Here is a 72,089-nt window from a genome sequence, read left to right on the forward strand (position 1 = left end):
CTTCAATTCCAAAATCACACACCTTCATGTTTGGAAACAACAGCTTAGAGCATTGCCAATCTAAATATGTGTGCAAAAATATATGGGAGCAAAATGTCCACGAATCATATAGTGTTAAAACTATTGCCTCTAAGTTCAAGAGGCTCGGGAAATATTAAGCTATAGTCTAGGGATCTTTCTGATCTTAAGCAAATTATCAGTGATCCTAATTTCCTAATTCTCTTCTATGACATTAATTAATAATACATGCAGTTATATATTGAGGAGTACAATGGTATAGGAGGATTCTTCTTATCTTGAGGAACCATGGCTAATGAGAGGATATATTGGAAACATGGGCTACCATTAGAGTGGGTAAAATGGGAGAAGCCAACATTAAATTCTTCTAGGCCAAAGCTACTATCAATTCAAGAAAAAATCATATTGCTATGCTCAAGGATGAAATAGTTTTCGAATATCATGATCATTAGTCCAAAGATGTTATTAATTTTAGGGAATTAAAATATATATTTGTACCTCTACTCAAACTCATAATTTGGTGCTCCTCCACAACCTCCTGCAATATGAGGATGTTCTTCATGATTTAGAAGAACCCTTTACTAAGAAAGACATATATGAGGTGGTTATCAACATGCATGCTCATAAATCTATAGGTACCGATGCTTTTAATTCAGCTGTCCTTAAAAGCATGTCGGGAAACCGTGGCTCTTTAATTCTACAAATTAATTGAAGATTTCTATCATGGTTCTGTGAATTGCAAAGTATTGACTATTCTATTATCACCCTAACACACACAAAATATTATTTTTCCACTCCTAGGGGTTTTAGTCCTATTTCCCTGAGTTGCCTTGATGATCATTACTGAGTTTCTGGCTAATAAGCTTCAACAGATCATTCTCAAGATTGTCTACAAGAACGAGCATGGTTTCTCAACAAGAGATGTATTCAAAATCGTTTCGCTTGTTCACTTTAGTGTATACATGAGCGTGTCGAGACCAAAAAAGATATTATTCTTCCTAAAGTAGGATTTGAAAAAGCATTTGACATGTTGAATCATGACATAAGCATTGAAATCATGTATGCTAAAGGGTTTGGAGCTAAATGGATTAATCACAATAAGATGATTTATAACAATGTATTTTCCTTTGTTCTTCTCAATGGTGTCCTAGGAAAACAATTTATATGCAAGAGAGGAGTGAGACAAAGGTGATCCCCTATCACCTTTTATATTTTATTCGTGTTGTTGACCTTTTGTGGTCAATGCTAAAGGAGGTTTAGCTAAATTCATTGGTTGAGACGCCCTTGCACCATTACCCATGCCATGATTTCCCTATCATCGAATATGCTGATGATATAGTTATAGTGGTCCATGTTGATGCCCTTTAACTACAACATGTCGAGAATGTACTACACTATTATGTTGTCTACACTAGTTTCAAAGCTAACTATGTCAAGTCCATCATGATTTCAATTAACACAATTGAACAAAGAATGCTCGAATTATCCGAGCTCCTTGGATATCATGCGGTATCCCTACCTTTAACCTCTATTAGCCTTACATTGAGTCTCACCAAGCCTAAAACTGAAAACTTTGTACCCATGCTAAAGATAATTGAGACTAGATTAATAGGTTGCTCTATTTGGCTTTCCTATGGTGCTAAGCATACTTTTATGAAATTTGTATGTAGTATGTCCATTCTCTAATGTTCACTCTTAAAATCACTATGTCTATGGTCAAGCAAATTAACATATATCTCAAGCACTCATCTCGAGAAAATATGGATCTCGAGAGAGAGGAGTTTCCCTGATTGCATGGGATAAGGCATAACAACCTAAATCATATTGGGGCCTTGGGATTTTGGATATTGCCAATCATAATCAAGCATTGCAAATGAAATACTTACACAAATTTCTAAACAAGATAGATACCGCATGGGGGGATATCATTTGGTAATCTCACTACGATAACTCTTTGCCTAGTAACAAGGTTGTCGGTTCTTTCTCGTGGAAAACTATCATCAAAATATTTCATATTTATAAGTTGTACGACATTTTTGCAAATCTGGTAATGGGAATTCTATTATATTCTAGACCGATAAGTGGTTTGAGAAACCTCCTAATTTAGCATACCCTGAGCTCTTCTCTTACACAAACAAGAAGGAAATATCCTTACAAGTTGTGGTGGAACTAGATGATCTTGAACATACATTCCACATGCCCCTCTTTTGCCATCTTTAATCTATTCTTACTAACAGAACTCAACATGACTACATGGATCAATGATTTACCCATGGAAATAAGACCAATATGCTTAAATGAAAATGCACACGCTTTTGATAGGACTAAGCACTACCCACAACATCTTCAAACATCTCTGGAACTGTTGCTCCAGGGTTTGACATCATGTCTTTTCATGTTGTTGCTTTATGATAGCCTCAATACAAGGAACCCGTTACATCAAAAATCAATGTACATGGAGAGCTAAAATTGTGCACTTTCTGTAGAAAACATTGAGGAGTCACCAGACACCTCTTTTGGAATTGACGTTTGCACACACCTGTTGAGATCACAACATGCCCACTAAGAACAAAGGTATATCTTGCTATGATGTAATCAAGTTATCTATGCTTGTTCTTCCAATAGACATTGCATTGGACAGTGTTCTCATGGGCTATTTGTTTTGTAAGGAGTGATAGGATCTTAAGACATGCAAAACCCTGCCTTCAGAGTTGGATACGATATCTTAAGGAAGGGGTATTAGCACCATATATTAAAGAAAAGCCTATTATAGAAGTGAAATTCGAGATTTGGATTGTGCAGAACTTGTAATACCATTTACTCCATTTTGGCTAGAACTCGTATTGATTGAGATGTCATTTTCTTTTTTATTCTCATTGTACACATTATAATTAATGAAAATTACCACAAAATAATTGTTCTATAGTCTTGTGGTAAATAAGGTTATAACCTCCTTTTCAAAATAAAAATAAAATATAAGAAGCAATTTTGCGCATATACTATACACCACAAATATTTTCCTGCCCCGATGGACGTGTAGTCTTTAGATGGGACCTCCTGCGTGCTAGGAAACTCTTTATTTACTTATTTTGTAACACAATGTTTTTAGAAAAAAAAATATACTTCTTTGTTGTGTGCATCTTATTATGAAGAGGTCGAGTATTTGATATGTTGTTGTATCAAATCGATATATCTTTTGAATTAAAATATCTTTGTCCTGTGAGAGGCGAACCCATTTACTGATTTGAGGAAAAGTTGCTTTCGGTCAAATTACTACTCTATATTTTTCATGTCAAGTTTACTTTTTTAAAGAAAACTCGATTACCGATTTTATGTATAAAGCTAAACATAGCAAACGAAACCACACAAACACATCATACTACAATTTAGAGGTTCAAGGTAACTGTACCGAAACAAGTTCAAGCCAACATGGAAACAAAGGGATGTATGCCACATCTAACAACTAGGATAAAACTAAAGAGGGGACAACTAGTCTGGCGCTAATGATAACGAAGTACCAAATGTGTAGATCTTGGATATCATGAGGTCCATGTCAACAATGTCTTGTGCTTTAGCAATCGGTTGTCATTGTTGTAAGATAGCAATCAATTTTAAAAAACAACAATAGGTTTATTAGGGAAAATAGGATCAATAGTAAAAAAAATACGAGTAGTCCATAAGGACTAACAATAGCAACAAAAGCTACCAAAGAAAGACATGTTGATTGGGCAAAGAAAGGAGTGAGATAATTAACCCAGTGTTGCGGAATATATGTAAGGTACAGTTAAACAAAATGTGCTCAATATCCTCAACCTCTCTGCAAAGAGTGCAACAAAATCTTAGTTTTCAAAGTAATACAACCCTTCCACATATCGTTATATTTACTAGAGAGGTTGTTATCAAGTTTACTCTCAAATGTTAAGTAATTATGTTAATGTATATTCCTTTCCTCCATTATTGATTACTTTTCATTGTCGCATCAATGTTTTACTCATGCAACAATGCCACTCTTGACTAATGCAAGATAAGCCAAGCCCATATACTTTTTTTTGGTTTTCATTGAAGGGTGATATACTAACATCCATAAGACATTAATTACACACAATCTCTGCGCATAATGTCAACAACTAGTCAAGATACCGATGATGCACTTGATCAAATTATATAAAAATACAGTGATCCACATCATGCAACAATCACCAAGCATCCCTTAACACTGCGTCGGGGGTTCAAGAATGTTTTCTCAAAAAATTAATGCCTCTTGAAAGGAAGGATACGCAAGCGTCGCCATTGTTGAATCCAATCACTAGAGGGGAAATTATGGGTCTCTTGAAGTTCAACTCCGAGGCTCCAAACGATGCCTTCAATAAGGAAGAGTGCAAAAACACCATCATTGCGAGGTACAACAAATAATATTTATATATAGAATTTTCACTTTGAGCTTGAGACGGGTAATCAATAAAACACCACCAACACTAAGTCACATGAGTTGTCACCATCACTTTCTAACCCAAAGAAGATGAAGCTGTCAGACATGATCTCGGGCTGCACAATGCCACATGACTTATAGCTATGCACACATGAGCTAACATGCTAACCATGCCAAGAGCCACTTGCACAAGCATGGACATCTAGAGGCACACCTGCGATGTGGATCACAGACTGACTCGCGAGAAAAAAAAGGCACCGAGATCGCCTCAATCGCACATGGAAAAGGTTCTAGCAGCACCTCACCTTCATCATCGGTGGTAGGATGTGACAGCCCGAGACCGACGCTCCAGAAGATTCCCCTCTTATTTCGTTGCCTCCATGTGATTATTTGTTTGTCGCACTCATCATCGCACCATGCACATCATCTGCATTGCATGGGCACTCCGTTGCCGCCAGTTTTCAAAACTTTCATCCGTTATTAGTTGTCGGTTCTCTTCATGTTTGTCGTTGACTGTTTTGAGCCCGACTACACACGCACACGCCCGCGACATCAATAAAATATTATTTTTAAAAGTGTGTATAAAAATTTCTCGGATTGGTTTGAGACTTTGCGTGCAGTATTTATATTTTGTAGGTAGGCCGCCTGCCAATTTTCATCGCAATCGGAGTCCGTTTGATACCAGAATGGTCGACCGTAGCGGCACCGTCTTCGGTTTATCACCGGACGTTTTTGGTTTATAAAACTATGTCACGGGCCGCACAATTATTCCCTCTCTTCTCCAGCTAGCCCCTCTAACACGGCCACTTAACCCTAGGGCGCAACCGGTGTCGTCCGATCGAGATCGGATGGTCCAAAAACGCCTCATTTGGCAAACCCTAGCTACCCCGGCTATAAAAGGAAGGGTCTCCCCTTCCATTTTTGTCTCTCCCTCTCTCCTCCTCGTTATCCGTGACACCCCTCAAACCCTAGCCGCCACTCAGCTCCACCCACCTCTAGCTAGGCCCGCCCGAGCCCAAATCCGGCCCTCCCCGGTCCCGGCTCGCTTAACCGCCGCATGGAGGTCGAGCCTCCCCCTCTCCTCTCGAGGTCGGCTTCTCCAGCGCCCGAGCTATGCCACCCATGGCTGCCTCATCCTAGTGCTGCCGCACAAGCCCCGCTGCCATCGCCGGCGACCACCCAGGTCCTGCCGCCGGACTGCTTCGCTTTGCCTCGAGATTCCGAGGAGAGGCAGAAGCCCGAGCCCCTTCTCCAGCACAGCTCCTCTGCAGCCCGCACCGGCCAGCCGTGTAGCCGCCTCCCACCGACGCCCCATATCCAGCCGGCCGCGGCCCGAGCACCGGTCCCCTGCGTTGTTTCGGTCGTGCCAAGTTTACCTACCGCCATCGCCCGTCGCGGGGAGCGCCAACCCCTGCCTCCCGTGCCCCGATCGGATCTGGAGGTAGCCTCGCTTGCCCTGCTGAGTGCTCGAGCAGCCAGGCCAGCGTGTGGGCCGGCATCCCAACGCCAACGCCTCGGCCGAGCTCGCACAGAAGCCAGGCGGGGCTCCCTCAGCCTAGCTCGACCACCAAAGCCGGCCAGCCTAGTTCGCCCCAGCGCGGCCCAGCCAGGCCCGAAGGTGAGCCGACCCCCAGCCCCTCTATTTTCGCCCGTGCGCTATTTAGTTTTGTTGAACCTAGGTACTGTAGGCCCAATTGCTGTAGATTCGGCCCGTAGTTTGTTTTTTCAACGAATTGATTAATTTCAGAAAGAGCATATTTTCAAACGCGCGTAGTTTTCAAACCGTGCGTCGGATCGGAACAAGTTATGTATGTAACTTGACCAGATTATTCCATAAAATAATACTTTCCAACTCTCATGCATCTTTAAGACTGTTAGCTGTGTTGTTAGCATCGGTTTGCTCCTTGGTGGATTGCTCGGCCTTTCTATCCTGATGTTTTGTTCCTCCTTTGCCGCCTTAGTTTCGGCTACCGGTGTTATGTTCCATAAATGAGCGCTCCTAACATTCTTGGGGTTGTTACGGGGACCCCCTAGATTCTCGTTTTGGGATAAAGCTCGTCTTGCAAGGCCCAACATTGGTACTATATTTGCCCAACATAATAATTCTGTTAATACTGAAAAACAGAAGGCGTCATGAACCCGAGGAGTAATTCAACGTAATACAGGGGGGCAGTGTTGATGGTGTTCGTCCCAAATGGGCTGCCCTGCGGGACCACCACAAGGAAACTGGAGGTTTGGTTATACTCGTTGCTAGTCCCATCCGGTCGTGTCCTGAGAACGAGATACGCGGCTCCTATCGGGTTTGTCGACACGCCGGGCGGCCTTGCTGGATTTGTTTTACCTTTCTCGAGCGTCTTGTGTGAGGGATACCGAGGGTGCTTTGGGTTATCTCGAGGATGAGGTTTTCCAATAGGAACCCAAGGAGATCATGGGTTTCCCTGATCGAGGTCATTCCGTCGCAGCGTGTGGTAGTTTGTGATGGACTAGTTGGAGCATCCGTGCAGGGTTAAATCTTTCGGAAAGTCATGCCGGCGGTTATGTGACAAACTTGAAAACTTTGTTTAACATTCGGTTCTAGATAACTTGAAGTAAACTTAATTAAAACTTGCCAACTGAGTGCGCAACCGTGACTGTCTCTTTCGCGAGTTCCTTCTCCGACCGAGGACATGGTGGGGTTATGTGTGACATAAGTTGGTGTTCAAGATCATTCATTTGATCATTATTAGTTCACGTCCGATTATGCATAGATCATCCCCCTCTTTATTCTTGTACTCGTAAGTTAGCCACCAAATAAATGCTTACCCGATTGCTGCAGCCACACCACATATCCATACCTCACCAATTAAGCTTTGCTAGTCTTGATACCTTTGAAAATGAGATTGCTGAGTCGGCTGTGGCTCACAGATTAGTACAATACTAGTTGCAGGTACAGGTAAAGAGATACTTGATGCGAGCGCATTGATTGTTCATTTGGAGTTTGTTCTTCTTCATCATCAATCTAGGATGGGTTCCAGGGCGGCAGCCTGGGATAGCAAGGATGGACGTCGTTCTTTTATCGTTTGTTTTCGTTCGTAGTCGGACCCTCCTCTTCTTCATGTTGATTGTATGTATTGTACGGATGTAACTCTCATGTAGCTTGTGGCGAGTGTAAGTCAACTCCTTATACTCATCTTTTCAGTACACGTACTTGTAATGATATCCATTCTTGCGAAACAACGAGATACGTTTCTATCCCTGTCGAGGCCCTCACGCCAAAATAAGGATAGGACCGCATCCTGGGCGTTACATAGGAGGTGCTAGATTCGGGCAAGGCATCAACCCCAGCATGACTATATGCTTTGTCACTTTCACAACCATGACTTTCCACTACTATACTCCGTTGCAACACCACAGTGAACGCCGAAGCACCTCACACCGAGAGTACATGATGAGCTCGAACAACCAGATGTTGGGGGACTCCGCACATGAGGCCAGATGCCACATGCCACATCGTGGGGCATTCAAATCCACAGACCCAGCAGTCATGCTGGTTGTAATCAAACTACGGCTGCGCAATATCTCCATCATGCGTCCACCATCATTGTTCTCCATTACATGTCTCTGCTATGCATCGCATAACCCCAACGCCTCACATCTCACACCGTCGTTGATTATCGCCCCTCAAATGCTATGCAGCTGCCTCCACCATGAAGAGCCCCACTGGCCCCCTTGCCCGACGTGTGCCTCTCGAGATGATGAAAATAGGGGGAAGATAAAGAAGGGGGTGAAAGGGGGTGGCGGTGAGTCGCTTTGAGGAGGGGGAGCATTGTATGGAAGCAATGCCTTTCTATGTAGAATTCAATCTCGAAAAAAACATCGAGAGAATCTGGGAATTCAATCTTGGGAGTAAAAAAAGAAAGAATCCATCCATATGCGTACATTATCCCCAACACCTGGGCATGCATGCAACAATTATTACATAAAGCAGCTTTCATAGCTTGAAAGACAATGCTAGATGAAATCAAATCAAAAGGACGTACGTACGTACCTTTGTTGGCCTGGCTGATGGGCCTGATATATTCCGGCTCGGGATTTTGTGTCGGACAATCTTACACGCAGTGGTATGCTGATCGACAAGTGTCGTTTGGCGGCAAAGTAAAAGGCCATGACGTGGCGACCGATATCGATCCATGGCATCGATCGATCTGAGTTGATCTGAGATGGACGGCCGGACAGGCTGGAAAGGAGATCGATATTGGTACGTACGTACGTTGCTACTTTCTTTTGCTTCCCACCATTACCGTGAGTGCTGCTGCTTTGCTTCAGCTAGCAGAACTACACGTGCCTGCAGACTCACACACACACACACGCACAAACACACACACACACACACACACACGCGCTGACATACCGAACTGAATTCACACAAGAAGGAACCACACTATCCTACCACGTAGCTAGCTATCTATATAGGACATAACATATGATCCAAAGGAGCTTGCATGCATGCCAGAGGCAGGGACCCCAGTCAGTTCACAGCCATCCTTTCGATCAAAACACATGTGTGGAGCTCTCATAGGTGTGGAGTACGTGGATTTCATCTGTGCTAGCTATAAACGAATCGTTGAAACAATCCAGCAGAAGATTGATCTGTTGACTGACGAGACACGTGTGCAGTGGCATCTATTATTGGGTGGCTCCATGCAGATATGCAGGGCAAACCTGTGGTGGACATGCAATCCCCTTGTACCGCCGCATCACATCCCTACACGTACTACATGCCCGGTCCTCTGTGTGCGTGCTAGCCAGCTGCTATAGTTTGCAAACACTAATGCGTGCTGACTTTCGGCCACCTTTTCTTCAACAGGAAAAGAAAAGAAGACACCATGCAATCGACCGAATGATCTATTAGATTTATGTGTTTGGATTCCTAGCTGAACTGGAATATCTACTTTTCATGGAAAATGCAATTTCATCGTGGCTTTACAAATCGAAGCGCGCCAATGGACAAAATTGTCTTAGGGAGCACACACTTTACAAACGAAACTTATCGTGTGATTGAAAATTCGCAGGGGCACACACTTGCGCATCCTTCTGCATCCTTGTGCAACTGTTGATCTATGCCGTGATCAGGGAAGTTATGATGCAAATCTGAAAGCCTCTCAATATGAGACATCATACATGTTAATCTTGTACAAATACGTTGGCAATGTATTTTTGTGCGTCCAAGTTCATGTGCCTCCATCTCCGCTTTCTGTTCGAGCCGTCCATTTACATTTACATTGTTCAGTTTGTTTTACCATGGTCCACTTGTTTCACTCTATGGTGGCGATACTGTTTTGTGTTGTGCCATCTGTGTTTTTCCTTTAAATCCCCCAATCAACTTCTTTCTATGTTCATTTTTCTTCTCTTTTTTCATTACCTGGTTTGAACTCATCTGTTCATATTCTCTCGCTTGGTAAATTCATGTCATCATTTTCCCATGAACAAGTGATACACTTCTTAGTTACTTTTTATTTTCCTATGATACATGATGTCGCCTCTCAAATATCGACTAGCTAATTACCGACATAGGCTTTCGCCCCGCTTTATAAATAAAGCAAACCATCGAGCCACATCATCCAACAACAGTCACAACAACACGCACACGCCGCATTGCAGCTAGCACAACACCACAAGGTATCAAGGTTAGGTTGTTGACACAGGACAACAAGCCCAAACAAAAATGAAAACAACATGGCGACGCGGCATAAAACAAAGGGCCCTCTAATCCGGCTCCGGAGGTGGTGGAGAGAGCGGCGGCGCCAAGCAGAGAGCCATGGCACGAAGATGAGAGATGATGGAGTTGATGGCGTGTCGGTCCCGCGAGCGGCTAAGCGGCCGCCAGAGCTGCAGGTATCCACACAATTTGAACACCGCGTTAGTAGCATGACGAAGAGGAACGCGTTGAATAACAAGCTTATTTCGGATAGTCCACAACGTCCAGGCCAGGACCCCCCCCCCTCCCCCCCGTCTACCACCTAGTGTTGCGTCAGATGGGGGCGTGGCCTGAAGTTCGGTGAGCAGGTCAGGTAAGTTTCTGTGGCACCAGGTGCCACCGACCACTTCGCGGAAACAACTCCAGAGGAATTGCGCGAACACGCAAGAAAAGAAGATGTGATTAGAATCCTCTTCCATCGCACAAAGCAGACAAATGCCATACCCTGGACCGTTCCTCTTAAGGACCTCGACACCAGAGAGAAGGCATCCACGAAGCCACTGCGAGAGGAATATTCGGATATTCAAGGGGAGCCAAATCTCCCAGAGGTCTGCGAAAGGCTCGATGCTCTCGGATGGCGCAATGGCCTGGTATAGGGATTTTGTAGAGAAGCATCCCGTTGGCTCTAATCGCCAGGAGATGCGGTCGTCGGGCCGATCCAATTTTGGAGCATGAAGGGCGATGGTTTCCAGGAGGTACTGCCAGGCGGGCGTGTCCATCGGACCGAAAGGACGTCTAAAGGAGAGGCGCCCGAGGTCGATGAGGACCTCCTCCACCGAGATCGTGGGAACGACCGCTATAGAGAAAAGGACCGGGAACCGAGCAGCAAAGGGGGAATCGCGGGCCGAGCGGTCAAATCAGAACAGGGTGGATGCACCAGATATTAGAGTTAAAACCAACTTACTAGTCTGAGTAGTGCTCCAACTAATAAGCAGTAGTATTAGGTGCCGAGTCGGCAGCTAGTATTCTATCGTGTGTGTATATATATATATATATATATATATATATATATATATATATATATATATATATATATATATATATATATATATATGCGTATAACCCAATGATGTAGACTAGTATTCTATCGTATGCATGCGTGTAACCCAATGATGTAGACCAGAAAGAGAAAAAGCAATACAAACTATCAGGCTCGATACGAGCCTGTTGCAATCCATTCGACTTGTTACGCGTATGTTCCGTCCAAAGTAGTCACTGCGTTCAGCAAGGACCGACTCGATCCGTTGTAAGTCACTGGTCCAAGCTAGCCCGCTACACGTACAGAAGTACTTGTACGTATGGTAGAAAAATCCATCCAGCTCCTTGTGTGGTTGCTAGCTTGCAAGTACACGTTGTAGCTCCTGGGTAATCTGATCTAGAGATCACAAGCCAACAATTGGTATCTAAAGTCTCGACGATCTACGATCTACTATGACGGACAGCGCGTTGAGTCGGTCAAATCCGGCAAAGGCGGTTCCAAGGCGAACAAGAACGGCGACAAGGTGAAGAAGGGCGGCAAGTCAGCAACCAGTGATGGAGGAACGAGCGGCGCCAACGTTCAGGCGCATCGCAATATCCCTATCCAGTAACCGATGCTCACCGACGCCAACTACGGCGTGTGGGCGTTGAAGATGAAGATTATTCTCCGATCCCTTCGAGTGTGGGAGGCCATCAAGGATGACGACTTCGACGAGGAGCGCGACGAAGGTGCCATGGCCGGCATAGCCCAGTCTGTGCCGGATTCCGTGCTAATGACATGGACGGAGTTCGATACGGCAAGAGAGACGTGGAACGCACTCAAGGAGATGAGGATCGGAGAAGATCGTGTCACCAAGGCTCGGGCACAAGGGCTGAAGCACCAATTTCACAAGTTGCAGATGGAGGACACTGAATCGGTGAACGACTATGCCATGTGTCTTACTACTTTGGTGGGAGAGATCCGCACGCTTGGTGCAAATCTCGAGGAGACCGAGATTGTGGAGAAAATTTTCAGTTCGGTGACTGACAGATTCACGTACATCATCGGCACGCTCGAGCAACTTTACAACATCGACGACATGACCATAACGGAGGCGATTGGACGCTTGCGGATATGGGAATAGAATCCTCGTGGTTGTCGGAAAGGCAACGTAGGAGTTAGTGACCAACTCATGTACTCGCGCGCAGATTGGGAGTCCGCAAGTAGCAAAGGAAGACGTGATGGCAACGAAGTCTCAAGCAACGCAACGTGCGGCGGATAAACCGGTAAGGCAATGCAAAAGGCAAACCACAAGGTCGTGGTAAGGCAGACCGACAGTGGCGTAGCCAGGATTTTATGTCAGGGTGGTCCAATTGGCACAAAATAAAATTTACACCACAAATTTAACAAACCAACATATGCACACAGAATATATCCAAAGCACATATCAATAATGTCTTGCAAAGCATATTAAAATTCATGTTCAAGTCTTAGATTTGTAGAAAATAAGACACACCTTATTTGTCGGTATACCGGCTTCTCAAGACCATGAAAGTCTCAATTATATTATCTTCAGTCACTTTGGAGAAAGCATCTCGTTCGATGTATGTGACTAGGCAATCATCCAAAAGACTATCACCCATCTTGTTTCTTAGCTGGTTTTTGACCAGACTCATTGCAGAAAATGCTCTTTCAACACTTGTTGTTGCCACCGGTAGAAGCAATACCAATTTTAGAAGCAAGTACACCAAATTATGAACTATATGCCTTCTTGTTTGAACAAGCTTAACTGAGAGATCAACAAGATTTTCGAGGCCTTTGAAGTTGTCATCTTTTCTCATGTCATCAATATAGTTATCAAGTTGCATTTCAAGGTGCATCAAGTCAGAGCTCGAAAAATCATTGGGGTAGAACTCAGCAAGTCTATGTACCTTTTGTGCGTCAAAAGCAGCAAATGAGTTGGTGGGATTCAAGGCCGACATACAAGAAAGCAACTCCATATTGACCTCATCAAACCGATTGTCGAGCTCGTGACTGATTTTATCAATAATCCCAATATAAATTTCCCTTCTAAAGTAATCTGCATTTGTTTGAGGTTGTACAAACCGTGTTGATCTTCCATAAGGGACATAATTATTCTCCATTACAGGAACTTCAGTGCCATGTTTGTTGCAAAAAGAAGTGACCTTTTCAAAGAATGCATCCCACCCATTAGACCTAAGTTCTTGCATCCTACTTTTTGCCAATCTCACAAGTGACATTGCGGTAAGAATATCTTGGTCTCTTCTTTGCAAACACTCGGACAAATCATTTGTATATCCAAGAATGAGAAACATCAAGTGTGCATTGAAAACAAAGTCAAATGACTCAAACACTCCAACAATACTATGTATTTTCGGCCATTCAGCCCTTTGTGAAGTATCTTTACCAATAGAGATGAGCACATCACGAATTTCAGCATACATATCAATAATGTTGCGAACAGTTCTATAATGAGATCCCCACGGAGTTTCACCCGGTCTAGGCAAGCCCATCTCTTGATTTAATCCGGTCCCAGTTTCCAGTTCACCATATTCAATTGCTTTCATGATATTATGAAGTCCAGTATTTCTAAGCATGTCATGACGCTTACAAGAAACACCAACAATATTTAGCAATAAAGACACTCGATCAAGAAACCACACACAATCGTCATTTCCCTTGGAAACAGCAACAAGAACTAGTTGGAGTTGATGAGCAAAACAATGGACATAATAAGCAGAAGGTGACTCTCTCATGATCAATGTTTTTAGACCTTTAATCTCCCCTTCCATATTGCTAGCCCCGTCGTAACCTTGCCCACGAATTTGGGTCATGGTTAAATGGTTATCCACAAGTAAATCTTCAATTGCTTCCTTAAGTGTTAGTGAAGTAGTATCACCTACACGAACAACTCCAAGAAAGTGCTCACATGGCCTTCCTAGTTTATCAACAAAACGCAAGCATAGAGCCAATTGTTCTTTATGTGATACATCGCTAGATTCATCCGCTAGAATAGCATAGTGATCATCGCCAAGTTCTTCAACAATTTTCTTTCTAGTTTCTATTGCACAACATTGGATAATTTGTTGTTGTATATCAGGGGAAGTCAATTTGCAATTACGTGGAGCATTATTCAAAACATACTTATTCACCTCTTCACTATTTGTTGCAAGCCATTTCAAAAGCTCAATGAAGTTACCTCTGTTGCTAGACTCTTCGTTTTATGTGTGTCCACGGAAGGCCAATCCTTGATGCAAAAGAAACCTCAAACATCTAAGTGAATAAGTCAACCTGATCTTGTAAAGACGTAGATCCTCATTATTCCCCTTCACCATAAGATTATCAATTTGAGAAGCACGGGGGTTAACAAATAAGTTGTATCTCTCTTGAGCTGCCTGGTGCACACTTGCTACACCACCTTCATGCTTTACAAGCGCATCCTCTCTATTCCAAGTTCTCCAACAATCTTCAGTAAATGCATTGGTTCTATTGCCACTGGTTTATTTTATCTTTGAACAAGTAGCATACAAAGCAGAATCCAGCTTTCTTGCTAATACTATATTCAAGCCAATGATGTTTATGAAACCAAAGAGGATTGAATTGCCGATCTCTGCCTCCAATATTTCTTATTTCAAATTGATGTGCATATGGTTGGAACGGACGCTTGAGGATATATGCTCGTCGAACTGCATCTTGATCATTGACAGGATAAGATGCAATGGGAAGTCTATCCCTGGATCATGTGGAAGGCGACTAATATCATAAACAGATGGCGGTGGCCGCGGTGGGGGGCGGTGGCGGCGATGGCGGCGGTGGTGATGAATCCAGAATTTCTTCATTTACTCTCTCTTGCACTGACTCTAAGGTTTGTTGTTCCTCTGCGGGCGCTACCGGTGCCAGAGAAGGAGGTGAAAAAGGAGCAGCCACCTTCTTCTTGGATCCATATCTCAAAAAAAGTGATGCAATGTCTCTTGTCCGCTTCATTTTTGCAACAGTTCTACAAAAAAGTTAATACATTAATTCAGTTGGAACAAAGCCATAATAATTCAATCGGTTCAATTGACAAATTATCAATTGCAATTTTTTTAAAGCTTCCATTCTCAACAATCAATCTTCAAAGCAAAAGGAAATTCACAAAGTGTTGAAAGATGAGGCTTCCCCAACGCGTCAGTGGCGTAGCTGTAGGTTAGGTTGACAAATACTAAACAACAACCGATGAACTGTACGCCTGTAGGCCTGTAGGTTAGGTTGACAAAAACTTAACAGCAACCTGCCACTGCCAACCTTACAACCGATGAGCTGTACGCCTATACCTCAAACAAATGCAGATCAGTCTTCCTCGCCTCGTCCTGGCTTCCGCACCTCATCGGACACCTGGACGGGAGCGCGTCCTTCGCGGGCTGCTTGGCCGTCGCCGTCGGCGGGTGCCCTGCCGGAGTGCTGGCCTTGCGCAGTTGCCGTTAGGGTTTCAGCCGAGTAGACGAGACAACGAGTCGACGAGGAGTCTGATCGCAGGTGAAAACGGAAGAAGCGGGCCGACGCTTCGGATCATCGCATGTAAATGGCTGAGACCTGACTTGGGCCTAGATATTTTTATTTTTTTTGAGAGTAGTAAAAAACTAATGGGCCAAATTCCAGGGTGGTCCATGGTCCACCCTGGCCACCCTACAGCTACGCCACTGCGGACCAATCGAAAGAGCGGAAGCAACGGAAGTTGGATATGTCCGAGGTCAAGTGCTATAATTGCAACGAGATGGGTCACTTTGCAAAGGATTGTCCGGAGCCTGACAAGCGGGAGATCAAGGGAAATTTAGCAAAGCAGGAAGACGAACGTCTAGGTCTTCTGATGGCCGAAGTTTGTGATCTTGCTAAAACGGTGGTTGTGAAACCAAGCTGGAAGGTGGTACTTCATGAGAAGAAAGTGACACCAAAGTTATCCGGTGATCAGAACGTGTCGTGATATCTCGACACGGGTGCCAGTAACCACATGACGGGGTGCAAGGAGAAATTCCTCGGGTTGGAATACAATGTTGAAGGCTTTGTCTAGTTCGGTGATGGTTCAACTTTGGAGATTTGAGGGCAAGGATATGTCCTCTTCGAGGGTCTCACAGGCGAACATCGCATACTCATCGGAGTGTACTACATCCCACTACTTCGCAACAACATCATCTCTATCAATAAGCTTGGCGAGAATGGATGCAAGGTGGATATCGAGAACGGAGTGATGACGGTCTTCGACAACCTCCGAAACGTGCTAACTCGTGTTAGTCGCACACGGAGCAGGCTTTAGATCCTTAACCTTGATCAATCTCAACCGGAGTGTTGGCTCGCCAAGAGTGATGATGATTCGTTGTTATGGCATGCTAGATTTGGACACGTTTACTTCTAAGCCTCGAAGAAGATGCCAAAGATGGAGATGGTATCCGGGATGCCATTTATCGACCATGTTGATCGAGTATGTGACGGGTGCTTGGTTGGAAAACAGCACCGCAGGCCGTTCCCTGCTTAGTCTACCTATCGTGCAAGTGATGCACCCAAGCTGCTCCATGGTGATCTATGTGGCCCTATCACCCCGGCAACTCACGCGGGAAAGAAGTATTTTCTCCTTGTGGTAGATGACTACTCGAGATATATGTGTGTCGTTCTCCTACGATCTAAAGATGAGGTGTTTGAAGTGTTCAAGAAGCTGAAGGCTGCAACGAAGATGGAACACAAGCTGAAGTTTCACGCTCCGCGGACAGATCGCGACAGAGAGTTTACGTCGAACGAGGTCAACGACTACTGCGAGAAGATTGGCATAAAAAGGTTCCTCACGGCACCTTACACGCCGCAGCAGAATGGGGTCATTGAAAGGTGCAATTGAACCGTCGTTGACATGGCAAGGAGTTGACTCAAGAGTAAGAACCTGCTGGACACTTTTTGGGGAGAAGTTGTCTTGACGATGGTCTATCTTCTCAACCGGGCTCCAACGAAAGCGTTGATCGGCAAGACTCCGTATGAAGCGACTTACGGACATAAGCCGAATGTGTCTCATCTACGAATGTTCGTGTGCGTGGCTGATACATCTCCATCGTATCTACTTTTCCAAACTCTTTTGCCCTTTTTTTGGACTCTAATTTGCATAATTTGAATGGAACTAACCTGGACTGACGCTGTTTTCAGCAGAATTGCCTTGGTGTTATTTTTGTGCAGAAATCAAAGTTCTCCAAACGTCCTGAAAATCTATGGGGAGCATTTTTGAAAAATATGAAAAATATCTGCGCCAAGTTCCACCTGAGGGGGTGGGCCAGTGGGCCACAAGCCCTGGCTCCGCCACCACCCCGTGGTGGCGGTGGGCAGGCTTGTGGGGCCCACACGGCACTGCCGCCCCCAACCTCAGGTCTATAAGTTCCCTTTCGTCAAAGAAAAAATAAAAAGAGAAGCTTTCGTCGCGTTTGCGATACGGAGCCGCCGCCATCACCTATTCTTCATCTGGAGGGCAGATCTGGAGTCCGTCTTGGGCTCCGGAGAGGGGAAATCGTCGCCATCGTCATCATCAACCTTCTTCCCTCTCCAATTCAATCAAGCTCTTCGTCGTTCGTGTGTAATCTATTCGTAGGCTCGCTGGGCGGTGATGAGTAGGATGAGATCTATCATGTAATCGAGTTAGTTTTGATGGGGATTGATCCCTAGTATCCACTATGTTCTGAGATTGATGTTGCTACTACTCTGCCATGCTTAATGCTTGTCACTAGGGTCCGAGTGCCATGATTTCAGATCTGAAATTATTATGTTGTCACCAATATATGTGTGTTTTAGATCCGATCTTGCAAGTTGTAGTTACCTACTATGTGTTATGATCCGGCAATCCCGGAGTGACAATAACCGGAACCACTCCCGGTGATGACCATAGTTTGAGGAGTTCATCTGTTCACCAAGTGCTAATGCGTAGGTCCGGTTCTTTATTAAAAGGAGAACCTTAATATCCCGTAGTTTCCTTTTGGACCCCGCTGCCACGGGAGGGATGGACAATAGATGTCATGCAAGTTCTTTTCCCTAAGCACATATGACGACACACGGAATGCATGCCTACATCACATTGACGAAAGGGGGCTAGCCACATATCTCTCCGTGTTATAACTGTTGCATGATGAATATCATCCAAACAAATCACCGACCCATTGCCTACGAGTTTGGCCTACTGCTGCTGTTACTTGTCTTGCTCTGCTGCTGTTACTACTGCTGTTACTTGTCTTGCTGTGCTGCTACTGTTGCTACTTGCTACTGCTGTCACTACTGCTGTTCCTTGCCACTGTTGTTACTCGCTACTTTGATGTTACTACTTTGCTTGCAGATACTAATCTTTCAGGCGTGGTTGACTCGAGAGTATTCTCTCACCTCCTGTTTTGGCGATCATCAAATTTGGGTCGAATACTCTACCCTCAAAAACTGCGATGATCTCATGCGTTGGTGGGCCGTCAACAACATTCTTCTAGTTTCATTGCTGGGGAGTGCTAGTAGCATTCTTCTTGTGCCGTTGCAAGCGAAGGTTTGTTGTTATAGAATCAGCATTCGTCTAGCTATTGCCAGAGAGTGCCAGTCAGTGGCACATGTGAAAACGGCGGAGCCGCATCCCTTGAAGCTTGCCGATCGTAGCACCAAGATGGTGTTCATCAGATACGAGAGGAGTTCCAGCACCAAGGCATACTGCTTCTATGATCCACAAACCAAGGGTTATGGATTTAACGCGACGTCGTGTTTGAAGAAAACCAAGCGTGGAATTGGAGCACTGCAGCTGACGATGCTCCAAATAGTAACATATTCACGGTTGAATTTCCAACTGGTGATGATGGAGGGGAGGATGTCCAGGTGGTTGGCAAGATGCCCAACCAAGGTGACCACAATGGTAGTGATCATCATGATACCGACACCGACGACGACATGCATAGGTCGCAAGGAGATAGGAACAATGACGCGCATGAGATGGGCGGAGATCTCGACGACAACATCGACAACAAGGCGCATAGTGACGACGACAATCAACATGATGGTCACGGTCACGACGACTACGCTGACGACACGGATGTCTATGGCACACCCGGGACTCAGCCATCTTCCTCAAGTGCATCAACACCGACACAATTTGTGTTGCCTCCTTCACAAGCCACAACGGACTCCTCGGGGCCTCGTCACTACAAGACCCTTAAGAAAGTCTACAAGTACACAAAGCCAGTTACGCTCGAGTACTCCGGACTATGTCTGCTCGGAGTTGAGGAGCCGACAAACTTTGTAGAGGCGAGAAAAAGTCCTTGCTGGACGCACGCCATGGATGAGGAGATGAAGGCGATTGAGAGCAATGGCACGTGGACTTTGGTAACCCGACCACTGAACCAAAAGGCGATTGGTTTGAAGAAGGTTTACAAGTTAAAGAAGGACACGTAGGGTGTGATACGTCTCAAACGTATCTATAACTCTTGATGGTTTCACGCTGTTATCTTGTCAACTTTGGATGTTTTGTTTACCTTTTATATCTTTTTTGGGACTAACTTATTAACTCAGTGCTAAGCGCCAGTTCCTTCTTTTTCTATGTTTTTGACTCTTTTCAGATCTTCTTTTGGAACGGAGTCCAAATGGAATAATTCTTTCGTGATGATTTTTTATGGAAAATATCAAAAATACCGGAATAAAAAGATACCGGAGGGGGGTCCCGAGGGCGCCACAAGCCCTGTCGCCACGACCCCCCCTGTAGGTCTCGCCAATCAAGCTTGTGGGCCCCTCGGGGGCCCACTTGATACAATTCCACCACCATATGGTCCTATAAATTAAGAAACCTCCAGAAAGAAACCTAGATCAGGAGTTCCGCCGCCGCAATTTCCTGTTTCCGCGAGATCTCATCTGGAGACCCTTCTCGGTGCCCTGCCGGAGGGGACTTTGGAGTTGGAGGGCTTCTTCATCAACATCATCGCCCCTCCAATGACTCGTGAGTAGTTCACTTCAGACCTACGGGTCCGTAGTTAGTAGCTAGATGGCTTCTTCTCTCGCTTGGATCTTCAATACAAAGTTCTCCATGATCTTCATGGAGATCTATCCGATGTAATCCTCTTTGACGGTGTGTTTGTCGAGATCCGATGAATTGTGGATTTGTGATCAGATTATCTATGATATATATTTGAGTCTTTGCTGATTTCTTATATGCATGATTTGATATCCTTGTAAGTCTCCCCGAGTCTTGGGTTTTGTTTGGCCAACTAGATCTATGATTCTTGCAATGGGAGAAGTGCTTGGTTTTGGGTTCTTACCGTGTGGTGACCTTTCCTAGTGACAGTAGGCGCAACAAGGAACACATCGTGTAGTTGACATTAAGGGTAACAAGGTGGGCTCTGTCGTAGATATGAGATTGTCCATCTACATCATGTCATCTTGCTTAAGGCGTTACTCTGTTCTTTTGGACATAATACAATAGATGCATGCTGGATAGCGGTCGAAATGTGGAGTAATAGTAGTAGATGCAGAAAGTATCGGTGTACTTGTTTTGGACGTGATGCCTATAGATATAATCATTGCCATAGATATCGTCACGACTTTGCGCGGTTCTATCAATTGCTCGACTGTAATTCGTTCACCCACCGTCTACTTGCTTTCATGAGAGAAGCCACTAGTAAACACTACGGCCCCCGGGTCTATCCACACCTACCGTTTACACCTCCGCTTTTACTTTGCTTTGTTACTTTGTTGCTTTCAGTTTTCACTTGGCAAACAATCTATAAGGGATTGACAACCCCTTCATAGCGTTGGGAGCAAGCTTTTTGAGTTTGTGCACGCACTTGTGATACTCCTTCACTGGATCGATACCGTGGTTCTCAAACTGAGGGAAATACTTACCACCGCTGCGCTACATCACCCTTTCCGCTTCGAGGGAACACCAATGCAAGGCTCCAAGGCCACAGGGAAATCCTTTGCATATTTTCCTAAGAAGTCCCTAAATGCGTAGCCGTAGCAGAAGGATTCCTGGTGCCGTTGCTGAGGAGTATCAAGAATAGTCTCCCGTCAGCACGTGTTTCTGGCACCGTTGGAAGGTCTTTTGTTGCATCAGCAGAAGTATTTCTGGCGCCGTTGCCGGGGAAGGAGAGATCTATCCAAGTAGGTCTCACAAACTCATCTCCTGCATTTACTTTTTTGCCACTTGCCTCTCGTTTTCCTCTCCCCCATTTCACATTTGCCGTTTTCATTTGCTTTTCTCCTTTGCCGTTTTCTTTTGCCTTTGATGTTTTCCTTTGCCGGTTTTCTTGATTGCTTGTGTGCTTGTTTGTTTGTTGAAGTCATCATGGCTGAAAACACCAAACTTTACGACTTCTCGAGCACTAATAATAATGATTTTATTAGTACTCCGATTGCTCCCACCACTATTGCGGAATCGTATGAAATCAACACAGCTTTGCTGAATCATGTTATGAAAGAACAATTCTCTGGCCTTCCTAGTGAAGATGCCGCATCCCATCTCAACACCTTCATTGAGCTTTGCGATATGCAAAATAAAAGATATGTGGATAATGACGTGATTAAGTTGAAGCCTTTTCCTTTCTCGTTGCGAGATCGCGCAAAAAATTGGTTTTCTTCTTTGCCTAAAATTAGTATCAATTCTTGGGATAAGTGCAAAGATGCTTACGTATCCAAGTATTTTCCGTCGGCTAAGATCATCTCCTTACGTAACGATATCATGAATTTCAAGCAACTTGATCATGAACACGTTGCACAATCTTGGGAGAGGATGAAGCTTATGATTAGAAATTGTCCCGCTCATGGCTTGAGTTTGTGGATGATTATACAAATCTTTTATGCTCGTTTGAATTTCGCTTCTCGCAATATCTTGGACTCCGCCTCAGGTGGAACGTTCATGGAAATCACGTTAGGAGACGCTACAAAACTCCTAGACAATATCATGACCAACTACTCTCAGTGGCATACTGAAAGGTCACCTACTAGCAAAAAGGTACACGCTATAGAAGAAATTAACTCGCTTAGTGCTAAGATGGACGAGTTGATGAACTTGGTTGCTAGTTGAAACGCTCCTTTAGATCCTAATGACATGCCACTATCTTCCTTGATTGAGAGTAGCAACGCTAGTTTGGACGATAATTTTGTTGGTAGGAACAATTTTGGCAACAACAATGCTTTTAGAGGAAACTATGTTCCTAGGCCTTTTCCTAGTAACTATTCTAACAATTATGGAAATTCCTACAACAACACTTATGGAAATCACAACAAATTACCCTCTGATTTAGAGAGTAATATCAACGAGTTCATCAACTCTCAAAAGATTTTCAATGCGTCCATAGAGGAAAAACTACTCAAAATAGACGATTTGGCTAACAGCGTTGATAGGATGTCTTGTGATATTGATGCTTTGAAAGTTAGATGTGCTCCTCCCATGGTCAACTTGGATGAAACTTTGAAAGCTATGCGTGTCTCCATGAGTGGGAGCAAAGAAAGAACCGCCAAATTCACGCTAGGCATGAATGGTTTAAAAGGGTCGTTCTAGTGATGCAAATCACGAAGATCTTAAGGTGCTTGGTGTGTCTCCTCTTGAATCTTTGTTTTCCCATGTCAAACCTATTGATGAAGCGGCTGGATATGAATCCACTTTGGTTGAAAAACGCCCCAATGATTCGGAGTCCACCTATCTTGATGATAAAGGTGTGGAGAGTGGAGTAGAAGAAATCAAAATTTTGGGTAGTAATGAAACTCCTACTTTGGATTTCAAGGAATTCAATTATGATAATTGTTCCTTGTTTGAATGCATTTCTTTGATGCAATCCGTTGCAAATCCTCCACATGCTTATAGCCAAAGCAAAGCCTTTACCGCGCATATCGTAGATGCTAAGATGAAATCTCTTCAAGAGAAGCTCGAACTAGAAGTATCTATACCTAGAAACTTCATGATGAGTGGGAACCTACTATCAAAATCAAGATCAAAAACTATGAGTGCAATGCTTTGTGTGATTTGGGTGCTAGTGTTTCCGCGATTTCAAAATCTTTACGTGATATTCTTGGTTTTCATGAGATTGAAGAGTGTTCTCTTAATTTGCATCTTGCGGATTCTACTGTCAAGAAACCCATGGGAAGGATCGATGATGTTCTTATTGTTGCAAATAAGAACTATGTACCCGTGGATTTCATTGTACTTGACATAGATTGCAATCCTTCATGTCCCATTATTCTTGGTAGACCTTTCCTAAGGACTATTGGTGCTATCATCGATATGAAGGAAGGGAATATTAGATTTCAATTTCCCCTAAAGAAGGGCATGGAGCACTTTCCTAGAAAGAAAATAAGTTTTCCTTATGAATCTATGATGAGGGCTACTTATGGTTTGAGCACCAAAGATGACAATACGTGATTCCATCACGTTAGGCCTAGCTAAGGGCGTTAAACAATAGCGCTTGTTGGGAGGCAACCCAACGAATCCTTTTTCTTTCTGTTTTGTGTTTTTACACACTTTCATAATTTTGTTATGATTGTGTTTTTTGTGTTTCTTTTTGCGTTTTTGCCAAGCAAAACCGTTATGATTAGTCTTGGGGATGATCGTTTGGTCATGATGGAAAAGACAGAAACTTTCTTCTCACGAAAAGAATTTTCTTTTTTTTTCTGTAAGAGATTTTGAGTTTATTCTTTTTGCTGCTGATTTCTACACAAATTCTTCAGACTGTCGTAATTTTTCAAAAGTTTTGAAGTAACAGAAGTATATGACGTATACAGATTGCTACAGACTGGTCTGCTGTTAACATATTCTGTTTCTGTTGTGTTGGTTGCTTATTTTGATGAAAATATGGATAGTGTCGGGGGGTATTAGCCATGGAAGATTGAAAATACAGTAACCCAACATCAGCATAAGTAGAATTCAAGTTTTATACAATACCTAAGGAAGTGGTGGTTTGCTTTCTTATACTAATGTTATCACGAGTTTTTGTTTAAGTTTCGTGTTGTGAAGTTTTCAAGTTTTGGGTGAAGTTCTTATGGACAAAATGATAAAGAGTGGCAAGAGCTCAAGCTTGGGGATGCCCAAGGCACCCCAAGAGATTCAAGGATGCCGTAAAAGCCTAAGCTTGGGGATGCCCCGGGAAGGCATCCCCTCTCTCGTCTTCAATCCATCGGTAACGTTACTTGGGGCTATATTTTTATTCACCACATGTTATGTGTTTTGCTTGGAGCGTCTTGTATCGTAGGAGTCTTTAATTTTTGTTGTGTCACAATCATCCTTGCTGCACACCTAGAGAGAAAGAGACATGCAATCACCGTGATTTTGTCGAGCTTCACTTATATCCTTGGGTAGACAATTCAGCTCATATGTGCTTCACTTATATCTTTTGAGCTAGTTGATTTTGCTCTATGTGCTTCACTTATATCTTTTAGAGCACAGTGGTGTGTGGCTTGGTAGTTTATCTATGCTATGAAAGTAGTCTCAAAAGGTGTAGTTATCCAAAGGGATATGAAAACTTCCACCTTCATGTGCATTGTATAGTTAGAGAAGTTCGATTCATCTCAACTAGTTTTGAGTTGTGGTTATGGTAATATTGAAGTTATATTAGTACGGTGTTGTGAATCTAGAAAAACTTGTGTTGAAGTTAGTGATTCCCGTAGCATGCACGTATGGTGAACCGCTATGTGATGAAGTCTGAGCATGATTAGTCTATTGATTGTCATCCTTTGTGTGGCGGTCGGGATCGCGTGATGGTTTATACCTACCAACCCTTCCCCTAGGAGTATGCGTTGAATGCTTTTTTTCGATTACTAATAAAACTTTTGCAACAAGTATATGAGTTCTTCATAACTAATGTTGAGTCCATGGTTTAGATGCACTTTCACCTTCCACCATCACTATCTTCTTTAGTGCCGTGCAACTTTCGCCGGTGCACAAAACCCACCATTAGCCGCCCTCAAAACATCTACCTACTATGGCCTTTTCAAAGTTATTCCGAGATATATTGCCATGCAACTACCACCATGACATGTTCCACCACGTCTACATTGCCATTGCATGATCATAATTAGCTAGCATGATGTTTCCATTTATGTCTATGCCATGCTAGATCATTGTCACGGTACACTACCGAAGGTATTTCATATAGAGTCATCGTTGCTCTAAGTTTTGAGTTGTAAGTGTGATGATTATCATTGATGGAGCATTGTCCCATGTGAGGAAATAAAAGAGGCCAAAGATTCCCACCAAAAAAAAGAGGCCAAAGAGCCCATCCAAAAAAGAGAGAGAGAAAAAGAGAGAAGGGACAATGCTACCACCTTTCCACACTTGTGCATATTAAGCACCATGATCTTCATGATTGAGAGTCTCTCGTTTTGTCACCACCATATAGCTAGTGGGAAATTTTCATTATATAACTTGGCTTGTATATTCCAATGATAGGCTTCCTCAAAATTGCCTTAGGTCTTCGTGAGCAAGCAAGTTGGATGCACACCCACTAGTTTTCTTTAAGAGCTTTCACATACTCATAGCTCTAGTGCATCATTTGTATGGCAATCCCTACTCATTCATATTGATATCTTTTGATGAGCATCTCCACAACTCATTGATATGCCTAGTTAATGTGACCATCTTCTCCTTTTTGTCTTGCAACCTCCACCACACTCCACACCACTTATAGTGCTAAAACCATGGCTCACGCTCATGTATTGCGTGAGAGTTGAAAAGGTTTGAGAAAGTAAAGGTGTGAAAACAATTACTTGGCCAATACCGGGGTTGTGCATGATTTAAATTCGTTGTGCAATGATGATAGAGCATAGCCAGACTATATGATTTTGTAGGGATAACTTTCTTTTGGCCATGTTATTTTGAAAGTTCATGATTACTTTGCTAGTTTGCTTGAAGTATTATTGTTTCCACATCAATAGCAAACTATTGTTTTGAATCTAATGGATCTGAACATTCACGTCACACAAGAGGAGTTACAAAGGACATCTATGTTAGGTAGCATGAAATCATAAAAAATTCATTCTTTATCACTTCCCTACTCGAGGACGAGAAGGAGTTAAGCTTGGGGATGCTTGATACGTCTCAAACGCATCTATAATTTTTGATGGTTTCACGTGGTTATCTTGTAAACTTTGGATGTTTTGTTTACCTTTTATATCTTTTTTGGTACTAACTTATTAACTCAGTGCCAAGCGCAAGTTACTGTTTTTCTATGTTTTTGACTCTTTTCAGATCTGATTTTGGAACGGAGTCCAAACGGAATAATTCTTTCGCGATGATGTTTTATGGAAAATATCAAAAATACCAGAAGAAAAAGATACCGGAGGGGGGGTCCCGAGGGCGCCACAAGCCCTGTCGCCGCGACCCCCCCCCCTAGGTCATGCCAATCAAGCTCGTGCCCTGTCGGAGTTCCACCGCCATATGGTCCTATAAATTCAGAAACCTCCAGAAAGAAACCTAGATCGGGAGTTCCGCCGCAGCAAGTTCCTGTTTCCGTGAGATCTCATCTGGAGACCCTTCCCGGTGCCCTGTTGGAGGGGACTTTGGAGTTGGAGGGCTTCTTCATCAACATCATCGCCCCTCCAGTGACTCGTGAGTAGTTCACTTCAGACCTACGGGTCCGTAGTTAGTAGCTAGATGGCTTCTTATCTCTCTTGGATCTTCAATACAAAGTTCTCCATGATCTTGATGGAGATCTATCCGATGTAATCCTCTTTGGCGGTGTGTTTGTCGAGATCCGATGAATTGTGGATTTGTGATCAGATTATCTATGATATATATTTGAGTCTTTGCTGATTTCTTATATGCATGATTTGATATCCTTGTAAGTCTCTCCGAGTCTTGGGTTTTGTTTGGCCAACTAGATCTATGATTCTTGCAATGGGAGAAGTGCTTAGTTTTGGGTTCTTACCGTGTGGTGACCTTTCCCAATGACTGTAGGGGTAGCAAGGCACACATCGTGTAGTTGCCATCAAGGGTAACAAGGTGGGCTCTGTCGTAGATATGAGATTTTCCATCTACATCATGTCATCTTTCTTAAGGCGTTACTCTGTTCTTTTGGACTTAATACACTAGATGCATGCTGGATTGCGGTCGACGTGTGGAGTAATAGTAGTAGATGCAGAAAGTATTATTGTTCTTGTTTTGGACGTGATGCCTATAGATATAATCATTGCCATAGATATCGTCACGACTTTGCGCGGTTCTATCAATTCCTTGACAGTAATTCGTTCACCCACCGTCTACTTGCTATCATGAGAGAAGCCACTAGTAAACACTACGGCCCCCGGGGTCTATTCACACCTATCGTTTACACCTCCGCTTTTACTTTGCTTTGTTACTTTGTTGCTTTCAGTTCTCACTTGGCAAACAATCTATAAGGGATTGACAACCCCTTCATAGCGTTGGGAGCAAGCTTTTTGAGTTTGTGCAGGTACTTGTGATACTCCTTCACTGGATCGATACCTTGGTTCTCGAACTGAGGGAAATACTTACCACCGCTACGCTACATCACCCTTTCCGCTTCGAGGGAACACCAACGCATGGCTCCATGTCCATGGGGAAATCCTTTGCATATTTTCCCAAGAAGTCCCTAAAGGCGTACCCATAGCAGAAGGATTCCTGGTGCCGCTGCGGAGTATCAAGAACAGTCTCCCGTCAGCACGTGTTTCTGGCGCCGTTGGAAGGTCTTTTGTTGCATCAGGGTGCCATTGTGAAGTAAAAGGCAAGACTCGTTGCAAAGGGCTACATACAACGTCAAGGAGTTGACTATGATGAGGTGTTCGCACCAGTTGCTCAACTCGAGACAGTGAGAGTGCTCCTAGCTTTGGCAGCACAAGAGGATTGGAAAGTTCATCATATGGATGTTAAATCCTCTTTCCTCAATGGTGGTCTCACAAAATAAGTGGAACAACTCCTCGTCTACGAGAAGAAAGGTGAAGAAGGCAAAGTTTACGAACTCAAGAAGGGACTTTACGGGTTGGAACTCAAAGTTAGACTCAAATTCGGTCTCGCTCGGGCTCAAAAGTTGTCTCCTCGAGGATCCGAATGTCAGTCTACCAAGCACCGAAGGGCAGGTGAAGGTTGAAGACACAACCAAAGATAAGGGTTGCCATCAAGCTACGGATGAGTCGACGGTAGGAAAGTCGATGAACGGGATGCTACGAGGAAAGATGAAGACAATGCCATGGATAGAACCTATGAGTGATCAGGTTTGGGATCCAGGTCGCATTGAGGATGTCGTGTTTAAGGGGGTGAATATTAGAGTTAAACATGAACTTACTAGTCTGAGTGCTGCTCCAACTAATAAGCAGTAGTATTAGGTGCCGAGTCGGACAACTAGTAGTCCATCGTATGCATATATAGATGCATGTAACCCGATGATGTGAACCATAAAGAGATAAAGCAATACAAACTACCAGTATCGATACGAGCCTGTTGTAATCCATCGACTTTTTACGCGTGTTTTCCGTCCAAAGAAGTCGCTGCGTTCACCAAGGATCGAGTCGATCTGTTGTAATTCACCGGTCCAAGCTAGCCCGCACCACGTACAGAAGTGCATGCACGTGTGGTAGAAAAATCCATCCAACTTCTTGTGTGCTTGCTAGCTTGCAAGTACACGTTGTAGCTCCTGGGTGATCTGATCTAGGGATTAAAAGCCAACACCAGAGCCAACCTCGATAGATGACCCAATGAGAAGAACCGGGAGTAGCATGTTGAGGGACTGCCAGAACTATGATCCCCAGACCACTGGAAGAAGGCCAGAGGTTGGCCATGCACGTACTTATTCTGAATTATGCGGAGCCAAAGGCCCCCCTCGCCCCTTGAAATCCGCTAGAGCCAACGAGTGAGCAGGGCAATATTCATACGCTTCGAGGACATGATCCCAGGCCACACTAGTCGCACGGTTTGCATATCTTCGACCATCGAACCGTGTGGTACTTCTGCTTATCTCCGTCATCGGCCCAAAAGAAACGCGCCTGGACCGTGGCGATCTCGTGGTGGAGGGTCTGTGGCAAGGTGTAAAAGGTCCTCAGGAAGAGCAGCAAGCTGGACAGGGAGGAGTGGATGAGGACCATCCTAGCAGCCTTCGAAAGCAACCGTCCCTTCCACGGTTCAATACAGTGTTGCATCTTAGCGACCGTAGGTCACAGCTCCGCCACCGAGAAGCGACAGTCACTAATGGGCATCCCCAGGTATTCCATGGGGAAGGATCCAAGCTGGCAATTAAGACGGTCGACGATGCTGTGGGCCGCGGCAGGAGGGTAGCCCAGGACCATGACCGCACTCTTATTGAAGTTTATTTTTGAGACCGGACATCTGCTGGAAGCAAAGGAGAAGGCATTTCAGGTTAGATATGTCATCGTCCGAGCCCTAAACCACGATGATTGTGTCATCCGCATACCGCATAAGAGATACGCCAAGATCACCCACCAAGTGTGGGATGATGCCGCGTATGTGCGTGACCTCCATGGCCTTGTCAAGGATGGAGGCAAGCACATCGACCACCATGTTTAACACGAACGGGGAAAAGGATCAACTTGGCGAACTCCACACGTGGTGGGGAAGTAGGGTCCGATCTCCCCATTGATGTTAACTATGGTACGGCCAGAGGAGACCATGTGCATCACCCGCGTCACCCACGTGTCGTCGAATCCCTTGCGTAGTAGAACTTCCCGAAGGAAATCCCAGCTAATAGTGTCGCAAGCCTTATGAAAGTCCAGCTTCAGGAAGACTGCCTTGAGGTTCCTAGAGCCTCATGGATGGTCTCATGGAGGACGAGCACCCCATATAGGATGAATCGACCATGGATGAAGGCCGATTTATCAGGATGGGTGATCCAATCAGGGAGAAGGGTCACCCTATGGGCGTACCCCTTTGCGAGGATGCAGGAGTTGATGTCGATCAACGTGATCGGTGATACGTCCATTTTGCATCATGCTTTTATGTTTTTATTTATCGCTTTATGGTCTGTTATTACACTTCACGGTACAACACTTATGCCTTTTCTCTCTTATTTTATAAGGTATACATGAAGAGGGAGAATGCCGGCAGCTGGAATTTTGGTTTGAAAAGGGAGCAAGTTTGAGATACCTATTATGCGCAACTCCAAAAGCCGTGAAAATCAACGAGGAATTATATTGGATTTTATGAAAAATACTGGGCGGAAGAAGTACCGGAGGGGAGCCACCAGGAGGCCACAAGCCTGCCAGGCCCGGTCTACCCCTTGGTCGGGCCTGGGTGGCTTGTGGGCCCCCTGTTGCCCCTCCGACGCTCATCTTTTTCTATATGGAGGGTTTCGTTCGAGAAAAAAAAATCAGAAGGAGGCTTTCGGGAGGAGCCGCCGCCGCCATGAGGCGGAACTTGAGCAGAACCAATCTAGAGCTCCGGCAGGGCCGTTCTGCCGGGGAAATTTCCTTCCCGGAGGGGGAAATCATCGCCATCGTCATCACCAACAATCCTCTGATCGGAGGGGACTCATCTCCATCAACATCTTCATCAACACCATCTCATCTCCAAACCCTAGTTCATCTCTTGTAACCAATCCCGGTCTCGCGACTCCGATTGGTACTTGTAAGGTTGCTAGTAGTGTTAATTACTCTTTGTAGTTGATGCTAGTTGAATTACTTGGTGGAAAATAATATGTTCAGATCTTTGATGCTATTCAATACCTCTCTGGTCATGAACATAATTAAGCTCTGTGAGTAGTCACTTTTGTTCCTGAGGACATGGGATAAGTCTTGCTATAAGTAGTCATGTGAATTTGGTATTCGTTCGATATTTTGATGCGTTGTATGCTGTTTTTCCTCTAGTGGTGTTATGTGAACGTCGACTACATAACACTTCACCATTATTTTGGCCTAGAGGTAGGCATTGGGAAGTAATAAGTAGATGATGGGTTGCTAGAGTGACAGAAGCTTAAACCCTAGTTTATGCGTTGCTTTGTAAGGGGTTGATTATGATCCACTAGTTTAATGCTATGGTTAGACTTTGTCTTAATTCTTCTTTCTTAGTTGCGGATGCTTGCGAGAGGAGTTAATCATAAGTGGGATGTTTGTCCAAGTAAGGGAAGCACCCAAGCACTGGTCCACCCACATATCAAATTATCAAAGTAGCGAACGCGGATCATATGAGCATGATGAAAACTAGCTTCACAAAAATTCCCATGTGTCCTCGGGAGCGCTTTACCTCCTATAAGAGTTTGTCCAGGCTTGTCCCTTGCTACAAAAGGGATTTGGCCTGCTTGCTACACTTTGTTACTATTGTTACTTACTACTCGCTACGAATCATCTTATCACAGAACTATCTGTTACCGATAATTTCAGTGCTTGCAGAGAATTGAATGATCTGAGCTGCACTTGGAACTTTAGGGATGAGCGTGATAATCCTGAAGTTTATAGGCGAGCCACGTCAATAGAGCCAAGAAAGAACTCGTCAGAGATGTCCATGATCTCCGGTTTAATGGTGTTCCAGAAATACTGGAAGAACTTCAGCGGCAAGCCATCAGGGCCCAAAGCGACGGTCGGGTTCATGCCATTGATGGCTAACCAAACCTCCTCCTCCGGGAACGGGGCTGTCAGGGCTAGGTTCTCCACCGCAGTTATGCACCGATCGGCCGACCAGATTCCGAAGGAAAGGAACACCCCTCCCCAAGGGGAGGGGGAAAACAAGGCTTTCTAAAAGCCATCTACGTGAGCGCTGATGTCTGCAGGTTGCTGCAGCAGGGTATCCCGTCCCAGAGCAAAGGAATGGAGTTCTGGCGTCGGCGGGCATTAGCGATGGCGTGGAAGTAGGCCGTATTGGCGACGCCCTTGAGGACCCTCTTTTGGGTTCGTCGCATCCGCCAATACGCCTCCTCGTCAGCGTATATGACAGACAGCTGGTCTTCAAGATTGTAACGCAAGAGCCATTCATCGGCATATAGTCTCGAGGCGTAAGCTCGAAGGTCAACAAGCTAGATGGAGGACATGAGAGTGTGTTTCCGCATCCGAAGATCCTGCCCGAAGTTCGCACCCCATCCCTTCATGAATTGGCGCGAGCGCTTGGCGCACAGCTGCCAGGCATCTACGGCGGAGGGAGCGCGAGGGAGGGGGGGGGGGTAAGACGGGCCTCCCTCCATTTATCGCCCATTGCCTCAAAAACCCATTTTGGTTGGGCCAGAATACCTCGAACCCGAACCGGGGTGGCTGCGGTAGGCGATCGTTCATCGGAAGAGAGGAGGAGGGGAATATGATCCGACCCAATTCGAGTGATCGCCTTAAGCGAAGCAAGGGGGAAGCATAGCTCCCACTGTAGGGAGATGAGGACCCAGTGGAAGACGGAGCGAGTTGGATCGGCCTGTCGGTTGGTCTAGGTAAACCTCACCCCACCCAATCATGTTCCCAAAGACCCAGGTCCGCGATGCAATCCTTGAATAGTTGCATCCACGGAAAGTTGAGCTAGTTATTGCTTTTATCCGCGTCCTAACAAATCGGGTTAAACTCGCCCCCAATGACCACCGGAAGTTGGTCCGCGTCCACTTTTCTCTTTAATTCTGTGAGGAAAGCCGGCGAGCGGTGGTGGTCAGCCGGACCGTAAGCGACGATCACTTCCCACTTGAGGTTCAGATCCCGTTCAAAGAGTTCCATGCTAACATAGAACTCTCCGCGGTCCATAGTACCTATCTCAAAGGTCGCATCCTTCACTCCAAGAAAGATGCCGCCCAAGTGGCTAGTAGTCCCACTAGATGGGAGCTACTGCCAAGAAAACAGATCGGAACTCACGGGTTCGAGCTTCGAGAGTGAGAACCCAGTTCACATTGTCTCCTAGATGGCAACTATGTTAATCCGTTCTTCACGTATGTATTTGATGAACTGGCAGCGTCGGCCGTCCTCACCCAAGCCGCGGATGTTTCAGAAGAGCGTCCGCATCACAGAACCATCGAGGGGCTGCTTAACCCCATGACCCGAGAGCTGCTCTGAGCGTGCATGATAGCGGTGCGAGAGCGGGTGCGGCCCCACGCCTCGACCGGTGTGGCCGGGTTGCACGAGGCCCGTGCCAGCATGGGGGGAGCGGGGATGTCTGCTCCACCCGGTAGCTGCAGGCGAGAGCGAGCTTCAGTGAGTCGACCATCAAGAATTTGTCTGGCGCGGATTGCCTTGATTTGGACTAGGGCCAAGGCCACTTCACCCCGGAACACGATTGCAAAATCAGTCGCAATTTTCGCCAGACGTTAGAGCGGAATCGTTTCTAGAGCCGAGAATGAGCAAGTAGTAGGATATGTAAGGATGGCAGGTGTACCTGGCTCCAGGTTTCGCGCAGCCGGCAGAAGCTCGGCCCGCTCAGGGACGGGCACAGCAGGGCTTCTGTCGGTGTGCGCCGCCTCGAGCCGGGTGCTACGACACGAAGACGTGACCGGGGTCGAGGACGCGCGGCTCCGCCGGGATAGGCCGCAGTGCATGAAGGCAATGGGTGGGAGGCCACCGAAGTGGTAACTGATAACCCACAAGTATAGGAGATCGCAACAGTTTTCAAGGGTAGAGTATTCAACCCAAATTTGTTGATTCGACACAAGGGGAAGCCAAAGATTATTCTCGAGTATTAGCAGTTGAGTTGTCAATTCAACCACACGTGAAAGACTTAGTATCTGCAGCAATGTTTCAGTAGCAAAGTAGTGATAGTAATGGTAGCAATAGTAACAGTAGCAGTAGTGACATCAGTAGCGGTAACAGTAGCAGCAGTGACATCAGTAGCGGTAAAGTAACGTAGCAAGGACCAGTAGGAAAAGCTTGTAGGCATTGGATCGGTGATGGATAATTATGTCGGATGACATTCATCTTGTAACAATTATAACATGGGGTGATTTGTAACTAGCTTCGGTTCGTCATTGTAATATAGGCACATATTCCATATATAGTCATATGTGCTTATGGAAAAGAACTTGCATGACATCTATTGTCCATCTCTCCCGTGGCAGCGGAGTCCTAATGGAAACTAAGGGATATTAAGGTCTCCTTTTAATAGAGAACCGGAACAAAGCATTAGCGCATAGTGAATACATCAACTCCTCATACTATGCTCATCTCCGAGAGTGATTTCGGCTATTGTCACTCCGGGGTTGCTGGGTCATAACACATAGTAGGTGACTACAACTTGCAAGATACGATCAAGAACACACATATATTGATGAAAACATACTAGGTTCATATCTGAAATCATGGCACTCGGGCCCTAGTGACAAGCATTAAGCATAGCAAAGTAGTAGCAACATCAATCTCAGAACATAGTGGATACTAGGCATCAATCCCCATCAAAACTAACTCGATTACATGATAGATGTCAACCAACCCATCACCGTCCAGCAAGCCTACGATGAGATTACTCAGGAACGATGAAAAGCATCATGGAATTGGCTATGAAGGATGCTTGATGATGATGACGACATCGATCTCCCCTCTCCGGAGAGCAGAACGGACTCCAGATCTGCCCTCCAGAGGAAGAACAGGTGGTGGCGGCGGCTCCGTATCGTAAAACACGATGAACTCTTCTCGCTTAATTTTTTCTGGGCGAGAGAGACTATATAGAGCTGGAGTTGGAGGCGGCAGAGCCACGAGGGCCTCACAAGCCTGCCTGGCGCGCCCAGGGGGGGCACCTCCTGGGCTTGTGGGCTCCTGGATCCGTCCCTCCAGGTAATTCTTGCGCCAGTATTTTTTATATATTCCACAAAAAATCCTCATAAATTTCCAGGTCATTCCGATAACTTTTATTTCTGCGCAAAAACAACACCATGGCAATTCTGCTAAAAACAGCGTCAGTCTGGGTTAGTTCCATTCAAATCCTGAAAATTAGAGTCCAAAAAGGGCAAAAGAGTGGCACATGCAGATTTACTTGGAACGACATGTAGATACCGCATATAGGTAGGTATGGTGGAATCATATGGAACAACTTTGGCTTTATGGAAGTGGATGCACAAGCAATATTCCCGCTTAGTACAAGTGAAGGCTAGCAAAAGACTGGGAAGCGACCAACTAGAGAGCGACAACGGTCGTCAATATGCATCGAAATTAACCAATATTGAGTGCAAGCATGAGTAGGACATAAATCACCATAAACATGAATATCATAGAGGCTATGTTGATTTTGTTTCAACTACGTGCGTAAACATGCGCCAAGTCAAGCCACTTGAATCACTCAAAGGAGGATACCATCCTATCATACTACATCATAATCATCTTGAAATTCATGTTAGCATCCAAGACAAACCATTATAAGCTCCTAGCTAATTAAGCATGGCATCAGAAACTATGATCTCTAAGTTTTGATTGCAAACATGTTTCTCTCATAACAAAACTAAATTAGGAACGATGACTTAGTCATATTTATAAAAACAAAATAGGTCGAGTTCATACCAGCTTTTCCAGGCTCAATCACATCATCATATATCGTCATTATTGCCTTTCACTTGCATGACTGAATGATGTGAATCATAATGAGAGTGTTCGTGCATTGGACTAAGATGGAATCTGCAAGCAAACTCAAAGGAAAAGACAATGTAATATGGCTCTTTTACGGATAAAGAGATATGCATGTGAGAGCCACTAAACATTTTAACCATGGTCTTCTACCTTGACCCAAAGAAAAAGAAAACTATTTGCACGGGAAAGCTCCCAACAAGCAAAAGAAGAACGGGAAATCTTTTTGGGTTTTATCCTTTTTTTAAACACCACTAAGCAAGCTGGAAAGTAAACTTACAGCTATTTTTTTTTGTTTTTCTCAATCTAAACAAACACACGAGAAGAAAGCGAGAAAAAGAAATAAGCTAGCGTGGATGATGCTGTGGCAAGGTGTGAACACCGACTATCAAAAAAAGCGTGAGCATGAATATAAAGTCGGTGAGAAACACATACTCCCCCAAGCTTAGGCTTTTGGACTAAGTTGGTCTACTCCCACGGCTGGTACGGGCAACATCCAAAATCATAATGGGGGTTGTACGGGAACGCGGAAGCTACCGCCTGAATAGCTGCCTCACGGAGGCGAGCAGTGTTTGCTTCCCTCTCATACTCCTCTGCTTATCCTCTGGTTATGTTATATCTCCATTTTACCTGAAAGTCAAAGAAGGCAGGAGCAGGAAGGGTAATAGGAAAAACACGTTGTTGGTTAAATATTAACCGATATAGGAGGGATTCATTATCCCTCTCAAGGAACTGATAACGTGTCATAGCGGCGCGATCAAGGAAAGTTGTATGGAGCGGGGGATCTCCTTCGCGGATGGGTACTCCAAGAAAGTTTGCTATGCGAGTGGCATAGATCCGACCAAATAAATCCCCTTCATTAGCATTATTATTTAGCCTCGTCGCGATTATAGCTCCCATGTTGAAACTTCTATCACCCGTTACTACTCTCTTAAGAATACCAAGGTCAGGTGCGCAGAGGTGACAATGCTCAATCTTGTCGTTAATGCATCTATTGTTCGCATTTGTTGGAGATGAATTCTTCGAGCCCGGCGTTGTGCACAAATGTATCAAACTCGTCCTTGAAACCTGCATCAACCATGAATTCATTAGAAGGCCATTCACATGGTTGTACCTGTGCGTTCCTCGGCTGATAAGGACCGGGCTCCCGAATCGAAAGACGGGGACCCCTTTTACTTGAGGAACCACCATGATAGTTTCACCTGAACATCTTCTTTTTTTGAAATTTTTAATGACTCAAAAGAAGAGTGAACAAGTCTCAACAAAACTCATAGCAACTACTCCTACAGGTCCCTAGAGGCCATATCATCCATCAAAACTACTTGGGACCAACTAAAATTAGCATGCAAAGCTCAAGAACAGGGTCACTGCTACGGCGACAGAAATCCTTCTGCTGCCACTTGAGCTTGCGTTGGTTTTTCCCTTGAAGAGGAAAGGGAGATGCAACACAGGAGCAGTAAGTATTTTCGTCAGTTTGAGAACCAAGGTATCAATCCAGTAGGAGAATCACGCCAAGTCGAGAGTACCTGCGCAAACACAAAAGAGCTTGCACCCAACGCTATAAAGGGGTTGTCAATCCTTTCAAGATTGATTGCAAAGTGAGATCGGAAGGAGGAAAGTGCAACGAAGTAAAATTGTTAGGCTGAAAATATGGTGTGAAGTAGACCCGGGGGCCATACTGTTCACTAGAGGCTTCTCTCAAAATAGCAAATAATACGGTGGGTGAAGAAATTACTGTCGAGCAATTGATAGAACCGTGCAAAGTCATGACGATATCTAAGGCAATGATCATACATATAGGCATCACGTCCGAGACAAGTAGACCGATACTTTCTGCATCTACTATTACTCCACACATCGACCGCTATCCAGCATGCATCTAGTGTATTGAGTTCATGACGAACAAAGTAACGCTTTAAGAAAGATGACATGATGTAGAGGGATAAACTCAAACCAATGATAAAAACCCCATCTTTTTACCCTTGATGGCAACAATATGATGCGTGCCTCGCTACCCCTTCTGTCACTGTGTGAGGTCACCACACGGTATGAACCCAAAACCAAGCACTTATCCCATTGCAAGAATCATAGATTAAGTTGGCCAAACAAAACCCACAACTCGAAGAGAATTACAAGGATATGAAATCATGCATATAAGAGATCGGAAGAAACTCAAATAAGTTCATAGATAATCTATTCATAAATCCACAATTCATCGGATCTCGACAAACACACCGCAAAAGAAGATTACATCGGAGAGATCTCCATGAAGATCATGGAGAACTTTGTATTGAAGATCCAAGAGAGAGAAGAAGCCATCTAGCTACTAGCTATGGACCCGAAGGTCTATGGTGAACTACTCACGCATCATCGGAGAGGTCATGGTGTTGATGAAGAAGCCCTCTGTATCGGAATCCCCCTCCGGCAGGGCACCAGAACGTGCACCAGATGCGATCTTGCGGAGACAAGAGCTTGCGGCGGCGGAAAAGTATTTTCGTGGATCTCCTACGCAGTTTTGGAATTTTTCGGAATTTATAGGCGGAAGAGGTAGGGCAGACGAGCCATAGTGGGCCCACAAGCCTGCTAGGGGCGGCCCCCCCTGGCCGTGCCTATGGGGCTTGTGGGGTCCCCTGGTGGCCCCTGCCTTGGTTCTCAAGTCTCGTGCGTATCTTTTGTTCTGGAAAAAATATTTTCGGAAGTTTTATTCCGTTTGGACACCGTTTAAAATCCTCCTCTAAAAAGGGTCAAAAATACGAAAAAAACCGGAACTGGCACTTGGCACTGAGTTAATAAGTTAGTCCCAAAAAAGATATAAAAGTCATACAAAACATGCAAAGTTTGACAAGATAATAACATGGAACCATCAAAAATTATAGATACGTTGGAGACGTATCAAGCATCCCCAAGTGATAAAAACTGAATTTTTGATGTGGAATGCTACCTAGCATAGTTGTCCTTTGTAACTTCTTTCATTTGACATGAATGTTCATATTCGTAAGATTCAAAACAATAGTTTGCTATTGACATGCAAACAATAATACTTCAAGAAAACTAGCAAGGTAATCATGAACTTTCAAAATAACAAGGCCAAAGAAAGTTATCCCTACAAAATCATATAGTCCGGCTATGCTCCATCATCCCCACACAACTAATTTAAATCATGCATAACCCCGGTATTGGCCAAGTAATTGTTTTTGCAATTTTACTTTCTCAAACCTTTTTCAACTCTCACGCGATACATGAGGGTGAGCCATGGATATAGCACTATGGGTGGAACAGAGTGTGGTGGTGGTTGTGAGACAAAAAGGAGGAGATGGTCACATTGACTCGGCGTATTAAAGGGCTATGGAGATGCCCATTAATAGATATCAATGTGAATGAGTAGGGATTTCATACAAAGGATGCACTAGAGCTATAAGTATGTGAAAGCTCAAAAGGAGAACTAGTGGGTGTGCATCCAACTTGCTTGCTAATGAAGACCTAGGGCAATTTGAGGAAGCCCATCCTTAGAATATACAAGCCAAGTTATATAATGAAAATTCCCACTAGCATATGGTGGTGACAAAACAAGAGGCTCTCAATCATGAAGAACATGGTGCTATTATGAAGCACAAGTGTGGAAAAAGATAGTAGCATTGTCCCTTCTCTCCTTTTCTCTCTTTTTTTTATTTGGGCTCTTTGGCCTCTTTTTTTTATGTGGGCAACTTTGGCCTTTTTTTTATTTCCTCACATGGGACAATGCTCTAATAATGATCGGCATCACACTTTTATTTACTCACAACTCAAAGCTTAGAACGATGATGACTCTATAGGAAATGCCTTCGGCAGTGTAACGGGATGTGCAACGATCTAGCATGGCGTATGACGTTGAAACATCTCGCTAGCTATCTTGTAATCATGCAATGGCAATATGAGAGTGACGGCACAAGTCATGAGACGGAACGGTGGGAGTTGCATGGCAATATATCTCTAAATGGCTATGAAAATGCCATAGTAGGTAGGTATGGTGGCTGTTTTGAGGAAGGCATATGGTGGGTTTGTGCACCGGCCAAAATTGCGCGGTACTAGAGAGGCTAGCAATCGTGGAAGGTGAAAGTGCATCTATACAATGGACTCACATTAGTCATGAAGAACTCACATACTTGTTGCGAAAGTTTTTATTAGTAATCGAAACAAAGTGCTAAACACATACTCCTAGGGGAAGGGTTGGTAGGTGTTAACCATCGCGCGATCCCGACCGCAACACAAAGGATAACAATCAATAGATTAATTAGGCTCCAACTTCCTAACATAGCGGTTCACCATACGTGCATGTTACGGGAATTGCTAACTTCAACACAAGTATTTCTAGATTCACAACACCCTACTAACATAACTCTCAATATTACCAAATCCACATCTCAAAACTAATTGAGAGGAATCAGACTTCTCTTTTGACTCAATGCACATGAAGATGGATGTTTTTTGTATCCTCTTTGGGTACCTATCACCTTTGGGACTAATTTCATAGCACAAACCAACTACCAAGTCATGCACTGCCGTGCTCTAAAAGATCTAAGTGAAGCACATAGAGCAAAATTATCTAGCTCAAAAGATATAAGTGAAGCATGATGAGAATTCTAGCAAATTCATGATGAGTGCATGTATCTCTCAAAAGTTGTGCAGCAAGGATGATTGTGACACAACAAAAAGAAAATACTCCTACGATAGAAGACACTCCAAGGGAAACACATATCATGTGGCGAATAAAAATATATCTCCAAGTAATGTTGCCGATGGATTGAAGACGAAAGAGAGGATGCCTTCCCGGGGCATCCCCAAGCTTAGGCTTTTTGGTGTCCTTGAATTTGGCTTGGGATGCCTTGGGCATCCCCAATCTTGAGCTCTTTCCACTCTTTATCCCTTTGTCCACGAAAACATCACCGAAAACATGAAAACTTCACAACACAAAACATAAACAGACACTCGTGATATCATTAGCACAAGAAAACAAATTACCACCTCTTTAGGTACTGTACAAAACTAGATTTCTATTCATATTCGTGTTATATTACTATATTCTCACTTTTCCATGGCTAGTACCCCCTGATACTATCCATAGTTTCATCAAAACAAGCAACCAACTAAACAAAAACATAATCTGTCAAAAACATACTAGTTTGCAGCAATCTGTATACTTCGTATACTTCTGGTACCTCAAAACTTCTTAAAAATTATGAATGCCTGGGGAAAAGGCATATGAACCAGCAGAAAAAAGAATCAACTGAAAACCTCTTTCTAAATAAACATGAAAAATAATCTCGTGAGCGGAAACATCCTGTCTTTTTCCAGCAGGATAAAACAACCATCACCAAGACTAGTCATAAAGGTTTTGCTTGGTTCGAACACAAAAGACACAATCATAACAGAACTATGATGGTGTGGACGCAACAAAACATAAAGAAAAAGATAAATTCATTGGGTTGCCTCCGAACAAGTGCTATTGTTTAACGCCCTTAGCTAGGCATAAGGCGATAGAATCATGTATCATCATCTTTGGTGCTCAAACCATAAGTAGCGCTCATCATAGATTCATAAGGAAATCTTATTTTCTTTCAAGGAAAATGCTCCATGCCCTTCTTTAAAGGAAATTGAAATATAATATTCCCTTCCTTCATATCGATGGTAGCACCGATAGTCCTTTGGAAAGGTCTACCAAGAATGATAGGGCATGTAGGATTGCAATCAATGTCAAGCACAATGAAATCCACGGGTACATAGTTCCTATTTGTAATAATAAGAACAACATTGATCCTTCCCATGGGTTTCTTGACAGTAGAATCCACAAGATGCAAATTAAGGGAACACTCCTCAATCTCATTAAAACCCAGAACATCACATAAAGACTTTGAAATCGCGGAAACACTAGCACCCAAATAACACAAAGCATTGCATTCATAGTTTTTGATTTTGATTTGGATAGTAGGTTCCCACTCATCATGAAGCTTTCTAGGGATAGAAACTTCCAATTCAAGTTTCTCTTCTAGATATTTTATCATAGCATCGATGATATGATCGGTGAAGGCCTTGTTTTGGCTATAAGTGTATGGAGAGTTTAGCATGGATTGCATCAAGGAAATGCATTCAATCAAGGAGAAACTATCATAATTGAATTCCTTGAAATCCAAAGTAGTACTTTCATTACTACTCAAGGTTTTAATATCTTCTACTCCACTTTCAATGCTTTTAGCATCAAGATAGATGGACTCCAAATCATTGGGGCATTTTTCAACCAAAGTGGATTCATATCCAGCCCCATCATCATTAGGTTTGACACAAGAAATAAAATATTCAATGGGAGTCACACCAAGCACTTTAAGATCTTCGTGATTCTTATCACGAGAACACGCCCTTTTAAGCCATTCATGTCTAGCACGAATTTGGGCGGTTCTTTCTTTGCTCTCACTCATGGAAACACGCATAGCTTTCAAAGTTTCATCCATATTTATCTTGGGAGGAGCACATCTAACTTCCAAAGCATCAATAACACTAGACACTCTATCAATGCTCCTAGCCAAATCGTCAATTTTGAGTAGTTTTTCCTCTATGGACGCATTGAAAATCTTTTGCGAGTTGATAAACTATTTGATATTACTCTCTAGATCAGAGGGTATTCTATTATAATTTCATGAGTCTTGTTGTAGGAGTTGCCAAAGTTATTAGAGGGGTTACTAGGAAAAGGCCTAGGAACATAGTTTCCTCTAAAAGCATTGTTGTTGCCAAAGTTATTCCTACCAACAAAATTAACGTCCAAGCTAGCGTTGCTACTCTCAATTAAGGAAGACAAGGGCATGTCATTAGGATCTAAAGGAGCACTTCTACTAGCAACGAAATTCATTAACTCATCCATCTTAGCACTCAACGAGTTAATTTCTTCTATAGCGTGTACCTTCTTACTAGTAGGTGACCTTTCGGTGTGCCACCGAGAGTAGTTCGTCATGATATTGTCTAGGAATTTTGTGGCTTCTCCTAATGTGATTTCCATGAACGTTCCACCTGAGGCGGAGTCTAAGATATTTCTAGAAGCGAAATTCAAGCCAGCGTAAAAGATTTGTATAATCATCCAAAGACTCAAGCCATGAGCGGGACAATTTCTAATCATCAATTGCAGCAAGTTCATGATCAAGTTGCTTAAAATTCATAATATCATTACAGAGAGATATAATCTTAGCCGGCGGAAAATACTTGGATATATAAGCATCTTTGCACTTATTCCAAGAATCAATACTATTTTTTGGCAAAGACGAAAACCAAGTTTTTTCTCGGTCTCGCAACGAGAAAGGAAAAAGCTTCAAGTTAATCACATCATTATCCACATGTTTCTTATTTTGCATATCGCAAAGCTCAATGAAGGTATTATGATGGGATGCGGCATCTTCACTAGGAAGGCCAGAGAATTGCTCTTTCATAACAAGATTCACCAAAGCAGCATTGACTTCGTATGATTCCGCACTAGTGGCGGAGCAATCAGAGTACTAATAAAATAATTATTATTTGTATTCGCGAAGTCGCGAAGTTTGGTGTTTTCAGTCATGGTGACTTCAGCAAGCAAGCAAGCAAGCACACAAGCGAACACAAAGGAAGCGAGAGAAAAAGGCAAACGAAAAAAAGGGCCAATATTTTTGTAAAATTTTGTTTTTCAGAAGTGGGGGAGAGGAAAACGAGAGGCAAAAAGGTAAATGCAAGAGATGAGTTTACGACACTTACTTGGATGAGTTCTTGACTTGATCCTCCCCTCCAACGGCGCTAGAAATTCTTCTGCTACGGCGACAGAAATCCTTCTGCTGCCTCTTGAGCTTGCGTTGGTTTTTCCATTGAAGAGGAAAGGGTGATGCAGCACAGGAGCAGTAAGTATTTCCCTCAGTTTGAGAACCAAGGTATCAATCCAGTAGGAGAATCGCACCAAGTCCAGAGTACCTGCAAACACAAAAGAGCTTGCGCCCAACGCTATAAAGGGGTTGTCAATCCCTTCAAGATTGACTGCAAAGTGAGATCTAAAGGCGAAAAGTGCAACGAAGTACAATTGTAAGGCTGAAAATATGGTGTGATGTAGACCCGGGGGCCATAGTGTTCATTAGAGGCTTCTCTCAAAATAGCAAATAATACACTGAGTGAAGAAACTACTGTCGAGCAATGGATAGAACCGCGCAAAGTCATGGCGATATCTATGGCAATGATCATACATATAGGCATCACGTCCGAGACAAGTAGACCGATACTTTCTGCATCTACTTCTATTACTCCACACATCGACCGTTATCGAGCATGCATCTAGTGTATTGAGTTCATGACGAACAGAGTAACGCTTTAAGCAAGATGACATGATGTAGAGGGATAAACTCAAACTATTGATGAAAAATCCACCTTTTTACCCTTGATGGCAACAACATGATGCGTGCCTCGCCACCCCTTCTATCACTGGGTGAGGTCACCGCGCGGTATGAAACCAAAACCAAGCACTTCTCCCATTGCAAGAATCATAGATCAAGTTGGCCAAACAAAACCCACAACTCGAAGAGAATTACAAGGATATGAAATCATGCATATAAGATATCAGAACAAACTCAAATATGATTCATAATAATCTGATCGTAAAGACACAATTTATTGGATCTCGACAATGACACCGCAAAAGAAGATTACATCGGATAGATCTCCATGAAGATCATGGAGAACTTTGTATTGAACATCCAAGAGAGAGAAGAAGCCATCTAGCTACTAGATATGGACCAGAAGGTCTATGGTGAACTACTCACGCATCACCGGAGAGGTCATCGTGTTGATGAAGAAGCCATCCGTATCTGAATCCCCCTCTGGCAGGGCACCAGAACGTGCCCCAGATGGGATCTTGCGGAGACAGAAGCTTGCGGCGACGGAAAAGTATTTTCGTGGATCTCCTATGCAGTTTTAGAATTTTTCTGAATTTATAGGCGGAAGACGTAGGGCAGACGAGCCACAGGGGCCCACAAGCCTGCTAGGCGCGGGTCCCCCTGGCCGCGCCTAGGGGGGCTTGTGGGGTCCCCTGGTGGCCCCTGCTTTGGTTCTCAAGTCTCGTGCGTATCTTCTGTTCCGGAAAAAATCTTTTCAGAAGTTTTATTCCGTTTGGACACCGTTTAAAATCCTCCTCTAAAAAGGGTTAAAACACGGAAAAAACAGGAACTGGCACTTGGCACTAAGTTAATAAGTTAGTCCCAAAAAAGATATAAAAGGCATACAAAACATCCAAAGTTTGACAAGATAATAGCATAGAACCATAAAAAATTATTGATATGTTGGAGAAGTATGAGTCACCAAGGCAGCAAAAATATGCAACGAATAAAGCACTAGAGCAAAAACTAATTGGAACAATGGAGGAGTCACATACCAAGGAACAATTCCCCCAGAACAGTTTGGTGAATGGGGCTTTGCACAAGGAGATCGAAAAATGCAGCAAGAAGAGCAAGAACACGGGTTTGAGCTGTGGAATGATTTTTTCTGGAGGTAGAAGAAGGAGATGGGAGCTGGAATAAGTGGAGGGGGGCACGTGGGGCCCACAAGCCTGCCAGGCGCGGCCAGGGGGGTGGCTGCGCCACCTGGGCTTGTGGCCCACTGGTGCATGCTCCTGACTAGCTCTCTATCTCAGAATTTTTCAAAAATTCCAGAAAAAATCATACTTGAATTTCAGGGCATTTGAAGAACTTTTATTTTCGGGACACTTTTCTAAGGGACAGAAAAAGCAGAAGACAGGAAAATAAAGCTAACTTTATCATTTTTCTTCTAAGCAGCTTAAAGTAAAAGTTCGGAACACAAGGTTGTGACTCCTAGATTCATCCATCTCATGGTGATCAAAAGAAATCCGTCAATGAGGTTAATAAAGTCTCCTTAACAAAAAAAAATCGAATGACGTAAAACCGGAGAATTTTCGAGTAATCACTAGGTTACCTCAACGGGGACGTGCATATCCCCAACAAGTAAATCATACTTCATCTTGACAGTAGGTGTAGGGAATTCAAAGCTTCCAATAAGAATTGATGAAGTTTTTTCAATAGCATTGATCCAATGTACTCAATATTGTTTCTTCGGGAAGTGCACCGTATGCTCATTACCATTAACATGGAAAGTGACATTGCCTTTGTTGCAATCAATAACAGCCCCTGCAGTGTTTAAAAAGGGTCTTCCAAGGATGACCACCATGGCATCATCCTCGGGAATATCCAGAATAACAAAGTCCGTTAAGATAGTAACGTTAGCAACCACAATAGGCACATCCTCGCAAATGCTGATAGGAAAAGCAGTTGACTTGTCGGCCATTTGCAAAGACATTTTAGTGGGTGTCAACTTATCCAATTCAAGTGTACGATAAAGAGAGAGAGAGGCATAACACTAACACCAGCTCCAAGATCGCATAAAGCAGTTCTAACATAATTTCCTTCAACGGAGCAAGGTATAGTGGGCACTCCGGGATCACCTAGTTTCTTAGGAGTCCCACCCTTAAATGCGTAGTTGGAAAGCATGGTGGAAATATCAACCTGAGGTATCTTCCTTTTATTAGTCACAATATCTTTCATGTACTTAGCATAAGGAGACATTTTGAGCATATCTGTCAAACGTATTTGCAGAAAGACAGGTCTAATCATTTCAACAAAGCGCTCAAAATCCTCATCATCCTTTTTCTTGGATGGTTTGGGAGGAAAGGGCATGGGTTTCTGAACCCATGGTTCTCTTTCTTTACCATGCTTCCTAGCAATAAAGTCATTCTTATCATATGTCCTATTCTTAGGTTGTGGCTTATCAAGATAAACAACAGGTTCAATCTCCACATCCTTATCATTACAAGGTTGAGCATCATCATGAACACCACTATCGATATTATCACTAGGCTCAGGTTCATCACCAGATTGTGTTTCAGCATCAGAAACAGAGATATCATTTGGATTCTCAGGTGTAACAGCAGCAGGTTTGCTAGCATGCAAGTTCCTATCATCTTTATTTTTCTTCCGATTACTAGGATGACTAGGTGCCTCAGTTCTAACTCCTTGAGAATCTTGTTCAATACTCTTAGGATGGCCCTCAGGATACAAAGGTTCCTGAGTCATTCTACCACCTCTAGTGATGACTCCAAAAAATTGTCATTCAACTCATTGAGAAAGTCATTTTGAGACTTAAGTACTTGTTCTACTTGAGTAGTGACCATAGAGGCATGCTTATTCAAAAGCTTAAGATCATTGACATTTCTATCCACACAAGCAGTTAAATGATTAATCATGCCAGCATTTTGGTCCAACTGTTTGCTAACATAATCATTGAAACTTTGTTGTTTGGCAACAAAGTTATCAAATTCATCTAGGCACAAGCTAGCAGGTTTATCAAAAGGAATATCACTCTCATTGAATCTACAAAGAGAATTTACCTCTACTACCTGTGTCGGGTTATCAAGACCATGCATCTCTTTGATAGGTGGTAGATTCTTAACATCTTCAGATTTAATATCTTTCTCTTGCATAGATTTCTTGGCTTCTTGCATATCTTCAGGACTCAGGAATAGAATACCTCTTTTCTTCGGAGTTGGCTTCGGAGGTGGTACGGGAATAGTCCAAGCATTATCATTGCTCAAGATATTATTCAATAGAATTTCAGCTTGTTCCGCAGTTTGTTCCCTGAAAACACAACCAGAACAAATATCTAGGTGGTCCCTAGAAGCATCTGTTAGTCCATTATAAAAGATATCAAGTATTTCATTTTTCTCAAGAGGGTGATCACGCAAAAAATTAAGTAACTGGACAAGCCTCGCCCAAGCTTGTGGGAGACTCTCTTCTTCAACTTGCACAAAGTTATATATATCCTGCAAGGCATCTTGTTTCTTATGGGCAGGAAAATATTTCTCAGAGAAGTAGTAGATCATATCCTGGGGACTATGCACACAACGAGGAGCAAGAGAAGTAAACCAAGTCTTAGCATCACCCTTTAGTGAGAAAGGAAACAACTTAAGGATATAGTAATGGCGAATCTTTTCCTCACTCGTGAATAGGGTGGCTATATCATTCAGCTTAGTAAGATGTGTAAGTGCATCTAGTGCCCCTTAGTGATTTTTGTGGTTTGAAGACTTATAGGTTAAGCATCTAATGTGTTCATGAGGGTACACATGATCTATAAGTCGCGGAGGAGTTTGAAATATTCAATGAATATCGACCCCTAAAAATGTATATCTTCGGCTGAAGAAATTGGTTTGAGGCTGAAGAAATGAATCGCGAAGGAACTGCGATGAAATTGATATTCCACATGAAGAAGTTGAAAATGAGGAATTCGGTGTGTCCTGAAGAAAAACAATCTGAAGATTTTGAAGCATGAACATTTATTTATGTCTGTTTTATTTTCTTCACTTTTGAGTCATAGGAACACCGTACTGTTAAAGGGGGTCAAAGTACCACGTCGGAATGAATTTCCTCATGATGCTCAACCCAAGCCTAATCCTACCAAAAGCCTCAAGTGAGGAATATGAGAGACATGAGGACTCTCACAATTGCGGGCCCCGACCGTTACTGCTAGTCGCGCCACATCACTGATCTTATCCACACCAACGGTCATATTATTTAAGGGCATAAATGTCAAATCATGTCGGGATGCTCCCAGGCTATAAATAGCCGCCCACCACAACCATTAGCTGGTTGGCTGCTCCGTTGGAAACTGACACTTGTCATAAGAGCAACCCAAATTCCTCAGAATCTTCAAGAGTAATTCATCAGTGAGGAAATACCCCAAACACCAAACCACAAACCAAAAACCAAGTGATTGAGTATCACTGAAGAAGTTGTTCCTGTTTGGGACTGAAGCCTTTTACCTTTGAGGACTGTGCATCCTCCAGACGGTTAGGCATCATGGTGTAGAGCAATCCAGCAGTCAATTGTGGTTCGCCAGGTGATCAAGTTTGTGAGGGTTTGGAAGTCTGCCCTGAAGACTTACCACGAGTGTTGGGCGAGGACTGTGTGTTCTTAGCCCAAGGAGAATACGGTAGGGACTGTGTGTCCCGGGACTATGTGTCTTTTGGTTTCAATACCAAGCCGCTCCTAACCAGATGTACAACTGTCACAGCTGTTGGAACTGGGTCATCAACCACTGTCTTCTCTGTGAAACGGGTTCCATTTCTTCAACTCTTTAAATTCCTCATATTGTATGTTGATGATTTTCACTGTCACTGTTTGAAGAATTTGCTCAAGAATTTCTTTGAAATTCCTCAACCCCAAATTCTTCACGCGAGTTAATCCTCATATGTTTTCTCCGTGCCTGCATACTGTGCAAACTGTTTTCATATTCTTCACCTTGAAAATTGCTGTAGTGATACTTTGCACTCCTGATCCTTTGTTGTTTCCACTGCAAGTTAGTCATCAGTGAGGAATTTCCTCAAAAGGAATTTCCTCAGTGATGAAATTCTAAAAATCTTTTATTCACCCCCTCTAGTTGATATAACGCACTTTCAATTGGTATCAGAGCAAGGTACTCCCTTGTTATGTGTGATTTTGGTTTAACCACCTTGAGTTTTAGTTATGTCGACTGCAGGCATGGTCAAGGTTACTTCAGGATGTCCTACTTTCGAAGGAAAGTACTTTCCCTTCTGGAAGACCAAGATGCAGATGCATCTAGAAGCTATTGACAACGATCTCTGGTATATTGTGGAACATGGCGTCCCTATCGTCACTGCTACTGTCTCTCCCGCTGATGTGAAGAAATTCAAGCAACTTGATTCTCAAGCGAAGAATATCATCTGTGGCCATCTGAGCAAGGGCCAGTGTGGCAGAGTGAGTGCTTTGGGCTCAGCTAAACTTATCTGGGAAAGGTTGTACAAAGTTAATGAAGGAGTATCAACCGTGCGTGATTCTCGTGTTGATGTTCTTCGCAATCTCTTCAATCGCTTTAAGAGGCTTGACAATGAAAGCTGCCAAGATGCCTTTGATCGCCTCACTGACATATCAAATGAACTGCAAGCACTGGGAGCTAGAGACATTACTGATCACGAAGTTGTGAAGAAACTGCTAAGATCTTTGGATTCTTCATTTGATACTTTAGTTCAGATGATTCAAGAGAGACCAGACTACAAGATGCTTGATCCAGCTGATATACTCGAAAGACTCAATACTCATGAATTCCAACAAGAAGAAAAGAGAGATCTATATGGACCAAGCTATTCTAGACCACGTGCACTGAAGGCCAAAGCAATTTCCTCATCTGAAGAAGAAGACTCGGATGGTAGCATTGGTGATCCTGAAGAATTTGGACAGGAGCTTGCAATGCTCGTGAGGAAATTCTAGAAGTTTATACGACTGGCCAGTTTGGTAAATCTTCAAGAATAGATATGAGGAAATCAGAATCTTCATCCGAGGACTACAAGAAAAGAACCTGCCACAAATGCAAGAAATCAGGTCACTACATTGTTGATTGTCCTTGTTGGGGAAAGAAATCAAAGAAGAAGAAATACAAGGATGAAAGTTCTGATGACTCAAAGAAAAACAAGAAATCTTCAAAATCCTCATCCTCAAAGTTCTCATCGCACAAGAAGACTAGTTTCACAAAGGTTTGGGCACTTATTGGCAAGGAAATGGATTCCGAGGCAGAATCCGAGGAATGTGATGAAGACTCAGAATCTGGACAGGCTAGCCTTGCACTTTCAACCACATACGTCAGCAAGTCAATCTTCAACCTTGAAGAAAATGATAACATCATCCACACTGATGACTATGCTGATGACTTTTCTTAAACCTATCGCTTCATGGAAAAAGGTTCGAAGGATGACAAACCCAAGAGTACTGAGTGGGTTCTTGATAGTGGTTGCACACACCACATGACTGGTGACAAAAGCTTGCTGATGAATATGCCACTAACTCCATCACTCGTGAAGCAAATCACATATGCTAACAAAGGTAAAAGCAAGGTATTGGGACTTGGCAAAGTGGCTATTTCCAAGGATAGGCACATGGACAAAGTGATGCTTGTTGAATCCCTTGGATTTAACCTCATGTAAGTCTTAGTGCTTTGTGATATTGATATGATTGTGATCTTTGGAACATATAGATGTGTTGTCATCACGGAATCTGACAGATCTAAAGTCTTCCAAGGTGTTAGAAGAGGGGATTTCTACATTGTTGATTTCTCTACATGTCCTCAACCAGCCACTTGCTTACTAGAAAAAACCTTAGAAGGGTGACTGTGGCATCGAAGACTTGGTCATGCAAGCATGATGAATTTGCACACGCTCACGAACAAGAAGCATGTCATCAGCATCGAATTAGTCAAATTCCTCAAGGACCACCTGTGCGGTGCTTGTGAGTCTGGGAGAATGACCAGATCCAAGCACCGCTCGAAGACTATCATCACCACTACTCGTCTATTTGAATTGCTTCACATGGATCTATTTGGACCTACTCATTATCCCACTCTAACAAATGCAGCATCTTTATATGGCTTTTTCATAGTTGATGACTATTCCAGATACACATGGGTGCATATCATTTTATATAAAACTGAAATGCGTGAAGTCTTCAAACGATTTTCCTCAAGGGCCTCGACGAACTTCGGCGTCAAAATCAAACACATCAGGAGTGATAATGGAACAGAGTTCAAGAACACTGGTCTTGATAATTATCTTGATGAAGTTGGTATTACTCACGAATTGTCTGCTCCTTATACTCCTCAACAGAATGGTGCCGTCAAAAGGAAGAACAAGACTCTGGTTGAGATGGCAAGAACCATGCTTCAAGAATATTAGACTCCTCGTCGTTTTTGGCCTGAAGCAATTAACACTTCATGGCATATCATCAACAGGGTATATCTTCACAAATTCCTCAAGAAAACCTCATATGAACTTCTCACAAACAAGAAACCCAATGTAAGCTATTTCAAAGTCTTCGGTGCAAAATGCTGGATTAGAGATCCTCACCATAGCTCAAAGTTTGCACCTAAGTTACATGAGGGTTTTATGCTCGGTTACGGAAAGGACCCGCACACCTACAGAGTCTTCAACAACTATCACAACAAGGTTGTTGAGACTGTAGATGTGCAGTTCAATGAAACTAATGGCTCACAAAGAGAGCAATTGCCTCCTGATCCAGATAAGCTGTCTTGTGAGGAAGCACTAAAGATCAAAACTACTGAAGACATTGTTCTCACTGAGGAAATTGATGAAGAGATCATTCCCAGCACTGATGAAAATCAAGAAGATTCTCCTGAGGAAATTGCTCCAGAACCAATTCCTCAGCCCAGACGAAATCCTCAACCAGCTCATCCGAGGATTGCAAATGAAGTAGAACTTGACAAAATCCTTGATGACATCAACGCGCCAGGTCCTCTCACTCGCTCAAAAGCTTCACACTTAGTTAACTTTTGTGGGCATTTCTCCTTTGTGTCTATCACAGAACCTTCAAAAGTTGCTGAGGCTTTCATGGAACCGGAGTGGATCCAAGCCATGCAAGATGAACTTCTTCAATTCAAGCTGAATCACGTATGGGAGCTCGTCAAACGACTAGATCCTCGCAAGCACAATATGAACGACACCAAGTGGAGTTTCTGAAATAAGGAAGATGAGGATGGTCAAGTGATCAGGAATAAGGCATGACTTGTAGCCCAAGGCTACACACAGGTTGAAGGAATATATTTCGATGAAACTTTTGCACCTGTTGCTAGACTTGAAGCTATTCGAATACTACTAGCCTATGCTAATCATCATAACATTATCTTATATCAAATGGATGTGAAAAGTGCATTCCTCAATGGTAAGCTTGAGGAAGAAGTATATGTTGCTCAGCCCCCAGGTTTTGAGGATCCAAGGAATCCACACAAAGTCTTCAGACTTAAAAAGGCGCTCTATGGTCTCTAGCAAGCCCCTCGGGCGTGGTATGATACACTGAAGGAATTCCTCATGAAGAAAGGCTTCATACCTGGTTCAGTTGATCCAACTCTTTTCACTAAATCCTATGATAATGAACTATTTGTGTGCCAGATATATGCCGATGACATCATATTAGGTTGTACTGACAAACGTTACAGTGATGAATATCAGATGTCTATGATGAGGGAGCTGAAATTCTTCTTAGGTTTTCAAATTCGTCAACAACGCAATGGAAGCTTCATATCACAGGAGAAATACCTCAAGGATGTTCTGAGGAAATTCGACATGCATGAATGCAAGGGTGCCAAGACTCCAATGCCTACCAACGTCCACCTCTGCACTGACGAAAATGGTAAAGAATTCGATCAGCAGGTATATTGGTCCATGATTGGCTCTTTACTGTATTTGTGTGCATCTAGGACAGATATAATGCTTAGTGTTTGCATGTGTGCACATTTTCAAGCAAAACCGAAGGAATCACACCATAAGGCTGTGAACCATATTCTTCGATACTTAGCTCACACACCAACACTAGGATTATGGTACCCCAAGGGATCAAATCTTCATCTTGTGGGATATTCTGATTCTGACTATGCTGGTGACCGTGTGGATCGCAAGTCAACCTCTGGCACATGTCATTTCCTCGGAAGATCACTAGTCTGCTGGTCCTCAAAGAAGCAGAACTGCGTTTCACTCTCCACTGCCGAAGCTGAGTACATTGCTGCTGGTTCATGTTGTGCTCAATTGCTGAGGATGAAGAAAACCCTCAAGGACTACGGCATCAACATGAAGATTGTGCCTCTCTACTGCGACAATGAGAGTGCAATCAAGATTGCATACTGTAAGTGCATATAGTGCCCCTTAGTGATTTTGGTGGTTTGAAGACTTATAGGTTAAGTATCTAATGTGTTTATGAGTATACACAGGATCTATAAGTCATTGAGGAGTTTGAGATATTTGAAGAATATAGACCCCTAAAAATGTATATCTTCAGTTGAAGAAATTGGTCTGAAGCTGAAGAAATGAATCGTGAGGAATCTGCGATGAAATTGATATTCCTCATGAAGATACTGATATTGAGAAGACCCGTGGTTCCTGAAGAAAATCATTCTGAAGAAGTTGAAGCGTGAAGATTTACGTTTTCTGTTTTACTTTCTTCGCATTTGATGAATAGGAACACCGTACTGTTAAAGGGGGTCAAAGTAACACTATAAAATGGATTTCCTCATGATGCTCAGCCCAAGCCTAAACCTACCAAAAGCCTCAAGTGAGGAATATGAGTGACATGAGGACTCTCACAGTTGAGGGTCCCGACCGTTTCGATAACCACGCCAAGTCACTCGTCTTATCCACTCCAACGGTCATATTATTTAAGGGCATTAGTGTCAAATCATGTCGGGATGCTCCCAGGCTATAAATAGCCACCCCCCACAACCACTAGCTGGTTGGCTGCTCCGTTAGTAACTGACACTTGTCATAAGAGCAACCCAAATTCCTCAGAGCTTTCGAGAGTAATTCATCAGTGAGGAAATACCCCATACACCGAAACCACAAACCAAACCTAGTGATTGAGCATCACTGAAGAAGTTGTTCCTGTGTGGGACTGAAGCCTTTTACCTTTGAGGACTGTGCATCCTCCAGACGGTTAGGCGTCATGGTCTAGAGCTTTCCAGCAGTCAATTGTGGATCGCCGGGTGACCTAGTTTGTGAGGGTTTGGAAGTCTGCCCTGAAGACTTACCACGAGTGTTTGGCGAGGACTGTGTGTCCTTAGCTCAAGGAGAATACGGTAGGGACTGTGTGTCCCGGGACTGGGTGTCCTTTGGTTTCAATACCAAGCCGCTCCAAACCAGATGTACAACTGTCACAGCAGTTGGAACTGGGTCATCAACATCAGTCTTCACTGAGAAACGGGTTCTAATTCCTCAACTCTTTACTTTTCTTGTATTGTGTGTTGATGACTTTCACTGTGACTGTTTGAAGAATTTGCTGAAGACTTTCTCTGAATTTCCTCAACCCCAAATTCTTCACGATAGTTAATCATCATCTGTATTCTGCATGCCTGCTTACTGTGCAATCTGTTTTCACATTCTTCACTCTGAAATACTGCTGTTGTGAACGTTTGCACGTCTGAACCTTTACTATTTCCGCTGTAAGTTAGTCATCAGTGAGAAATTTCCTCAATGAAATTCTAAAAATCTCCTATTCACCCCCCTCTAGTCGATATAACGCACTTTCAATTGGTATCAGAGCAAGGTACTCACTTGTTCTGTGTGATTTTCGTTTAACCACGTGGAGTTTTAGTTATGTCGACTGCAGGCATGTTTAAGGTGACTGCAACATGTCCTACCTACGAAGGAAAGAACTTTCCCTTCTGGAAGAACAAAATGCAAATGCATTTACAAGCTATTGATAATGATCTCTGGTATATTGTGGAAAATGGAGTCCCCATCATCTCTGCCAGTGTCACTGCGACTGATGTGAAGAAATTCAAGCAACTCGATTCTCAAGCGAAGAACATCATCTATGGTCATCTAAGCCCTGGCCAGTTTGGAAGAGTAAGTGCCTTGGGCTCTGCAACACTGATCTGGGAGAGACTGTGCAAGGTAAATGAACGAGTATCAATCCAGCGTGACTCTCGTGTTGATATTCTTCGCAATCTCTTCAAGCGCTTCAAGAGACATGACAATGAAAGCTGCCAAGACACTTTTGATCGCCTCACTGACATATCAAATGAACTGCAAGCACTGGGAGCTCGAGACATCACTGATCACGAAGTTGTGAAGAAACTGCTGAGATCTTTGGATTCTTCATTTGATACTTTAGTTCCGAAGATTCAAGAAAGACCAGATTACAAGATGCTTGATCCAGCTGATATACTAGAAAGGCTAAATACTCATGAATTCCAGCTAGAAGAAAAGAGAGATCTATATGGACCAAGCTATTCCAGACCACGTGCACTGAAGGCTAGAGCAATTTCCTATCTGAAGACGAAGACACAGACGACAGCATTTGTGATCCTGAAGAATTTGGACAGGAGCTTGCAATTCTTGTGAGGAAATTCCAGAGATTTACACGACGAGGCCAATTCGTTAAATCTTCAAGAACAGACATGAGGAAATCAGAATCTGCATCTGAGGACTACAAGAAACGAACGTGTCACAAGTGCAAGAAATCAGGTCATTACATTGCTGATTGTCCCCGTTGGGGAAAGGAATCAAAGAAGAAGAAATACAAGGATGACAGTTCTGATGACTCGAAGAAGAAGAAGAAATCTTCAAAATCCTCATCTTCAAAGCCCTCATCGCACAAGAAGACCAGTTTCAGAAAGGCTCGGGCACTTATTGGCAAGGAAATGGACTCCGAGGCAGAATCAGAGGAATGTGATGAAGAAGAGGGTTCTGATGAAGACTCAGAATCAGGACAGGCTAGTCTTGCACTAGCAACCACTTTCGTCAACAAGTCAATCTTCAATCTTGAAGAAAATGATTGCACCATCCATACTGATGACTATGCAGATGACATCGCTCCAACCTATTGCTTCATGGAAAAAGGTTCAAAGGTATCAAATAATGCCTCCTCCTCTAATTCAAGTGACTGTGAACCTAATGATTATAAGAAACCCAGTTACAGTAAACTTGCTATTATTGCCACTAAACAACAAACTGCTCTGGAAAAGCTTCAGAAACTGCTAGACAAAAGTGATGATCTGTTGAATGATGAAATGAACCTTACCCAAATCTTCACTGATGACATGAAAAGTCTTCAGTCTAGATTTGATAATCTTCAGGATCGTTATGATACACTCCTCACTGATCATGAGAAGCTTTCCTATGAATTTCTTCAAAGGAAGCTTGATCTTGAGAAGCTAAGGATGTCTCATGATGATCTTCGTATGGAAAATGATTCATTACTAGCTCAACAGATCAGTGCTAATCAAGTTGAATTTATTCCTCCATGTCTTAAATGCATTGAACGCGAAAGTGCTAATTCCTCACCAATATTATCAAATGCTACCATTGCTACAAATTCTTCAACTGCACCTGTTGTGTCTATTTCCTCACTTGAGGAAAACACAAATGTTACTGATGAAAATGCAGGGTTGAAGGAACTGTACGTGACAGGCATGTACAAAAGCCTCAAAGGACATCAAACCCTTTGTTATGTGCTCAAAAAGAAGATTTTGAACAGGAACCCGAGGAAAGAAGGAATTGCCTTTGAGAGGAAATTAAATGCTGATGGATCTTATTGGAAACCTGAGCAGTACCCGAAAACCTCATGGGTTGCTGCTACTGGGCCTCCTATTGATCCATCTAATCTAACTGGCTTTTGATGTGAAATATCCTACTCCTCAGATGAGTCATTTGATTCCAACTATAAACTATTCAAAAATCAATCTGGTCAAGTATTTGCTCGATATGTTGGAACTAACTGCAGGAATGGACCTCCTCTGAAGAAAATCTGGGTTCCCAAAAGTTGTCTTGAAAATCTTCAGGTGAATGTCCTCATGACACCACCACTGAGGAGTCTGAACCCCAGATCAAATTCCTCAGCAGGACCAAAGTCTTCAAGAGGACCAAAGTCCTCAACTGGTCAAAACTATGCTCGTACCCGTGCTTATGCATCTAACATGCAGGGAAACTATAAGGAATATGAATATGAGCGTTACTCCTCAAATCATTATGTTCATAAATCCTCAAACCAGTTCTCTGCATATTCATATGAGTACTTTAATCCCCCTACTGTTAAGAGAAGTGCATCAGCTTTAATGCCACCTTTCTCATATGATGCTCGCTGGATGATGAACGCTTTGCCACCCCTTCAGATGTGGGTGGTGAAGAAATCAAACTAATCACTTCTCCAGGACAGGTCTCCAGATGAAAATGATCATCTGAAGAATTTGTTGGAGACCTGAGGAAATGCTTGATAGGACGCAAGCTAATGATTGATGAAATAGAGATGTTTCACTTGTCCTTACATTTCTGTTATGATGAAATTACTGATCTGATGAAATTAGTATCATATTCTTCAAATCTGAAGCATATGAGATGGTAAGCAGTACTAATTCATCTGCAGGATGACAACCCAAGAATACTGAGTGGGTTCTTGATAGTGGCTGCACACATCACATGACCGGTGATAAAAGCTAACTGATGAATATGCCACTAACTCCATCACCTCCGAAGCAAATCAAATATGCTGACAAAGGTAAAAGCAAGGTATTGGGACTTGGCAAAGTAGCTATTTCCAAGGATAGGCATATGGACAAAGTGATGCTCGTTGAATCCCTTGGTTTTAACCTCATGTCAGTCTCGATGCTTTGTGATCTTGATATGATTGTTATCTTTGGTAGATATAGATGTGTAGTCATCATGGAATCTGACAGATCCAAATTCTTCGAAGGTGTAAGAAGAGGGGATTTGTACATTGTTTATTTCTCTACAGGTCCTCAACCAGCCACTTGCTTACTAGCAAAAACCTCAGAAGGATGGCCGTGGCACCAAAGACTAGGTCATGCAGGCATGAGGAATTTGCACACGCTTGCAAACAAGAAGCATGTCATCGGCATCGAATCAGTCAAATTCCTCAAGGATCATCTTTGCGGTGCTTGTGAATCTGGGAAAATGACCAGATCCAAGCATCCCTCTAAAACCATCATGACCACTACACGTCCATTCGAATTGCTTCATATGGATTTATTTGGACCTACTCACTATGCCACACTAACCAATGCAGCATCTTTATATGGCTTCGTCATAGTTGATGATTATTCCAGATATACTTGGGTGCATATCATAGTGTATAAAACTGAAGTGCAGGAAATCTTCAAACGATTTTCTTCAAGGGCCTCGACGAACTTTGGCATCAAGATCAAACACATCAGGAGTGATAATGGAACCGAGTTCAAAAACACTGGTCTTGATGATTATCTTGATGAACTTGGTATTACTCACGAATTGTCTGCTCCTTATACTCCTCAGCAGAATGGTGTCGTCGAAAGGAAGAACAGGACTCTAGTTGAAATGGCAAGAACTATGCTTGAAGAATATCAGACTCCTCGTCGCTTCTAGCCTGAAGGAATCAACACTGCATGTCATATCATCAACAGGGTATATCTTCACAAATTCCTCAAGAAAACCTCTTATGAACTCCTCACTGACAAGATACCCAATGTAAGTTATTTCAAAGTCTTCGGTGCAAAATGCTGGATTAGAGATCCTCACCATAGCTCAAAATTTGCACCTAAGCCACATGAAGGTTTTATGCTCGGTTATGGAAAGGACTCGCACACTTACAGAGTCTTCAACAACTATCACAACAAAGTTGTTGAGACTGTAGATGTGCGGTTCGATGAAACTAATGGCTCGCAAAGAGAGCAATTGCCTTCGGATCCAGATAAGCTGTCTCCTGAGGAGGCGATAAAGCTTAAGCCTACTGAATACATTGTCCCAACTGAAGAAACGATCCCCACCGCTGATAAAAACCAAGAAGATGCTCCTAAGGAAATTGCAACAACACCACTTCCTCAGCCCAGACAAAATCCTCAACCAGCTCATCCGAGGATTGCAAACGAAGTAGAACTTGACAAAATCCTCAACGACATCAACGCGCCAGGTCCTCTCACTCTCTCAAAAGCTTCACACTTGGTTAACTTTTGTGGGCATTTTTCCTTTGTATCCATCATAGAACCCTCAAAAGTTGCTGAGGCTTTTCTGGAACCGGAGTGGATCCAAGCGATGCAAGACGAACTTCTTCCATTCAAGCTAAATGACGTATGGGAGCTCGTCAAACGACCAGATCCTCGCAAGCACAACATCATCGGCACCAAGTGGATTTTCCGAAACAAGCAAGATGAGGACGGTCAAGTGGTGAGGAACAAGGCACGACTTGTAGCCCAAGGCTACACCCAGGTTGAAGGAATAGATTTCGATGAAACTTTTGCACCTATTGCTAGACTTGAAGCTATTCGAATACTACTTGCTTATGCCAATCATCATAACATCACCTTATATGAAATGGATGTGAAAAGTGCATTCCTCAATGGTAAGCTTGAGGAAGAAGTATATGTTGCTCAGCCCCCAGGTTTTGAGGATCCAAAGAATCCAGACAAAGTCTTCAGACACAAAAAGGCTCTGTATGGTCTCAAGCAAGCCCCTCGGGGATGGTATGATACATTGAAGGAATTCCTCATGAAGAAAGGCTTCAAACCTGGTTCACTCGATCCAACTCTTTTCACTAAATCCTACAATAATGAGCTATTTTTGTGTCAAATATATGTCAATGATATTATATTTGGCTATACTGACAAAAGATACAGTGATGAATTTGCCTACATGATGAGTGAAGAATATCAGATGTCCGCGATGGGGGAGCTGAAATTCTTCTTAGGCCTTCAAATTCGTCAACAAAGCAATAGAATCTTCATATCACAGGAGAAATACCTCAAGGGTGTTCTGAGGAAATTCGACATGCACAAATGCAAAGGTGCCAAGACTCCGATGCCTACCAACAGCCACCTCGGCACTGATGAAAATGGTAAAGATTTCGATCAGCAGGTATACCATTCTATGATTGGCTCCTTATTGTATCTATGTGCATCTAGGCCAGATATAATGCTTAGTGTTTGCATGTGTGCACGTTTTCAAGCAAAACCGAAGGAATCACACCATAAGGCTGTGAAACATATTCTTCGATACTTAGCTCACACACCAACACTAGGATTATGGTATCCCAAGGGCTCCAATCTTCATCTGGTAGGGTATTCTGATTCTGACTATGTTGGTGATCGTGTGGATCGCAAGTCAACATCTGGCACATGCCATTTCCTCGGAAGATCACTAGTTTGTTTGTCCTCAAAGAAGCAGAACTGTGTATCACTCTCCACTGCCGAAGCTGAGTACATTGCTGCTGGTTCTTGCTATGCTCAATTGCTATGGATGAAGAAAACCCTCAAGGACTACGGCATCAACATGAAGAATGTGCCTCTCTACTGTGACAATGAGAGTGCTATCAAGATTCAATACAACCCAGTACATCACTCGAAGACCAAGCACATCCAGATTCGTCATCATTTTCTTCGGGACCATGTCCTCAAGGGCAATATCCTCATCGACCATGTGAAGACTGATGATCAATTGGTAGATATCTTCACTAAGCCCTTGGATGAGAAAATGTTTTGCAAGTTGCGGTGTGAGCTAAATATCGTAGTGTCTTCAAATGTTTTGTAAAAACATGCACACATCCTAACACTTATGCAAAGTTGATGACTTAGATGTGCAACACATGATGAAACATGCACAGATTTTCTTCAACTGATGAAGAAAGTCACTCTGAATGTGAAGAAATTAACGAAGAAATTGATTCTCAGGGCCCTACGACAATTGTACGCGGCGTCTGTAATCAACATTCTTATATGGTGGGTAACGCCACCGCCCAATGTGAAATTCCTCAAGTTGATTTTCTTCAAATGATCAATTTCCTCACAATGCATTTTTCTTCAAAACAATTGTTCTACATTGTGATGATCTATTACAAAATCTTCAAAAACACTTGATGACTTTCATTTGCATAGGTAGACTGTGATTTCTAGTCCTCAACATCATTCACTTATTGCTATTTCTTCAAGTTGATGTTTCTGCTAAGTGAATGTGATTGGACCCTACTTTCCCTCTATGCTATACTTATCCAGTCTATTCAATTCTTCATATGCGTTCTGCTTGAAACTTAGTTCAAAATCCTCACTGTATCCTTGCAGCTGATGATTTTGTAACGAAAATCCTCAAATCTTCAAAAATTGTTTTCTTTAAAGGCACAGTAACTGAACCCCCACTTCCCACGATCGGATAACCACGATCTCCACTATCTCCACCGCATCGTGCGGGAGCTACACGTGTCCTGCGGAGACGTAGAGGCAGGGGCTATTCGGTGCGAAACTTTCGCGCCAAACAGTAACTTTTGGGCTATAAATATGTCCTTATCCCCCTCGGTATCCTCTTCTTCGCCTCAACGCTCTCCTGCCACAACACACTCCACCGAACCCTAGCGCCACCGCTGGTAGTCTTGTCGCCGGTGAGGAAGAGCTTCACTGCCTCGACCTTTTCGTCGCCAGAATCACGCCGGAGTCGGACCATCTTCGTCCGCCGCTGCCGTAGACGTCCTCTGCCGCCAAGTTAGGGTGCATTGGACACTCGAACGAAGAACCTCTCCAACACTACTTTCTGTGTTCTTCGTACGCACCTTCTAGGGTAAATATATCCCATTTTTACAGCAGATTAGATTGAAATTTTACATCTTCTATGTGAAACCTGTTTTTCCTCAAGATACGATGCGCACATGATTCCTCAAACACCACCTATCACTGCAATCATTGATGAACTAGCTAAGCATCTAAGATTTTCACGAGATTCCTCAATTGTGCGAATTTTCGGATTTGTACAACTCTGGAACCCAAGAACAGTATGCTTAGGCAAATTCCTCAACCACTGGTTATATTCCTCAAACTGTCAAACTTTTTCATTTTCTTCAAATCTGAGAACGCATATGACCTCTCCAAATTCCTCGCAACTATACTCTGTTCACAGGTACACACATGTCAGCTGATGAATCTCTCGGTTCTCATCACATTAACTCATTTGCAGCATTTCTGGAAGAAACTCTTCAAGGCTCTTTAGAATCATCAAGGGTTCAAAATCATCAGCAAACTCCTCAACTGAAGAAAATGGAGGAAGAGAGAAAACAGAAGGGAGGAAAGAAACTCAAGGAGAACACAGCTGCTGATATCCCTGAGTACATATACTTGGACTATTGTACGCCTAATGAACATGAGACAATGGCCAAGAGAAAGATAAGGCTGCAGAAGATTGAACGCCGATGGGCAAAGGAATGGAAGGAGTACAGGTTTGTGACTCCCAAATATGCGAAGAAATTCGCTTTGAAGCCTCCTGGCAGAAGGGCCCCACTTGAGGATCATCAAGTAGCTCATCCATCAAGCCTCAAGACCATTGATGACTATCCAGATGAAAAGGAAAAGCATCTGGCCAAGCTCAAGAAGCAAGAAGAAGCTGCAGTGAGGAAATTTAATGAATCCTCAGCTGCTGCATCCGGTGCTGCTAATTCCTCAGTGGCAGAAACCTCAGGCTCAGAAATTCCTCACACGCAGTCTGTTCCATCAAAGCAAAGGGCTCCAAAGCCTCAAGAGAAGTCTGTTCAGGCTTCTGTCACAAAACCCTGTGCTCCAAAACCCTCAGTTCTAAAACCCTCATTACCAAAACCTTCAACACCAAAACCATCAGCGCCAAAACCCTCTGCACCAATCTCCTCAGCACCACCTCCAAAGCCTCAAGAAAAACCAATACAGAAGCATGTCGTGAAACCTACGACCGCCAACTCCAGCTCCTCACTCCCGGCTGCAACTAGCTCGGAGACAAGGTCTTCAACAACACTTATGAAGACTTTGGCAGCTACTGAACGTGCACCTCTGCCCAGCCCCAGCAAAATCATCGCAGTCCCGTCTGCATCACAGGGGAGTGATGAATATGATGATGAAACCCTGCAAGCCATCATCAGAAACAAGCAAGAAAGGGTTGCTCAAGCATCAGGCAGTGCTATTCCTCTAGCCATGGACACCAAGGTCCTCCTTGACTACATCAATATCTGGTATGAGGATCCAAACACTCCCATTGATGATTTGAAACTTCCTCCTGGCATCAGCCACATGGTGGCCACCTTCATAAATGAAGCCAAGTGGAAAGAACAGCAGGCCCGGCAGGCAAAGGTTGGAAAGGCCAAAAAGGAGAAATTCCTCAGGAAGAATCTCCTCAATCTGACTCCTGATGCACTGGTGTCAACCCAGGCAGAGCTGCAAGTATTGACTGACAAGTATGACAAGCTGTCAGATCACAAAAGCATCAAGCGCAATTTCATCAACTGAAGAGAAAAGCACCACCAGCACCAACTCCTCAGCCCCTGGTTGAGCAGCCAGCAGATGCATCTCCTGATGAGGAGGAAACGCCTCAAGCTAAGGAAGAACACCAAGAGCGCCGTGTTGATGAACCGACCATTTAAGAAATCATCACGGAAACTGGAACTGATGAAATTGCAACCACTGATGAGACTGCTCCTGATCCAGCTGCTTCATCAAAGCAGGCTGATGACTCTGTTCCAGCTGGTTCCTCACTACCAGCTGAAGAATCTGCAGAAAGAACACCTTCACCAAAAGCTTCAAAGGTGAAGAAGATAACTCCGTCTGCATCAGACGTGTAGAAAACAAGGGCTGCTGAAAAGGAAGCAAAGAAGAGAAAAGCCTCCTCGGCAGTGGAAGAGACAGAGGCAAAGCTCCTCAAAGAAACTGAAGAAAATGCTCCTCTGGACCCAGTGCCTCTCAATGTCGCCCCTTCATATGAGATGGTCGTCATTGATGACCCTGCTACAAGGGCAGATGAGGAAATGAGGGATGTCGCCTCTGAGGAACACACTGATGAAGAAATCCAGATTGATGACAGTCCTCAACCTCTTATTCCTCAGACCGAGACTGCTCAAGCATCAGCTGCAACAGCTGATGAAACTGCTTCTGCCACAAAGCCAGCTGTAGAAAAACAAACTGATGAAACTGTACATTCTAAGAAGACTCCTCAAGATGAGGAACAGGCTGACCCAACTCCTCCAAATGAGAAAGAAGTGAAAATTCCTTAGCCTAAAGCTCAGCCAGAGCAAGCATCATCTACCCAGCAAGAAGTACCTGTTGATGAAATTCCTCAACTTGAGGAATATGCTGAAGAAAATGTACCCACCCAAGACAATGAATTCATTGTGCTCAACCCAGAGACTGCCATTGTTGTCTCCTCCCCCATTCCTCAGCAAAATCTCAAACCAGTTCAGCGCCAGCAATTCTCCAAGCATCCAAAGTTTCAGAAAGAAGATTTCTTTGTAGAACGCATGTATTTCATCGGCGAGAACCCTTATGACAAGCCTCAAATGAGGCATCTGAAGTTTTGGACAAGGACTCAGATGAACTACTATGCCTCTGTGCTCTGTGGACGCAACAAGATATTCCAGCACCGGCACATTCCTCATGTTGATCTTGAAGCAATACCTTGCATGAAACCAATCCTCAGTGTACGCCACGATGCAGGTTTGCTCCCTATGTGCTCAGACATATCAGACTGGAATAGCTAACTCATTCTTGAGTTCTATGCCACTCTGCACATATCTGGCAACGCTGATGACATCAACACTTGGGTGTTTGACTGGATGTCCCAAAATACTCACTACAAAGCTCCTGCTTCTAAACTTCTCAGAGAACTGCCCGTACCAATTCCCTCAGATGGGGCAGTGAAGCTTTATGGTGAGCGTGAGCTGCCAAATGAAATGATGGAAGTCCTCATGAAGCCTTTGGCTGCGGGAAAACCCTCAAGAACCACATTCCTCGTCCATGAGCTCAAGTACTCACCCGGTCTGTCTACAGAATCCTCTGGAGTGTACTCGCGCCAATCAAAGGCCATGACGATGAAGAAGATGTTGTAGGCCTCATGAAGAATATCCTCTTCAACATCATTCATGGTATTCCTATTAATATCCATGATTTCTTCTTGAGGACTTTGGCCGACAATGCCATGTGCCCCTATGATCACAAGATATATGCCCCGTGGATCATGAGATTCATCAGGACAAGGACAGGCATCAACTTCCACGCTGATCTCCAAAACCATGTTGGTTATATGCCTCCTAGCCGGGTCAACAAGAAGACTTTCGAGCCCATTGAAGGAAAAGGAAAATCTGTGATTGAAGAAGGCAGCAGGCCCCTTGATGGCCAGTTCAAAGAGCCAGAAGCTTATTCCTCATGGGACGATACTGAGACTCGTCCAGCAAGCCCAGTTCCTCCTCGCGTGCTGAACACCAGAGAGCTACTCCTTAGTCTTCACCAGAAGGTGGATCACAACCACAAATGGGTCAAACGCGAGTTTGGTGCCATTGTGAAAACCCTCACTGAAACTCAGAACGCTGTGAAGCTCAATCATCACTATCTGCATGAGGTTTTCGATCGCACCTAGGCTACACTTGCACATCTGAAGACCCAGACTGAGCTTGAAGAATTGAACTTTGAGCAGGACTTTGACTGGTCGTGGCCTCCCAAGAGGAAGTTCGGGCCCATTCCAGTGCCAGACCTTGAAGACAACTCCTTTTCTTCATTCCGCACCGCTGAATCTGATGAGGAACAACTTGACACTGCAACCGGCCCCAGGAAGAAGACTACTCCCAAGAAGCATCACGGCTCTTCCTCGACGGCCAAGAAATGAAGTCTTCATGGGCGTTAGTCCTCAGTTTGTCCCTTTTGTCACTTGATGACAAAGGGGGAGAAACTCGAGAGTTAGTCTTCAAGCGGGAAATTTTTGGGGCTTATAAACTATATTAAGTTACAAACTCTTGGCTCTTCTGAAGTTTTTATGTAATGAGTTGTAACTTAAGCCCGATCGTACTATGACGCTTTTGAACGCTTTTCTTCGCATGCTTATTCCTCAAGTTTTAATACACGCATGCTGGAATCCCTTAGATACCATTTGCCATCATGCATCTTCATTTTCTTCATATGATATGTTATATGTATGCATGATTTACAAGACTCAGGGGGAGATCTCCATGATATAAATCATCAATGTGCATTTGCTATAAAAGCAAAATCATCAAGGTATGCACATCTTCAGGGGGAGTCTCTCTGAATCTTGTTTTCAAATTCCTCAAATGAGTATTTACACTTCATATTTTTGATCCCTGTTGAAGACTTAACCTAATTGTCATCAACCACCAAAAAGGGGGAGATTGTAAGTGCATCTAGTGCCCCTTAGTGATTTTTGTGGTTTGAAGACTTATAGGTTAAATATCTAATGTGTTTATGAGTATACACAGGATCTATAAGTCATTGAGGAGTTTGAGATATTTGAAGAATATCGACCCCTAAAAATGTATATCTTCAGTTGAAGAAATTGGTCTGAAGCTGAAGAAATGAATCGCGAGGAATCTGCGATGAAATTGATATTCCTCATGAAGATACTTATATTGAGAAGACCGGTGGTTCGTGAAGAAAATCATTCTGAAGAAATTGAAGCGTGAAGATTTACGTTTTCTGTTTTACTTTCTTCGCATTTGATGAATAGGAACACCGTACTGTTCAAGGGGGTCAAAGTAACACTATGGAATGGATTTCCTTATGATGCTCAACCCAAGCCTAATCCTACCAAAAGCCTCAAGTGAGGAATATGAGTGACATGAGGACACTCACAGTTGAGGGTCCCGACCGTTTCAATAACCACGCCAAGTCACTGGTCTTATCCACTCCAACGGTCATATTATTTAAGGGCATTAGTGTCAAATCATGTCGGGATGCTCCGAGGCTATAAGTAGCCACCCCCCACAACCACCAGCTGGTTGGCTGCTCCGTTAGAAACTGACACTTGTCATAAGAGTAACCCAAATTCCTCAGAGCTTTCGAGAGTAATTCATAAGTGAGGAAATACCCCATACACCGAAACCACAAACCAAACCTAGTGATTGAGCATCTCCGAGGAAGTTGTTCCTGTGTGGGACTGAAGCCTTTTACCTTTGAGGACTATGCATCCTCCAGACGGTTAGGCGTCATGGTCTAGAGCTTTCCAGCAGTCAATTGTGGATCGCCGGGTGACCTAGTTTGTGAGGGTTTGGAAGTCTGCCTTGAAGACTTACCACGAGTGTTGGGAGAGGACTGTGTGTCCTTAGCTCACGGAGAATACGGTAGGGACTGTGTGTCCCGGGACTGGGTGTCCTTTAGTTTCAATACCAAGCCACTCCAAACCAGATGTATAACTGTCACAGCAGTTGGAACTGGGTCATCAACAACAGTCTTCACTGAGAAACGGGTTCTAATTCCTCAACTCTTTACTTTTCTTGTATTGTGTGTTGATGACTTTCACTGTGACTGTTTGAAGAATTTGCTGAAGACTTTCTCTGAATTTCCTCAACCCCAAATTCTTCACGATAGTTAATCATCATCTGTATTCTGCATGCCTGCTTACTATGCAATCTGTTTTCACATTCTTCACTCTGAAATACTGCTGCTGTGAACGTATGCACGTCTGATCCTTTACTGTTTCCGCTGTAAGTTAGTCATCAGTGAGGAATTTCCTCAAAAGGAATTTCCTCAGTGACGAAATTCTAAAAATCTCCTATTCACCCCCCTCTAGTCGATATAATGCACTTTCACATACAACGCAGTACAACACTCAAAGACTAAGCACATCATGATTCGTCATCATTTTCTCGGGACCATGTCCTCAAGGGCAATATCCTGATCGACCAAGTGAAGACCGATGATCAACTGGCAGATATCTTCACTAAGCCCTTGGATGAGAAAAGGTTTTGCAAGTTGCGGTGTGAGCTAAATATTTTAGAATCTTCAGATGTTTTCTGAAAACATGCACACATCCTAACACTTATGCAAAATTGATGCCTTAGATGTGCAAAACACGAAGAATCGATTTTCTTCTACTAATGAAGAATATCACTCTTAGTGCATGGAAATCAACGAAGAAATTGATTCTCAGGGCCCTACGACAATTGTACACGGCGTCTGAAATCAACATTCTTATATGGTGGGTCACGCCACCACACGACTTGAAATTCCTCAAGTTGAATTTCTTCAAAAACTGATTTTCTTCAAAGTTGATTTTCTTCAAAGCAGTTGTTCTTCACACTTGTCTTTCTTCAAAACTGAAATTCATCATCATGACGCTTTGTCACAAAATCCTCAAGTGAATCAGAATCTTCAAAAACACTTGATGAATTTCATTTGCCTTGATATATATGTAGACTGTGATTTCAAGTCCTCAACAACATTCACTTATAGCTATTTCTTCAATTTGATATTTCATCTAAGTGAATGTGATCGGACCCTACTTTCCCTCTATGCTACTCTCACCCAGTCTATTCAATTCTTCATATGCGTTGTACTTGAAACTTTGTTCAAAATCCTCACTGCGTCCTTGTCAGCTGATGATTTTGTAACAAAATCCTCAAAACTTCAAAAATGATTTTTATATTGTTACACAGTAACTGAACCCCACTTCCCACGATCAGATAAGCACGATCTCCACCGCTTTAAACGGTTGCTACACGTGTCATGCGGAGACGAAAGAAAAGGGGTAGTTCGGTCCGAATGAATCGGCGAGACAGTTTTCACCTCGGCTATAAATACGTCCTTACCCGCCTCCAGTCAAAACTCTTCGTTCTCTGTGCGGACCTCATCTATGCTACAACAAAGCCCTAGCGCCACCGCTGGAAGTTTCGCCTTCGGCGAGGAAAAGCTTGACTGCCTCGACCTCTCCGTCGCCGAAATCACGCCGGAACCGGAACATCATCGCCCGCCGCCGCCGTAGTTTTTCTCTGTTGCCGAGTTAGGGCGCAGTGGACTCGCACCGAAGAGCACATACTGCTGCTTCCTTCTCTGTTCTTCGTGCGTGCTATATAGGGTAAATAAAAACCCTATTTTTACAGCTCTTTCGATCTACTATTTTACCGTAGATTGGTGAAATCTGTTTTTCCTAAAGTGTCTATCAGTCTCTATTCCTCAAACACTGCTTATTCCTCAACTGTTGATGAATTTCACTAACGATCTTAAAGCCTTCACGAGATTCCTCAATTGTGCAAATTTTCAAATTTGTACAACTCTCGAACCCAAGATCAGAGTGCTTACACAAATTCCTCAACCCACTAGTAAAATTCCTCAACTTTAATTTTTTTCAATTTCATCAAATCTGAGAACGCATATGACCTCTCCAAATTCCTCGCAACTATACTCTGTTCACATGTACAAAAATGTGAGGTGATAAATCTCTAGGTTCTCGTCAACTTAACTCATTTGTAGCGTTTCTTGAAGAAAATCTGCAAGTTTCATCAGAATCCTCAAGAGTTCATTTTCCTCAACAAAGCCTTAGCTGAAGAAAATGGAAGAGGAAAGGAAGCAAAAGGGTGGCAAGAAGCTTGAACAGAACACAACCATCGATATTCCTGAGGACATATACCTGGAATACTGCACACCTGATGAGCAAGAGACAATGCCCAAGAGGAAGAAAAGGCTTCAGAAGATAGAACGCCGGTGGGCTAAGGAGTGGAAAGAATACAGATTCGTCACTCCCAAGTACGCGAAGAAATTCGCTCTTAAACCTCCAGGCAAACGGCCTCCTCTTGAGGATTATCAGGATGCACACCCCTCAAACCTCAAGACAATTGATGACTATCGTGAGGAAAAGATAAAACATTTGTCAAAGCTTCAGAAGCAAGAAGAAGCCGTCGTGAGGAAATTTAATGAAGAATCTGTTGCTGCTACCACTTCGGCTACCTCCTCTACAGCTGAAACTTCTGGCACGAACATTCCTCAAGTGAAGTATGTGCTACCGAAACCAAAGGCTTCAAAGCCTCAGGAGAAAATGCTTCAGAAAGCTGCACCAGCATCCGCGCCAGAACCCTCAGCACAACCAAAGGCTTCAAAGCCAGAACACAAGAAGATTGTGAAGCAACTGCCTACTGTCTCCAGCTCCTCTTTTCCTTCTGCAACAAGCTCTGAGACAAAGTCTTCACCAACTCCAATGAAGACTAAGGTGACTGTTGGGAGAGGAACCAAACCAAGCTCAGGCAAAATCATCAAAGTCCCTTCTCAATCAGAAGGCGGTGATGAATATGATGATGAGACTCTAGAAGCCATCATCAGAAACAAGCAGGAGAGGGTAGCACAAGCTTCAAGCAGCGCCATTCCTCTGGCCATGGACCCAAAAGTCCTCTTGGATAACATCAATATATGGTATGAGGACCCCAACACACCTATTGATGATTTGAAGCTTCCCCCATCTATCAGCCACATGGTGGCCACTTTCATCGACGAGGCCAAGTGGAAGAAGACGCAAGCCAAACAAGCTAAGGCGGAGAAGCTGAAAAAGGAGAAATTCCTCAGACATAATTGAAGACTTTGACTGACAAGTACACCAAGCTATCTGATCGTCAAAGTCTCAAGAACAATTTCATTAAATTTGCTACCGATGCAGCTGATGATTACAACAAGAAGGCTGCCCCTCCAGCAACAACACAACAGCCTGAGATTGAGGAACCACAAACTGCCCTTGCTGAGGAAATCCCTCAAGATAGCCATACTGATGAACCGGCTATTGAGGAAATAACCAAGGAAACTCCAGCTGATGACTTTGCTCCAGCTGATGAAACTGCTCCAGCTGATGCATCTAAGCAAGCTGGTGATTCTGCTCCAGCTGAAGAAACTGCTTCAGCCGAGGAAACTACCAGGACGGATATGTCTCCGCCTCCTCAAGAGAAAATGTCGTCACCAAAATCTTCAAGGGTGAAGAAAATAACTCCGTCTGCATCAGACGTGATGAAAACAAGGGCTGCTGAAAAGGAAGCTAAGAAGAGAAAAGCTTCCTCAATAGCAGAATCAACGGAGGCCAAGCGCCTCAAATCTCTTGATGAAAATGCTCCTCTAGATCTTGTGCCTCTCAACATTGCTCCATCTTATGAGATGACTCAATTCCAAATCGAAGACAAGGAGCACATGACTGATAAGGAAATGAAGAATGCTGCGTCCGAGGAACACACTGATGAGGAAATTCAAATTGATGACAGCCCTGAGACCTTTATTCCTCCTAAAGAACCTGCTCAAGGATCAGCTGCACCAACTGATGAATTTGGCTCCTCCACCAAGAAAACCCCTCAAGCGGAGGAAAACCAAGGAGAAATTCCTTAGCCTGAACAACATCCAAATCATGAGCAAAATCCTCAACCTGAGGCTCAGGATGAAGAGATTCCTCCTTCTCAGCAAAATCCTCAGCCAGAGGCTCAAGTTGATGACATTTCTCAACCAGAGCAAGATCCTCAGCCTGAAGCACAGGCAGATGAAATTCCTCATCCTGAGCAACATGCTAAAGAAAATGCCCCTGCACCAAATCCAGAGAATGCTCTAGTCGTCATCAATGTAGAAACTGCGATGATTGTCTCCCCTCAAGGGAAGAAGCAAAACCTTCAGTCGTTCTCCAAGTGGCCAAAGTTTCAAAAGGAATCCTTGTTTGAGGAATGCATGTACTTCATCGGAGAAAATATTTATGACAAGCCTCGCATCAGGCACCTGAAGTTTTGGACCAGGACCCAGCTCAACTACTATGCATCTGTGTTGTGTGGAAGAAACAAGATTTTTTAGCATAGGCATAATCCTCATGTTGAGCTTGAAGAAATTCCGTGCTTTCCCCAGTCCTCAACGTTCTTCATCAAGCAGGACTGCTCCCTATGTGCTATGATATCTGTGATTGGAACATCGACATTGTTCTTCAATTCTATGCAACTCTGCACATCTCTGGAGATCCAACAGATATCAACACTTGGGTGCTGGATTGGATGACACAACACACACAGTTCAAGGCTCCTGCAAATGAGGTGCTGCGAGAACTTCCTGTGTCAATTCCTTCAGAGCAGGCCGTGAAGATGTATGATGAACGGGAGCTGCCGAATAAGCTGATAGAATTCCTCATGAAGCCTTTGGCCAAGGGGCAACCACCAAGAATAACCTTCCTGATCCATGAGCTGAAGTATGAACCC

Source organism: Hordeum vulgare, chromosome 7H (assembly GCF_904849725.1).
Source record: "Hordeum vulgare subsp. vulgare chromosome 7H, MorexV3_pseudomolecules_assembly, whole genome shotgun sequence".
Lineage (NCBI taxonomy): Eukaryota > Viridiplantae > Streptophyta > Magnoliopsida > Poales > Poaceae > Hordeum > Hordeum vulgare.